This window comes from Magnolia sinica, chromosome 15 (genome assembly GCF_029962835.1).
Source record: "Magnolia sinica isolate HGM2019 chromosome 15, MsV1, whole genome shotgun sequence".
NCBI classification, from domain to species: Eukaryota; Viridiplantae; Streptophyta; class Magnoliopsida; order Magnoliales; family Magnoliaceae; genus Magnolia; species Magnolia sinica.
In genome coordinates, this window is record NC_080587.1 from 5,586,682 (window position 1) to 5,658,770 (window position 72,089).

The following is a 72,089-nucleotide window of genomic DNA, read 5'->3' on the forward strand; positions in this document are numbered from 1 at the left end:
TTGGCTGTGTGGGATCCATGGAGATGTCTGTGACAAATCCACTCCGTCCATCTGATTTGTTTCAAACTCAGGTGGGCCACACCAGAAAAAAAATAGTGGGAACAACAACGTCCATCGTTGAAACTTTTCTGAGCTAGCAATGATGTTTATATGCCATCCAAACCGTTCATAGAATTATTAACATCAGATAAACTCCAGGAAGAAATATCATCAGGATACAAAACTTCTGTCAACGACAAGCGTTCAATCCCCACTGTTTCGTGTGATATGGCCCCCATGAGTTCTAGATGTCTGATTTTTAAAATCCTATCCTATTGAGGTCTTTCAAAACAGAAGGACGGAGCAGATTTACCAAGGACATATCTATGGTCCCCAAACAGCCCCAGGCACAGAGAAAATAGCATGGCTAGTGCTGTGGGGCATGGACGAATTGACTGTCACACGCACTTTAAAAGGCGAGAGCTTCTTCTTGGTTGTAATGTAATTGGCCACGTCTTATCAAACTGACATTGACTAATCAAATAGAAAATCTGAAAGGAGATTCATCTCCTTTGCAGCAAGGAATCCAATCCTTAGAAAATTCTGCTTGCTGCAGTTTTATTGGGCCACATACTTCAATGGTTACGTAGACCTGAATGCCACTCCAAATGGTGGTCCGTCACCTCCTCTCTTGTAACCCTCACCACCCAATTCTCCCGAACCCCACCATCATCACCATCATCATCACCATCCATGCCGTCCCATGTGGGCCCCACGTCCAAAGAACTACCCGACGGCTATCCTATTAGTCTCTAGACCCGAGCCATGCAATTCGCCGCTGGTGTGGAGAATTCCAGCAATTCGGTTCTGGGTATTATGGGGTATTGCTGAGGAAAGAGGGGAAGGAAGTAGAGTGGAATGATAATGTGGATGGTGCTGCAGGTCTGATCGGGGAAGGCAGTCGGAGGTCGCCAACAGCAGGCGTATGAGATGGCAGGTCAGGCTTCTGAATTCCAACGTTCCATTCTGTTGTTGGACCTTTTTTTTTTTTTGGATGAAATGTACAATCCTTAGTACCGGCATTTCTGTGGGACCCACCTTCAATTCAGCAAGAAATTCCCACATTTCAGATGATCCTAGCCACTCTATAATCAGCTGGCAAATGGATGATCGGAAAGAAAATACACCCAACAGTCGTATACAACGAGAAAATAAGTCGGCAATTGAATGGTTGGAAATTGTGTGCTGGAAGAGATTTTCTGTCTTGCTCACACCCACAATGTGGCCCACCTGATCAGTGGTTTCGATTACTGAAATTTGGGGCCCACCCAAATGGAAAATGATGGTAATTTGAGTCGAGCATTGTCTGACGCATTGTACTTGGGCCATGAAGGTCAGGTGTTTGTTGCAGTGGTAAGAAAGGGAGAAATGTAATCCAACTTCGTTATATGACGACTGCAATAATTCAGTAGAAAAATTCCTTTGTGGGTCCCAGTTATGGTCTGTAATGGAGTCCATCTTGGTCTGCAAGTTCCCTAAAATCACCATGATGGGGTGATCAATGGCGTCTGATTAAGGGGATGTGAAATGGATGTGGAGTAATTGGATGTCTTTGATAAACAATCATGGTAATACCAAGTTATGAGCAATCCAAGGTGGGCCCTCCTATCAAATGTTCCCCCATGATCGTGCTTCAGTCCACCTGGCCCCACAGAGAAAAGGCAAGAAGAATTCATACTGGATCATTGCTCCATATTACAATATCTATATATGAGAATGAATTGATAGTATATAGCATTTCGTTTTTGAATTTTAAGGATGTGAAATGGGGAAATAAAAGAAGAATGGAGTTTTGCACGAGGTTGTTTGTCATGATTTAGCTAGGGTGCATGATTCTGCTGATGTAGGGCCCACGGTTTTGGGAATTCAAATGGAAAATTTAGTGGCATTACCATTGTGGGTGATTCTCTGATATCCTGTATGGAAAGATCTCAACTGTTTGATCCTTGGCTTATATTCTGGCAAATGTAGACTCTACATTTTTTTTTACTTTTCTCAACTACCTGTTAAGGCATTGTTGCAAGTAGGATCTTCTTACTTGGTTGATTCATGGGGCCTCTGCCACCATCCATGGTGAGCTCCATGGTTTGGATGTTAGATCACTGAGCCTTGGGCTCAACATCTATGGAATCTAGTGACTCAGTGAACTGTACATTTGCTAGGGTTCAGATGGCGGAGTTCTTCCTTATGTTATGCTAATTTTCAGATTTTGTTGAAGTCTGCTTGTGCTCTCATGGAGATCTCTCTCCATTTCCATTCTGCTTCATACCAATGTCTTTTTCGTCATTGTTTTTATTTCTTGCCCCCATCTATTTTCAACAAAATTTCTCCTCTAAGTGGATAGATTCCTGCATAATAAACAGATCAAATCTATCAATTCCAACAAGAATCTTTGTCCATTATCTTTTCAATACTTTGTCACATCTTCTCTTTCTTCTTTCCCCATATCCCTATTGACAAGTGCTAGATTTCGTTGTATATTTGCTACACTTACCTAAATTTTGGTGATGCGTCGTATTAGGAATTGGAAACACCCATTTAGTTAGAACTGTTATGAATCAGTTCGGTAAAGATGGACGGACCAAGTTGGGGATGGTGGGATTTTAGTTCATGTTAAAGAAGAATTTCTTTCTTTGTTAGGTTTGATCATGTTAGCCCTTATTTCTAGCTGGGCCTATTAGGATGATCTGGCTTGAGGGGAGTGTTGAAAGGTTGATAGTTGAATAAGGCCCATTGAGCCCAAGTCCATGCAGTGAGGTCTGCATGCCCTATTCATGTTTTTACTATTATAAATAAGAGTAGAGGGCTGGGGTTTCAATAAACCCTAAGCATCTCATGTTCTTGCTGTCTCTCACTCTCATTGTTTCTCTCTTCCATCTTTCTCCTCCTCCTTTCTTCTTCTCATTGTAGCTTCTTGTAGGCCTTCAAGATTAGCACAATGTAGCTGTTTAACAGTTCATAATGACAACCAACTCCTGATTACAATCCTGTGTATTTCTAGATGGACTTGAAATAATCAGATTTGACAGTAGTCCCTCATAATGAATGGAGTGGAGCATCTTTTAGAACATGTTTCTCTTTATTGAAGTGATTATTTTTTGATATTTTGGATCGATAATTCATGAGAGCAGATAGATTGAGAAGGATGTTGCTCATAAAATTAAAGCTTGGGTGGATGAGACAAAGATGTGCCTCTGGGGTTTTATGTGGTCTTTGCATACCAAACAAATTGCACGTGAAATTTTATAGGATAACTATAAGACCAGCCATGCTTTATGGGATAGAATGTTGGGCAGTTAAGGTACAACATGTTCATATGGTGAGCATGGTTGAAATGAGGATGTTGAGAATTGAGATGAATAAGTGGGAAGAGGTGAAAGGATAGACTTAGAAATGCATGCATTTGAGGGAACTTACAAATAGTACTAATAGGTAATAAGGTGAGGGAAAGAAAATTAGATGGTTTGGCCATGTGCAATGGAGACCAAGAACAACACTGGTTAAGAGTGAGTTGGTTCAAGTTAATAGTTCTGAAAGGGCAAAGGGAAGGTCCAAAAGGACGTGAATGGATGTAGCAAGAAAAGATTTGATGTCCTATGTTTTAATTGAGGATATGATCCTCGATAGAGTGGAATGCTAGGATTCTTGTTGCAGACTCCAAATAGTTGGCATAAGGCCTAGATGATGATGATGATCCGAGTGATTGGTAGCAATTAATTTTAGTTGGCATCCAAATGCACCCTTAGTTAATGGCTTCATTACTCTTCAACTTTTGTAAAACAAGTTGCCGTCATGGTCTTTTCTTTGGTCTTTAACTAATATTGGTTAAATAATCAATTTCCAACAGTGTTTTAAATAGAGAATGGCGTTAGTAGCGTTCACCCTCTGAAGTGTGAGGCGTAAGCTATATGCAACTTACTAGATTTTTAATCAAGGTTGCGCTTGGTTGCACCAATTCTTGATATTCTGGACCAAATTAGACATAATAATGAAATCTAACAAAATTTCATGATATTTGGTGCAACCAAATGCAACCTAAAGCAATAGGAAATGGTAATGATTAAGTATAAAGGTGGAGCAATGAAACTGCTTTAATATTGCTGCATATATTATTTTACAAAAAGCATTGAAAGATTAACTACTTTTTGTTGAAAATATAAAAATGTAACAGATCATTGAAAACATCAACTGATGTTAATGTCGTTGTGAAAAATAACTTGTAATGTAAGCTATGTAGTGTGTAGTGTATGCAAATTATCGTGTAGCACAGGCTACAAGCAACTAAGTTATTTTCATGAGCTACACAATGTTACGGGTAAGCTATGCTATGTAGCTTACACGCTACATAGCGTTTCTATTTAAAACAATGATTTCCAGTTATAGATTAACAATTAACCCCACTCTGTCTTGGTGGTTGGATTGTTATTGTCAGGTCTTGAGTTCTGGACCCAAAAAAGGAAATAAGAGTTTTAAACTGCCCTAACACTTGCTTATTGAATGCCAAATGAGAAAGGATAGCTAATCTTTATTAAGGTGCATATGATAATAGTAGGTCTAATGCAAATTGGCTATGTAAGTTGACGAGCTTTCTTTGGGGATGGTGGGCAAATTCGGTTATGGGAGGACATGTGGATTGAAGAGGTCCTCTTCAAATAGTTTTTCTTAGACTAGCTTGGCTTGCAATGGAAAAGAACATTATGCTCGATCGATTCTACTCTATGGTGTAAATGCAGTGATATGGTCTCCCTCTTGTTGAAGGAATATGTCCTCTATAAAAGGGGAAGATTTCTTAAGTTTGATGGATCATCTTCATGGTTGCCATCCATTGTTAGGTAAAAGGGATGCTATGCAGTGGAGGACTGACAAGGCGGGGAGTTTTTCGGTTTGATGACTCTGCAAGTTGGTTAGAGGTGTATCATCGGGAGATACTTGTGACCATATATCTTTCACTTGGTCCTGTAGGGACCCTTCAAAGGTAGCAACATTTGTGTATTTAGTGGGTATGAAAAGGGTGCTCACAGTGGACAATCTCCAGACAAGATCGATGGTGCTACCCAAGTATGCTTAATGGGTATGAACAAGGCGGAGTCGGTTAACCATCTTTTCCTTCATTGCCAATTTGCTAAAGAAGTTTTGGGGAGTCTTCTTCAACCTTTAATACCTCTTAGATAATGCTGGGGTCTATTGAAGCTCTTATATCATCTTGGCATGAAGGTGGGGTAGGAAAAGAAGGCAAAGTGGTGTGGCAGCTGGCTCTGATGGCTATCTTATGGGCCATTTGGGGGTAGATGAATAATCATTGTTTTGGGAATTTGAGTGGATAGATTTCTAAGGTGGTGATAAGAGTAGAGCGGGATATAGTGGACTGGGTCTCCTGTTTGAAGGCCATTGATGTTTATAATGTCACTGCCAAAGGTTTTCTCGGTCGACTTACAAAAAAAATAAAAAATAAAAAGTCTTGTTACCCTTCAAAAAAATGGTGAATGACCGAGTTGGTTAGATTAGCAATTGTTGTGGTGCGGCTAGGAAGACCTTTGTCAATAGAACATTGCCGACTTGTATAATATGGTAGTTTTAATTTTTATTAATAACCAAGTCAACCACATTAGTGATGTTCGCTTGATAACAGAATCTTCTACTTGCCTGAGGAACAATCAAAATTTAATAATTTAACTATGTAAATGATCTACCCGATGGACAGGGTGGATTTCATTCACGTTAAGTTGTTTCCCCCATGTTAGAGAACATGATCACAGTAGGTACCTACACAAGGTATGCAAGTGTTACCCATCATCTAAACCTTATCCCAATTGATTGGGGTCGCTACACAAATCCTGTTCCACCATTCCACTCTATAAAGGACAATACCCTCTGTTAAACCGCATGTCATTAAGTATTTTCTTACTACCTCCGCCTATGTCCTCCTAGCCTTTCCCCTTGCCCTTTTTGTATTGTTTTATATTTGGTTAATTAGCGCTATCGTAGGTGCCTTATGTGTACCTTACTACAATATTTCTTTTGATTACCTGTTATGACTTAATGCTGACCCCAATTAGTTGGGATAAGGCTTAGATGATAATGATGGTGATAACCTGTTATGACTTTTATATACATGTACATGCATGTATGTAATATATATGCATACACACACCTGTTATTTCCTTTCTTTTTTAGTAACCAAACCTCTACTGGTAGCATAAAATATTGATATGACAAGTGAAATGCATTTTTGAGCTAATAGACAGTCTTTTTACACCTTTCTTGCAAAGGAAAATAAGTAAAAGAAAAATAAAACATTCGGCCTTGGTGCCCATTCTTCAGTTTTGTCAATTGTTAATTAAAATATTAAGAGAAACCACTTCTTATGACGAATCCCATTTAATGGCATCCCTATCTGCTAGTAATTGTGTCAATAAGGGAGTAAAATATCTGTAGTCTATGTCAAAGTGCATGAGCCTCCACTTCATTTGACCTTTGAAGCAATCAGGACTGAAAATGTCAATCAAATTCATTATCACTCACCTCGTAACACTCTTAATCTGGACATTCCTTTAAAAAAAATAATAATTTGTGGACAGTCCTAAATTTCCAATTGATCTTAGGAAAAAGGAAAAAAAAAAAAAAGAGTGAAAATTTAACTCGCAATAATCCAAATGCTTTTTTTAGACTTCAAAAAGAAAGAGAAATTGTAGATGCATTTTTACCACTTTAATAGCAAAAGTTTCCCTTTTCCTTGACTATTGATTGCATATGTTTTTCAAGTTATAGTGGAGATGCATGATGAAATTTCTTTTATTGTCCACTACCTCCTCTTCCATCTCCAATTTGTCCCCAAAATTTCAAGTGTTTTTCTTTCCTTATCTGTTGCACATAACAGAAGGGCTCATCCTCCACACTATCAAAATGCTAGTTCAAGATGGTCCATTATATGAATCCCCTACTACTTCTGTTACCTTCTTTTCAGCAACCCACACTAGCACTCAAGAGATTGAAAAATGATTCCCCACTTTCCTCATTACCTTGCAATAGATGAACATGTGATCTATCATTCTCTCTGCTCTACACATTATGTACATATTAGGAAAACTCTGCTTTTTTTATCTTGAAGGCAATCAAGTGTAAGGATCTTTTCCATCATTTTCATCATACAAAAGTCTCCCACCCTTGTTGGAGACCTTAAACCTTGGTACGTGATGAGGATTCTTCTCCTTCAACTGTCAATACTTTGAGGCCATCATGTTGCTGGTATATCCATGAAGTATGTATATCAGGACAAAATCATGGTTTTGAAGTTCAGTTACGATATGGCTGTATTGTATTCAGATCAGCCACCCCTGCTACGTGATAAAGGGGCTGGTCAGTTAAAAAAAATCAATGTTATAGTCCTGTATCAGCCAGTATAGGACGTATTGTGCCGATACAGCCACAAACTCCCCATGTCAAAATTTGCCAACTTCTCTCTAGTTCTTTTTTTTTTTTTTTAAAAAATTTTTTAACTTAAAAAAAATAAAATCATTTCAACCATGGAGGAAGCTTAAAAAATCATTTTATACTAGATCTTGGCCTGTTTTGGTGATCAAAACACTAGATTTGAGTGAGATTTGTTGAGTTGAAGTGGAATGAACCATTTTCACCTTTCAAAAGAAAAAAGAAGGAACACTTTCTTTTTTCATTTTTTCATTTATTATTATTATTATTATTCTTGTTGTTGTTGTTGTTGTTATTTTTCCTTGGACTCCAACATTAGAGGTCTTGTTTGGATGGTAAGTGAAAATCTCATATTTGTGAGACATTGTCACATAGTTTCTTGTGCTACTATGGAAAAGTACAATAATTGCTATGTGGAATCATTCCTTCTGACCTAAAGTGTCACATCCATGGAAGCCCTTCTCCATTTCCTTTTCTTTCCCCTTAGATTTCATGTATCCAAAGTTCCAAACATGCCTCAAAGGAAAACTGACTTGAACATGGTCATCATATCTAAGAGTTCTACGATCTCATGCTGAGTGCATGCAATATTCCTTGGTTTTCTGATGGGGACATCACGCGCACGCACACCGCCCCCTATGCACGTACGCACGAAGGTGGGCCCCACCATCGATCTGGATCGATGATGACGTCCAGGGAGGGCTCCCATGCTAGAAGACGGAATTTTGGTTCAAAAGAGTGGGCCCGATAATCAAGAAAAGCCCATCATGGGATCTCATGATCATGGCCTGCTAGTCGGATTGATTTCATATTTTAGGTTTTGCTTATTATTATTATTTAGAGCATCATGAACGCTTTAGATTTCTTTGTTTGGTTTTTATTTTAGTTTATTTCATCGCCAAGTAATAGGTTGCGCACATGGTGCGAGTTTTGGGGTATAGGGTTTTCCCTATAAATAGGCACCCCTTGTAGTTTTTTTGATTCATTCAAGTTTAATAAAAATTTCTGCTTTATTTTTCTGCTCTCTTCGTGAGTTGTGGAAGAATTCAAAAGTGGGTGCGAAGCCCTCCCTTCTTCGAAGGGCTAACTACCGTGGTGCGAAGCTACATTTATCCCCATCCGCCCCTACCCTCTTTCATCCATATCTCTCATCTTCTATCATCATTATTGCTTTGAATTTTTCAGCTTTTGCAGCTTTTCATCCCCCTATAGCCAGTTTCCAAAATCTGGACCTGTAGGAGGGCTGAAACTTCGGCGGAGCACTATGCATCGACTTTACGTCGGATCATCGTCAAACTTGGAGGGATTGGAGGTCTCCCTTGGCCGACCAAGGCCTAGGTATCATTTTGGGGAGGCAGGCTTCCATCACACGTGCGGCCAGCCCACTCGCGCACGTGCGTCAGCTCCGGGTCACCATCTGCACGCAGGAGCTTTCTCCGGGCCAGGTTTTCCTTTTTCATTCCTATTTCCTAAACCCTGATCTTAGTTTGCATTAGCCTTAATTTATTTGCCCATTTTTTTTCATCCTAGGGTTCCTTGAATTGAAATTGGGGAATCCCTTGGATTAGGGACTGATTCTTATGTATGTGTAGTTGATTTCTATTTTCCTTTGATATCGTTTGGCTTATAATTTTTATTGGTCCAGCCCTAGCTTGTGTCGGCCTGGACCCGCATAAATTTCCCTTTCATTGAATGTTTGGACTATCATGTGGGATGTGGAATTTGTGTAACTGTTTCTGAATTGGTATGATCTAAGCCTGAATTCTTGCACATCATACTTGAATTTCATGTCCTGCATCAAATTTGGTATCATAGCTTAGGGTTCTTATAGGGGAATACGTTATTTGTTTAGGGTTAGTTTGTTTGAGTCCGTCATGCATCTAGTCCATCACATGTAGCTTTTAGGAGTCCATAGTCCCATATTTTATTAATTATATTGCTGTAGTAACATTGCATAGTCCCCTCATATAGAGTCTCATAGGATCATTTAATCCCATATAGTCGTCGTAGAAAGTCCTTAGGTGGAGTTAGCAAGTTGTATGCTCACACGTACGTGTCATGGTTTTGGCTAGCACCCTACACTAAACATGGAGCAACTACTAGAGTCACTAAACAAGCTGTCCCAACAATCGAGTCTTGGGGTAAGTGCTTGGAACGAAGCATAGATCAACGCCTTGACCAAATAGAGGCCTCCCTCTGGATAAACCCCACCATTAGGGAAGATGGTCAATCTCAGGCAGGTGGCCAGGAGGATAGACCAATGAATGGAGGTGGCCAATGAATCAGTTATGGGCCTGCACCCATACCCCCATCACATGAGGGACATCAAGATCATTATTTTGAGGGGTACAACATGTGTGGCCTCGTGGCTAGGGAGAGTGCACCAGAGGCTAGTGTAGAGTTACCTACTGAGGCCATTCTGGTAGTGGATGAGTTCCGTGATGTCGTTCCTGATGATCTACCGGATGAGTCTTCCCCTAGGAGGGATATAGAGCACACAAAAACATGGGACACCGTAATACCTGTAGCCGAGTTTGTGTTTAATAGTTCTGTCGATAGGTCTACAGGTCTCAGTCCTTATGAAGTCATTACTAGTTATAAACCTGAGAAATTTATTGATCTTGTCCTTATGTCACTGTCCCATAGGCCGTCAGAGCCTGCAGAGTCTTTTGCGCATCACATTCATTCATGGCATCAAGAAATCAGGCAGAAGATCATGACTGGTAATGAACATTACTCACTTTCTGCAAACCAGCATAAATGTTTCAAAGAATTCAATGTAAGGGACTGTTATGATCCGCATCAGGCCATAGCAGTACCCTCATGAAGCCGTTCGAAAATTACACGTGTATAACACTGGACCATTCAAAATTATGAAACGAAATGATTTCAATGCGTATTGGGCAAATCTTCCACCATCCATGGGAATTAGTTCCACATTAAATGTGGAGGATCTAGTTACATTTCAAGGGGTCATTGACGGATTGTCCAGCCTTTCACCTAACCATCCTGATTCCCCAGACCTTTCCCTTGATCCATGGCCCCCTCCCGACCTATTTTTCCAGCGTCTACGTCCCATTCCTACCCATCCCGACTCATTTTTTCAGCTTATACCTCCCATACCTACCCGTCCCGATCCATTTTTTCAGCTTCTACCTCCCATACCTACTCTTCCCGACCTTTCTTCCCAGCCTCTATCTACCATATCTAACCTTCACACACCCAGAGAAGAAGTAGCGGATATCCTGGACCATCAGATAGTTTCAACGTCGGACGGCGGGTTTCAGAAGTACCTAGTTAAATGGAAGTCATTCCCAACTTCAGACAGCATGTGGCTCACTGAGGACGAGTTTCAGAGACTTGAACCTAACATCCTAGAGTTGTTCAAGAGTTTTATTTCGCTAGTGGCGAAATCTTCGCAACTGGGGAGAATTGATGTGGACATCACACGCATGCATGCCACCCCCTATGCACATACACACGAAGGAAAGCCCCACCGTCGATTTGAATCGATGATGACGTCCAGGGAGGGCTCCCATGCTAGAAGACGGAGTTCTGGTTCAAAAGAGTGGGCCCGATAATCACGAAAAACCAATCATGGGATCTCATGATCATGGCCCGCTAGTTGGATTGATTTCATATTTTAGGTTTTGCTTATTGTTATTATTTAGAACATCATGAACGCTTTAGATTTCTTTGTTTGGTTTTTATTTTATTTTACTTCATTGCCAAGTAATAGGTTGCGCACATGGCGCGAGTTTTGGGGTATAGGGTTTTCCCTATAAATAGGCACCCCTTGTAGTTCTTTTGATTCATTCAAGTTTAATAAAAATTCCTGCTTTATTTTTTTGCTCTCTTCGTGAGTTGTGGAAGAATTCAAAAGTGGGTGCGAAGCCCTCCCTTCTTCGAAGGGCTAACTACCGTGGTGCAAAGCCACATCTATCTCCATCCGCCCCTACCCTCTTCCATCCATATCTCTCATCTTCTATCATCATTATTGCTTTGAATTTCCTAGCTTTTGCAGGTATTCATTCCCCTATAGCCAGTTTCCAAAATCTGAACCTATAAAAGGGCTGAAACTTTGGTGGAGCACTACGCCTCGACCTTACGTCGGATCATCGTCAAACTTGGAGGGATTGGAGGTCTCCCCTGGCCGACCAAGGCCTAGGTATCACTTTGGGGAGGCGGGCTTCCATCACACGTGCGGCCAGCCCACCCGCGCACGTGCATCAGCTCTGGGTCACCATCTGCACGCAGGAGCTTTCTCCGGGTCAGGTTTTCCTTTAGTTTTCCTCTTTTCATTCCTATTTCCTAAACCCTAACCTTAGTTTGCATTAGCCCTAATTTAATTGCCCATTTTTTTCACCTTAGGGTTCCTTGAATTGAAATTGGGGAATCCCTTGGATTAGGGATTGATTCTTATACATGTGTGGTTGATTTCTATTTCCCTTTGATATCATTTGGCTTGTAATTTTTATTGGTCCAACCCTAGTTTGTGTCGGCCTGGACCCTCATAAATTCTCCCTTCATTGAATGTTTGGACTATCATGTGGGATGTGGAATTTGTGTAACTGTTTCTGAATTGGTATGATCTAAGCCTGAATTCTTGCACATCATACTTGAATTTCATGTCCTGCATCATTTTCAGTTTGAATAGGTAGGGCCCCATGGTTCAGTTATCCGGATTGTTGGTTTGATGCAACATGCCATGGATGGGCCATGCCCAAAAAATCTCCTCAATAGAATGATCCTCACCTTTCAATTTTTGGTTGCCATCTAGATGGTCAAGAAGCTAACTCCAATTATTTGGGGGCAAGGCTTAGATGATGGTGATGGTCAGGAAGAGAAATACAACAACAATTCACATTAACTAAAGAAAAATACTAACATTGGTGGCTTGGATCTTCTAGTCAGAAGTCGGAGCATGGTCCTTCCGCAGTAAGATCCAACAGGCAAATGGTTTGAATCACTACACCAAAGATCCCTCTTACTCAATTGAGAACCCAAGTATACTGTGCAAGTCCTTGGGTTGCGCTTCATATAATTCCTCCATTTCTAAAACACATAGAAAGAGGTTTCTTTTATGGCTACCCATACAACATTTTGCCTTAAATTTTCCCTAATACAATAATCAATGCATCATCCTTGTAGGGTAAGTCGTGAGATAACCAGGGAAAACGTGAGTATGAATTTCATTCAATGAGAATTTGTTATGCATAATTAAAAGAGGTTGGACATGTTAAGCTTAGTGAAGGGAAAATAGAATTTCCCTGTGTTTTAGGTATGGATGAGTGTTTAATACAACACATTTATGGGTCCTTACTCTTGCTCCGGTGGTAGACTCTCAGGAGTTTCAACACCGGGTCAAGGGTTCGAGTACCCATAGGTGGTGAAATTCCACTTGTGTGTGTGTGTGTGTGTGTGTGTGTGTGTGTGTATATATATATATATATATATATATATATATATATATATATATATATATATACATATATATATATATATATATATATATATATATATATATATATTTAAAATACAACACATTTATTGGTTGTTAGATACTCTAAAAAAGGAGTTCATGTGTTTTATTCCCATGATATAATAAGTGGGCTAAAATTCTTAAATATGGAAATTTAAAAAATATGAGATATGTTATGTTGATAACTAATCTAAGATATGTTTTGTATAAAACTAAATTATCAATCACTAAAATTTCAAAATTATTAAGATTCTAACAAGTATTTTTGAGAAATAGTGTGACTGTTAAAGTTTGTGTTCTTTTGAAGTTTTGGATTTAAGGGTGCAACTCCGGTGGGTGGTCGGGTTGAGTGTCAACTTGAGCCCAACTCAACCCGTAACCTAACTTGACCCGAATTCCAACCTGAGGTACCCAACCTAAACCCAACTCAAATTATTATATGATTGACCCAACCGACCTAACCTGACCCAATCTGACTCAAATGCATGTGATTATTCCCAACGTGGCCTAACCCGAGTTGAATTTGCTCAACTTGAACCAAATATGGTTTTAAATTGGGTTGGCACTTACGAACCCTAACCCAGACTGCAGACCCTGACAATCTGACCCAACCCGTCGGGTTTAGGTTGACCCAAAAGTTTATGATACAAATAACCTTAAAAAAACTGGAGTACTTGAGTCCCGAGTCCAATACTCCAATACGTTGATAAGGGATCCTCCCTTCCTTTGAATTGGACTCTAGGTCAACTGGGCTTCTAATTGTGGTGAATCATACATTCATGCTAAAACTCAAGTCTTGGGAAAGAGTTTTACTTGATTATATTTATGGGTTTTAACCATTCCTTGCCGTGTTGGCATCCTGAGATATGGATTTAGAGAATCGACCATCCCTAATCTTAGCAGCACTCGACTCCCATACTTTTACTAGAGTAACATTGTTGCATACAACCTGGAACATTTCCTCGAAGTTCCGGTGCTGGATATGTGCCTAACTCAGTTTGTAGATTTTAATATTTCATCTTTCAAGCGATATGCATGGAAGCATAGTTGCTAACAGGGTTTAAGAGTAGAAGGACAAGAAATTCGGTTGTAGGTACACATTCAAGGCATTTCGAGGACTCTAAGCCTCATTCATCAGGGAGGAAGACAATCCGTACTTGCTAGTTTGGCTTCTGTCATAGTTGCCAATTTGCATAGGTGGCACCTAGGTGGCCACATGATGATTTTTTTCCAGTAATATGTATGCATATTGTGTATGTAAAAATTGAGTACATGAACCTACATTACACATTACAAAGGTTTTCTAAGACCACATGCATTTATAGCCAATATTGCACACTAGTGGAATATCTGAGCTGTTCCTGCAGTGTATATCCTTGGATAAGATATCAGGTTGATCAACTATACTGGTGGGATACTGTGTACGAAACAAACGGATGCCTTTAAAAAAATAAAAGAAAAGCTCTGCTTATCTATCCATTTGTCCATCATATTGTGGCTCACCATGAGGGGACGCCTGATTTTTGGGCTAGGGAATCTACATGGGTGGGTCCCACCTGTTTGATAGCTTGGATGTTCCATCAATGTTACATGGTTGCTCAAGCATGTGTGATTAGCAAACCTCTTATGTTACACATATCATATGATATATGTGATCTTCTTGTACAACCCCATATTCCCCACCAATTTTGTTCCGTGTGTAGGATGTCCAAGCAGTGCCGAAGGTGGGCCATCATGAAATCACTGGTGCAAAAATCACGCTAGTCCGTTCATTAGGCTGGCCACAGCCTCAAAATCAATGACATTTTGAATGTAGGATAAATTTAGAGACATGGCCCACCTGTGGATTGACCTGATTTGTGCACTTTGTGACCTTCATTGTGGGACCCATGTTTTGCACTCATGTAACATGTTGGCAGGAAAAATGGAACTGTATGTGGAATTCAAATTCAGTGGCGATATGTTGTATTGGGTACTAATTATTAATATAGGAATTTAGCTCTTTCATTTCAACTATGTCTTCTTACTTCCTCAGATAACCAACCAGATTACTGTGAAGTTATTGACAAAGAGAAATAGGGCTGACTCATCGGGCTTTCGGTCTTGGCCTGCTTTGGGCTGGGCTTGGGCTGAAATACTAGGCCCCAGAACTGGACCCGAGACTAAAATTTGAGCCCTTTTATTAATCAGGTTGGGCTCAGACTACGTCTAAGAGCCAGCCAGCCCAACCTCAAACCTGCCCAGCCTCGCTCGTTTAAGGTCTCGGAGCCATTTTTGTCAATATCATGCATGATAGGGCATATGTAACAAACAGCCTGGATCTTGCACAAAGGAGGGTGGCCGGGCTCGGGCTCAGGCTAGACTCAGCCTGGGCCATGCATAATCATCCCAGGCTGGGCTCAGGCCTGTTGTTTTGGCTCATCACTGCCTGGGCTGGACTCGGGCCTGGGTTTTACTTTGTGGGCCAGGCATGGACAGACGTCAGCCTGGCCCTTACCCACCCTGTTGACAGCCCTAAAGAGAAATATATGAAAGATTGCTTCATAATAACAAACTAACAAAATCGGTAGCAATCATTCATTAGATGACTTGGAAGTATCAAGGAATAGCGTAGTCTAAACATTTTCTAGATGTTGAAAAGAAGTGTGTGCATGACAGTGAAAGGAAACAGGGAAATAATGCATGACAATGAAATGTGTGGGTTGTCATCATGAACCATGAGGCAGCTAAAAGAAATTAAATTCCAGCTGTTCCACAAAACATTAAATTAAGAGCCGTTTAGTTCTGAGGATTACTATTTACACCCACCCTTTTTGTATACACACCCTATGTTTTCAAATTTTGGTACTACACTAGTTCAACTTTTAGTCCTGATATGTAACTAGAATTTTTTATTTTTTATTTTTTTTTACACACTCACACTGGTGGAATTGCACCACCTATGGGTACTCGAACCCCTGACCGGGAGTTGAAACTCCTGAGAGTCTACCACCCGGGCAAGAGTAAGGACCCATCCTAGGAGTCATCAAATATCCTAGATTTAAAACAAAAACATAAAATACATCATAGGAGTCATCAAAGATCCTAGATTTAAAATTGGGTCCGGTAATCCCATCCTCCACAAGACAGCCATCCAATTTGTAAATGAAATATTTTAATCCATGGGAAGGTTGTGAATCTCAGGGAAGATGTATCTGAGGTTTCAATAGTTCATGTCTATACTGTCATGTTACCAACAGTTGAAAATAAAGGTTTATTATCAAATGGGTGGGTGTAAATAGTGTCTCTCTATTGCGTCCATTGTTCGAATTATCTCCGATATTATTAAAGTATCCCGGATATTATAATTATCTCCAGCTCGGCGATACTAATTACACCAGCAGAGATACTGATAACACTGGTAATATCAGAAATTCCATGTATCAGCAATGTATCGTGAAGTATCACCAACGTAACCACCAATATTTTCAATTGTGTAAATTCCAAGTGTCACTTGTATTGCCAATGTATCGCCAATATTTCCAACTGTGTAAATTCTAGTTGATGCTTGTATCAGAAGTGTATCGGTGATATTTCAATAATATCGCTAATGTATCGATACCACGAAAAAAATCTTTTATTAAAAAAAAAAAAAAAACATTTCAACATTTTTTTATGTGCACATGGTTATACGCAATGTTCAATTTGTTGTTGATAATATTGATAATATCTCGATGTTATCATTATTGTAACATGCGCGATATCGAGACCACAATCTTTCATTTCCTTTCTAGTTGTTGATGATTTCTTGGCGAAATATCATGTGTTGTCGATAGTCTGCAATATTGATGAATGCTTGGAAGGAAGGTTGGTTGGATGGTTCGATGGGATGGATGGGATGATTGGACTGATTTCTTACAACAGCACATGCTTTTAGGACCCATTAAATGGAAACTTATTATGTATGTATTCCGTTTGTAGATTTTTTATTCCTAAATATGCAAATGTGTGTATTTTAGCATCTCCTGAAGTTTCACTGAAATTTCCACTATTTTTCTGCATTTCTGGTTATCAACGATAGTATTAGTGATATTAATATTCTTTCCGTATCCCCAGCCAGTGAAACTTGTAGCGATACCAATACTTAGTACACTGATTGCGTCCTACCTTGGATTGGCCATGCCCCTATAATCTCTCAGATGTTTTTTACTCGAATGTAGGCTGTTGCTGCATTATTTATGTAATCATGTATTTGTAGGCTATGGATTTAAAGGTTAGAATTGTTGCATTGAGCAGATCCTTACGACATGGTCTATACAGGGTGGGACATAACAGAACAATGGATCCGGAATACCGAACTGTGGGCCCACTGTTAGAATTGAAACACAAGTATACTGAGGATCGTACAATTCCTCTTCTATAGAAGATAATCATAGTAGGATTTTAGAAATCAGGCTACAAAAAAATGCAGTTTCCATGATAAAATATGCAATTGGGGTAGTTTTCCAACTGACTGATGTTTGATTCTCATGGTTTCTAGCAGTGAACCCAAGAAATTTATGCTTTCCTTTGATTGTATTCTGTGAGAATCTAAAATATTGGCCGATATGCAACTGAGTCCTATGAAGTTGCTGTTACATTGAATGATGACTATATCAATATCATAAATAGTACAGGAATTCATCTATATTTGTCATACTTGTTAGTAGTTGTGGGTAATTACCAATAACTAATTATCTTTGGTACAAACCTTGTCTCTTCTCTCTCTCTCTCTCTCTCTCTCTCTCTCTACAGTTAGGTTGAATGTCACCTTCAACATGGCTATTTTTTACTCTATGATTTGGGTGAATGTCACCACCGACGGTCATCTATCTCTGTCTACAATTTAGATGGCCTCTCCCTCTGTCCCTCCCTTTATTGACAGTCTAAATTCCCAAACCTCGGCAATGTCAGTGTACTCTTTCCTGTAAATTCACAGATAAAGATTAGTTGCAACAGGAATCCAATTTTTCCCGTTTCTTGGTCATCGTAATTTTGATGGCACTGAGATGGTGATTTTACTATCCAATTATTGTTGTAACTCCCACATTTTGGCTTTGTTTTTATCAATTTCTTTCATTTTCCATTCCTGTTATTTTAGTAAACCAGAATGTATCAGTACTTAAATATAGCTATTAAACTCAAATCAGGGTAAAGTCTCAGTGACTATCAATTGACAAATGACAGATTGAATGTTTCATTGGATTTTCTTGTCATCATGGCAGTCGCTGAAATGTAATTCGAATGCATGTTTCCTAATAGATATTTTATTACCTAAATTGGTAGGTTCGATGTCATACGACACAATTTAATTGCAGTTGGGTGTTCTGTTGGCATTCACCTAAATGTTACTTTCTATGATATTTCTATGTTTGTGCAAAATACAGTTAGTTGATTGGTATGGTATGATGGCTACATATTTCTGTGCTTGATCTGTATGTTACTATTTATAGGTAGCAATGGCCTAGAAAAGATGAATTCATGATCTTTCTTGTACCAGAAGGGCAGGGGCTGGCACTACTGCAGATATGATCAGGCAAAACTGATAGAGAAAATCGCTACATTAGGAAGGAAGATTTGTAAATATTTTCTCTTCAACATCATTTTAGTATGGCTAAACAATTGTCTTGGAATTCTTATGGATGAAATGAGGTATGCAGCTTTTGGTTTTCCTTCTCAATTTGCATAACATTCTTCTTCCTTTGACTGTCGAATCAAAGGGTTTAAAGCTGACAGGTTTATTGTATATTATCATTGCTTCATACCTGCTCTTAGTATTTCTTATCTCTTCTGCCTTGAGATGCTCAACTGAATTGAATTTAAATAATTCAATTCAATTAAAAGTTAAAATGACCAAAGTGGGGCTTGCCCAACTCCATTCATAATAGGATCCCGGCCCCTTGAGTTGATATTACATTCGTTTCAGGTCCCGAATCATTAGGGAGGAAATTGCAAGTAGGGTTCGTTCATAAATTGTGAATTTAAAGGGGACCACGGCCACTTTTGCTGATTTCTTCTATACTTTGAATTGGGTCAATGCAATTTTTAGTCAATAGGGCATCCACACACATGCCAAATTCTTCTGTTTTGTAACATATTCCAACGTCTTAAAACCCGGAACGGACCTCAACCTGCTTTTGTTGGCAGTTTGGTCCAAATGTTGTTCCAGCCGGTCAGACCCACTTGTCCCACTGAGAGAATCAACAGCTAATCTGCTGTTAGCCTACTGTTTCGAGTGTTTGATTTTCAAGTAGTGGGTTTCGGTTTTGTTGGATGTTGTTTCTTTTATTTTGAAAGCTACAAAACAGCTACGGTAGCTGACCAACTTTTAAGGTAACCTGGCCTGTTTTGGTGGCCAGTTTCAGTCCAAACAGGTTGGACTGTCTGTTCCAGTCTGGGTTTTTAAGACATTGGTCTATTCCATCTTTAGATCTCCACCATATTCATAATCACTAATATTTTTGAGTCAGATGTTGAAGAAGCACCTTCGATCAATCAATGGATCAATCTCTATGTTGGGTCCTTGACTATCTGATGCGATTTGCTTTCACACAATTTCTCACAATCGATGGCTGATCCTACTTCCAAAACATTTTTTGGTGGATGCTTTCTTTCTCCAATTCCCTTTTGTTCTTTTTGAACCACTCTGAACATTGATTGATTAAATACCACTAGTGTCAATGATGTCTCAACATCATTGTTGTAGTAATAGCATAGTTTGTGACCCTAAACCCAACTCAACTCGATGTACACCTGGGCCGAGTTAACTCAAGGATTAGGTCAGGTCGAGTTGAAGACTCAACTAGGTATTTAAATCCTCCTCCTCATTGTACCCTTATAAAGGCTATTCGTCAGCATTGTTGCTAGGCAATAGCTTTAAACCTGGGGGCCACCTTACATCAACCTTCCTTTATGATGTAGAACGGGTCACAGACCGTTCATGGTAAAGGTGGACCAAAGGAAAGAAGCCAAAAACGATCAAACACACTCAATATAGTTCCACCGGTTGACAAATCTAGTCGACAGGTTGAAATTCCGCCTGAAATTTCAGAATTCTTGCTAGCTGATTTCTGTCAGTTTCAATAGGTCGAAATATTATTCGACGGGTCGAAATATTGTTCTAGTTTGATTGCTGTCTGGTTTCTGCCAGTTTATATAGGTTGGCAAACTTTGTTGACAGGTCAAAAATCAGAAAAATTTTGATTTAAGTCTTTAAACACTTTTTAGTTGTTTTGACCCGGCGACTCGATCGGCCGATGACAAGTCAAAGGGCGGCGGAAATTTGCTTATTTTTTGGAATTTATTTCCTTATTTGATTAGAACTCTTTGATTACATTTTTAGAATTTGTTTAGGGTCATTTAAAGGGCGTTAAATTCGTTTTTATCATTGATTAATTCAATAAATTAATTCCTTAGAAGTTTTCTTCTTTCTTCTCATGGATTTAAGAGAGCCTTGTGGATTCAAGGTAGTTATCGATTGAGGAAGATGGTGATCGACTTCATCACGTTCTCCCCTGCGTCAGTGGTATCAATGCGAGGACTCCTCTCGGACCGATGGCAACTAATGACGGAGTGGACTAAAATCCATGGATTCACTATCTATTGAAAAGAATGAAAGCTTTCCTTTGGGAGAGTCAATTGACCATGCAAGAGCTGCAGGCAATCCTTGACCACATTGTGGGTGTGTTAATTCCGCCCCGAGCCCAAGGTGATGCTCAATTGCCCATGATTGCTGCACGACACAACCTTTATTTACTTAGAGCATTTCCAGAGGTGAATCATAGAGCTACCTCAAATGAGTCGAGCTTCAGCAATGAGGACGTCGGTGGCGTTGTTGTCTAACGATCGGCCTATGGAGATGATCAACTAGATCGCGTTGAAAGAGACTATCGTGGTAAGGCCGAACTACTAAGTTTGAATGGCTTACTGCGTATAAAAGACTTCCTTGATTGGTCAGCCAAAGCAGAGTGATATTTTTCTTTTCTTCTTAATATATTCTCTTCGTTATTTTTAAAAAAAAAAAAGCAGAGTGATATTCTGATTACATGAACATGCTAGAAGATAAGAAAGTAAAGTTAGTTGTGTTCAAATTGAAATCCAGTGCTTTTGCATGGTGGGGGCAATTACAACTCTCATATGCCTGATATAACAAGGCGTCCATCCGATAATGACCACGAATGAGACGCCTTCTTCGATCATGATTCCTCCCCAGTGATTACGAACATGTATTGTTCTAGTAATACCAAAATTGCAGGCAGGGGATATGGATCGTTGCAGATTATACCGAAGAATTCATCCGGTTGGCGATGCAGAATGATTTGTCGGAGACCGAATCACATAAGGTAGCATAGTTCATAAGCGGTTTACGACCGACAATTCAGGACCGCATTTAGATGCACCTAGTTGGGACTGTAGATGAAGCGGTTCAGTTGGCCGGAAGGGTGAAGGGCGAAAATGTAGCTTATAAGGGTCCCTACTCGACCTTATCCTTCGACTTAACCCCCATGATGGGTTCGACGTGGGATTCAACCCTAGCTAAAGGAAATGAACTAATAGGAAGGCGTCCTCAACCTCCTTCAACTGCGAGCCGTGACATGGGAAGCGGTTCATCTAGAACCCAAAGAATAACAACCACTATTGTTGGTCCAAGTAGGATCTCGAACCCCAATGTCGACCACTGCCTGACCATTGCCATCGATGTGCCCAATTAGGTCACTTATCAAACACTTGCCCGCAACAACAAGTGACGAACCTCACCATTAATGATGGTGGCGCTGAAAACACATAAGAAGACCTGGAAGATGATGAGTTAGGGCATGCCGCGGGTTGTGAAATTGATGAATCTGAATGACTTCCACAGGATCATGGTGAGTTGCTAGTCGTGAGGTGGCTACTGTATAAACCTAGGAAGGAAGTACATCCACAACGACATAAAATCTTCCAAACAATATGTACAGTGAATAAAAAAAAAGTGATCATCAACAGCGGGAGTAGTGAGAACATCGTCTCCAAGGTCATGGTGGAGAAGTTGCAATTAAAAAAGGAGCATCATCCCTCCCCATATATGATTAGTTGGATTAATAAAGTCAGTGAGACGAAGGTAACTGAACAATGCATAATATATTTTTCAATTGACAAACATTATAAAGACTAAGTAGTATGCGACGTTATTGATATGGAGGTTTGTCACATTCTACTCGGTCGACTGTAGCAATCCGATCGTGATGCCACTCATAGATGGTGAGATAATGTATACATTTTTGTCAAATGCGGTTGAAAAACTATACTAACTCCTATAGATCCAGAGGAGCCACCTGGAAACTTCTAAAGTGGAGGGACGTTCGCTCTTAATCATATGAGACTTTGTGTGGGAATCTAAAGAGATGGGACAAGCTTATGCATTAATTGTAAATGGAAAAGAACTCGAGCCTACCATCCTTTTTGATAAACTAAAACCCTTGCTATATGAATTCAAATAAATTTGGCCTGACGACCTTCTTGGTGGATTACCTCCCCTGTGAGATATTCAATACTATATCGACCTTGTCCCCGGGTTCATCTTACCCAATCATCCTCACCATTGGATGAGTCTGAAGGAGTACGATATTTTGCAAGTACAAGTAGTGATCTGTAAGGGTCTAATCCGAGAAAGTATGAGCCCGTGTGCTGTACTGACCCTGTTAAATCCTAAAAAAGATGGGAGTTGGTGCATGTGTGTTGATAGCCGGGTGATCTTGTCAACAAGATTACCATAAAATATAGGTTTTTTTTTTTTATTTTTTATACCACAACTGGAATGTTAGACATGCTCGAGGGTGCGAAATTATTTTCTAAATTAGATTTAAGGATTGACTACCATCAGATTTGGATACAACCGAGTGATGAGTGGAAAACATCTTTTAAGACCAAGGAATGGTGGTATGAATGGTTGTTTATGCCCTTCGGTCTTTCAAAGACACCTAGTACATTCATGACATTGATGAACTAAGTTCTAAAGTCATTCATTGGGCGGTTCATAGTGGTTTAATGACATTTTGATATACGGTCAGGACGAAGCAAGCCATATGGAACACCTCAAACAGGTCTTTCAAGTGCTCACCAAACATAGGTTGTATCTTAATATGAAAAAATGTAGCTTTTTGACCGATAGCCTGCTATTTTTGGGCTTTGTTGTGACGTCTACGAGCATTCGGGTGGATGAAGAAAATGTGAGAGCCATCATGAAATGACCGGTTCTAACAAACATACATGAAGTACGGAGTTTTCACTGATTGACAATATTCTATCATCGGTTTGTAAAGAACTTCAACACCATCCTGTCACCAATTACAGATTGTATGAAGAAGAGACCATTTCAATGGATCAACGAAGCTGACAGGAGCTTTGCTGAAATCAAGCATAAATTGTGCACAACTCCAGTTCTCGTACTTCCCAACTTCGACAAATAGTTTGAGGTTGAGTGCGATGTTTAATACATCGGAATTGGGGGAGTTTTGTCACAAGAAGGCAGTTCGATCACCTTTTACAGTGAAAAGCTTAGTGATGCATGTAAAAAGTGGTCAATGTATAAGCTTGAATTGTACGCAGTGGTTCAATCACTACGACATTGGTGACATTACTTAATTTAGAGAGAATTCATTCTTTACACAGACCATCAAACTCTCAAATTCATTAATAGCAAAACTAACGTGAATCGTGTGCATGCTAGGTGGATTCATTCTTGCAGTAATTCATGTTTGTGCTAAAGCATAAATCTAGGGGACAAAACAAAGTGGCGGATGCACTTAGCCGACATGCGACTTTGTTAGTCACCATGAATAATGAGGTTGTCGGGTTCGAATGCCTCAAAGACGTATATGCTGACGACGACGACCTTAAGGACGTGTGTAACAGATGCCAGGAAGGTCAGCCCAACGACCTTCACATTCAGGATGGATATCTCTTCAAAGGAAATCAGTTGTGCATTCCCCATAGTTCATTACGAGACCGTTTTATCTAAGAGCTACATTGAAGTGTCCTCAGTGGTCATCTAGGGCGAAACAAGACAGTAACTCTCCTAGAGGAATGTTATTATTAGCCATGGCTGAAATGGATGTGGGAAGAGCAGTGCAGTGGTGTTACATGTAGGGTTGAAAGTTGGGCGGGTTCAACCCGACCGACCCCTGATCGACCCGACATTGGGTTGGGCTTGGGCAAGATGTATCGGGTTTGGTATTGGGCTTGGGCCATACAAACGCCAACCCGATAAAACTTGGGTTGGGCTTGGGTTGAGGTCTCAGGTTGCCTGACCCAACCCGAACCTGATCAATATATAAGCTCCTTATAAATTAATTATATTTGAGTGCGGATCGCCTGTATTGAAGGTACAAGAAATTTCAATGCCATTGGTTGACGTCATTTCCGATTACTCAAGCTAACAAGATACATTGGATTTCTCTCTCCCAAATAGATTGCTTGATACACAATATGACTTTTAAAGTAGTTGTCCTAACGCTTGTTTGCTTAGAAAAAATGTTTTTTTACAATAAATAACTACATATATAATTAATAAAATTATAGGTATAAAAAATAAAACTTGTATTGAAAATATAATAGACTAATGTAATAATGAAAATATTAGCATATATCTACCCGACCAACCCGGCCAACCCGACCGAACCCGCTTGGGTTGGGCTTGGGTTGAGAATTCCCAAGCCGCGGTTGGGTTGGGTTAGGTTAGGGTTGAGGTATAGGAACCTTGGGTTGGGCTAGGGTTGAGCACTAACCCAACTCAACCTGCCCAACTTTCAGCCCTAGTCACATGTGTCAAGCATCCAAGGGGTGGTCACAAAACATGAGACTATGCACTCCATTACTTATCTTCGACGACCCTTGGGAGGATTTGTCTATGGACTTTGTGTTAGGTCTCCCATGGGACCCAACGTGGCATTGATTCTGTCTTCACCGTATTTGACAAAATTTCCAAGATATTTCATATCTTGCAAGAAAACTCTCGACACTATGCACGTTGTAAATATGTTTTTTTTTTTTTTAAAAAAGAAATAAGGCTACATGGGGTCCCAAAATTCATCACCTCAGATCGTGATACTAAATTTCTCAGTCATTTTTGGAGACTTTGCGGCAACGATTTGACACATAGTTATGGTTTAATATTGCGTATCATCCACAGACTTATGGACGAACTAAAGTGGTGAATCGTACACTCGAAAACCTTATACAATGCATTTCGGTTGACAAGCCTTAACAATGAGACTTGGCCTTGGCTTAGGCAGAATTCGTGTTCAATAAAATGCTGAACTATTCAACCGGAAAGTCTTCATTTGAAATTGTGTACGGACGAGTACCTTGACACACTCTTGATTTGGTTCCCTTGCCTAAACTCCTGGGCATGAGCGTCACTACATAACATATGGTGGACCAAATCATAAAAGTACATGCTGATGTTCAGGCTCAGTTGAAGGCATCCAATGACAAGTACAAGGAGAAGGCTGACATGCATTGGCGTTTGAAGGTATTCAATGTGGGTAACAACGTGATGGTTCATCTGCACAAAGAGAGATTTTCAACCGGGACGTAAAAGAAGCTGAAGAACAAGAAGATTGGATTAGTACCCATCCTCCGTAAGAGCAATGACAATGCTTATGTTATTGATCTTCTGGAAGATATGGAGATCTCACGCATATTCAACATGGCAAACCTGTACGAATATCATGAACTAATCAGATGAATAACTTAAGGACGAATTCTTTTGAAGTGAAGGGAATTGATGTAGAACAGGTCGCAGACTCATTCAGGGAAAAGATGGACCGAATGAAAGAAGCCAAGAAGGATCGAACACACTCAGCATAGTTCGACTAGTCGATAAGTCAAAATTCCACTCGAAATTTTAGATTGCTTGCTAGTTGATTCTGGTCAGTTTTGATTCGTCAAAATATTGTTTGACAAGTCGAAATATTGTTCCAGATTGCATGATGTCTAGTTTTTGCTAGTTTAGATAGGTCGACAGGTTGAAATTCAGTTCGATAGGTTGATAGGTTGAAAATCACAGAATTTTTTTTATTGAAGTCTCTATACACTTTTTGGTTGTTTTGACCTATCGACTCGACCAGTCGGCAACAGGTTGACGGGCACTGAAAATTTGCATATTTTTTAAATTTTGTTTCCTTATTTGATTAGAACTCTTTGATTATGTCTTTAGAATTTGTTTAGGGTTATTTAAATGGTGTTAAACTCATTTTTATCATTAATTAGTTCAATAAATCAATTCCTTGAATTTTTTTTTTCTTTCTTCGCGTGGATTCGAGATTTGGCTATTACGGATTCAAGAGAGCATTATGAATTCAAGGTAGTGTTATCGATTAAGAAAGACGATGATCGACCTCATCACGTTCTCCACTACGTCACTTTACCAGGGCCTAGGATGGATGGTGCATTGCTACCAACCAAACAAGGTTGCCACTAGGCATTAATTTGTATATTAAATATTATGTGTACAATTCATGAATTATCAAATGAAAGCCATTAAAAAAAAATAAAAAAATCATATGAATGTATCAAGCTTGGGAAGAAAAAGAGAGTAATTTGTAACAAGCTGCATTACAAAATAAGCAAAAAATGCCCCCATTTTCTTTATAAAAAAAAAAAGAAAATCTGAACAAACCTCTCTTTTGCTGTCATTTAAACTAGACAAAATATGTCTACCAACTCAAAATCTGACCGAGTTGACTCAACTCGTAAAGTTTCAAATTGAAATAGTAGTCATTAATTGCATTCATGGCAGATGAACTTGCATGAAAATGCTACTCTTCACAGGAATAATGATCAATAGTATTACATTTTTGCATCTGGACCGCAAAGATTGAAACTATGTAGAGCTGGGCATCGAGTCGAGTTGGATAGAATTAGGGTTGACTTGACTCGATCTGGATTGAAATAGGCTTGACTCGAACTCGACCCGACTCAGTACTGAATCTAGCATGCCTGACCTGATCCAAGTTCGAATCTGGCATGGACTAATCCGGACCGAGTCCGACCCAATCACAAGTACTAAGTCAGGTCAGGTGCAATCGCCATGTAGGGTTTCAAGGGCACTTTGGTCATATATGCATAACAGGCCACACCTAATAAATAACCCAGATATTGCACAAAAGAGGCTGGATGGGCTTGTACTGTACCTTGTCATTATGAAGTGGGCTCAGCCACGTTTGTGCATGGCCTTGGACACATCTCGTACCAGCCTGGGTCCAACATGCTGACAGAACCTTTTCGTTCCCTTGTGGCATACAATAGTGTCAGCATTGAATCCATATATATATATATATATATATATATATATATATATATATATATATATATATATATATATATATATATATATATATATATATAAAGTTGAGTTTTGGTTCGAGTTGAGTCAATATTGAGTTGGATTTCAGGTCAAGTTGAGTCAAGTTACTAGGTAACCTGAAATCAGCTGAGGTCGAGTTGAGTCAAGTTACTAGGTAACTTGAAATCAACTCCGTTTGAGTTCAGATTGGACGAAGCCAACTCGATTTAGATCGACTCACCCACTCAGTTCGGATCAAGTCAGACGAGTAGAGTCGTCCTGTGCCCAACTCTACGGACCGATTTGTGAAGCATGGCTGTAAAATGCCTACTCAACTGTACCTTAGGTGCTTCGATCCTACAGATGGGGTCAGAATCCATCTGAAAAGGAGCTGCAAAACCTACCTTGCAGCTATTGCGATGCATTGCACGTATCAAAATGGCGGATATCCAAAATTCAAGACAAAACATACGGCCTAGTGCAATGGCATTAGGAATGTAATCATCCAGCTCATAAAAAACAAAAAAAGAAAAAAGAAAAGAATTACCAAGCAGGAATTTGAATAAAAAGAATATAATAAATAATAAAACATCTGCATTTCCGGTGCGTACCACGGCGTTCATACCATCATCTACCACATCTAAGACTCTTGACCATGCCAGCCAGCCTACGCTAGCATAGTGAAAACTCAGCCCTGCCGGCCTGTACTATTTCCGAATTTCCTAGTCCCGGAATGCGTTCCTTGAACCCATGACCTTCGTGTTGAAGCTCACAGTCTACCACTTACTGTTTGAAAATCCTAATTTCAACTACGTCTCAGCTGAGGGAACCAGAATCAATACAATGTCATTTGTTGGGTTTCACTCCTTGCCTCAGTGGTAGACTCTGAGGAGTTTTCACACGATGTCTTGGGTTTGAAACCCATGGTGAAATACCACTACGGTGTGCGTGGGTGTGTTGGGTGCCTGTAAAAAAAAGAAAATAAATAAATACAATGTCGTTTGTGCTTAGGATTGGATGGCTGTAAATGAGTGATTTGATTTGGTTGGATATTTCCATCAGGTGTGTGTGTGAAAAAAAGAAAAAGAAAGATTGGTGGGATAAATAGGTTTGCAATATTTTGGTAATTTGGGTCAGATTGATATAAAACAATTCAACATTTGGGTGCGTTTGGTTGTACCAAATATCATGAAGTTTAATGATATTTGGTGTCGATATAATCACTGAAGACTGAGATCTGACCAATGTCCTAGAAATTCATGATACTGGGGTCCTAATCATGAATGCGAGGCATTCTGTCCAGAACTTCAACGGAAACTGAGTTGTAATTTGCAGTCAGTGGTGTAATAGCTTCGACAGTGACTAACCGTTTGGATATGAACCTCTTGAAAGGACCCGAGGCGTATCTAATGCACGTATCGGGTGTATTTGTGGACATGAAAAATCATAAAATATTAGAATATTATTATTATTATTATTATTTTTAAATGTTGTATCGGATGCTGTATTGTATGATACACTGACAAATTGATTGAGAGTGTTGTAGGGCTGGGCTGGCATACATGTGGATGTGAAAAATCATTTGGAAATTGCATTTTTTGAGACTGTTTGTTGTTTTGAATACTCGGAGCAGAATGAAAAGTGAGGAATTATAACAGCATTGAAATTGAAAGGAACAACACGCGAGGCATGGCCCATGCAGGGAGTGGATTAGGTGCAGCCCGGGTCTCACCCAACACAGTGTGGCCCTGATAGTGGGGCCCACCTTGATGTATGTATGTATATCCAAGCCGTCTATCCGTTTTGCGAGATCATTTTTGGCCAGCCCAAAAATGAATTAGATCTAAATCTCAGGTGGACCATACTATAGAAAGAAGTGGTGATTGAATGGTCGCTATTAAAAGCTTCCTAAGGCCCACCCTAATGTTTACTTGCGATTCCATATATTGATAAGGTCACACAAGATCTGGATGAAGGTAAAAATATCAAATACTAGCTTGATCCAAAACTTGTGGCGTACAAACACATTTTAATGGTCAATTACCACATTTTCCTGTGGTGTGAACGACCTGAGATTTGGATCTGCTTCGTTTTTAGGCTTATGATCTAAAATGATATGGTAAAACGGATGGACGGCATGGATGTACAATAAATATATGAAGGTGGGCCCCACGGTCAGGGCCGCACCTAATAATGCTCCTGTGCTAGTGCATCGGGGACATAAGAACATTGGACGGTGAACGACCATCGATCATCTTTTCATATTTAAAGCTCCAACCGTTTTCTTCCTACTCAAAATATAACTATAATTGCAAGACCTGGGGTCTCCATATGCATGTGGATGATATGGTGGGCCCCATCTCTCTATGGTCGCAGTGGGGTTTGTCGTTTATTACCGTACATCCAGTTGTGCGTATTGTGGATGGAAGATGGTTCCAGATACAAATGGATTGGTTGATCATATCCATTCGATTTGTGGCCTTCAAAGCAACGGTAGATAGCTGTAGTTGTTATGTTTCAAGTATGCGATAGGGAGAATGTAAATAAAATAAAATGATGGATATGATTTTTCTGATAGTTGTAATTTTTTTTAGAACTTAAGTTATCCTTGATGTGGCCCACTAGATGGACGGACCTGATTGATATATCACCCTGCACGATGTACTGTGGAGAGATAGTAATAATCCGAAAATCAGGCCGTAGAAGCAATCCGAACCGTTGGATCTTGAGGAAAGGAAATAAAAAAAAAGGCTAGAATCCCACTCCTTGGCGTTACTAAGAACTTTCTTGGTTTTGGTTTTGCAGAATGAAATTCTGCCAAAGTACTCTGGCAGCTCTAAATGAGGACCGTAGATAGCTGGGACAGAGCTGTGGTGATGATGACCCTGTGGCTGTAAATGCAAGCCAGCGACAGATCGTAGCGTCATGGCCACAAGATTTTCCAGGATGGAAATTGTGGAAAATGGAAGGTTGGATGACGTGCATGCAATGATGCAGCTGTGACAAAAACAAGTACGTACGGTTATAAATACTCATGGTTTCAGTATTTAAAACATGTGGGGCCCACCAAATCCCAGTTTACCCCAACGGATAATAAATAGTACTACTACTTGCCTGTCTGGGTAAAACATTTCCCTCATTCGTGAATTACCAGTCTACTACGGGTTCTGTACGATGATTGGAGTGATCAAGGAGGTGATCTGAACCGTACATTCATTTATTCTGGTGATCCATTGTCCTTTTATGTCTATCTAGGGTGTCCAATGCTTAGGACCTGGTTGGATGACAGTCCTAAATCATTTCCCTTCAGCCCATTTAATACAATCTAGCTGACGTGGCAATCATCCATGTGATTCATGAGGTTCAACACATTGGCCAAATGTAGGAGCCATCTGGGCCGTTTGTTATCTTCATGGTATGTGCCTTTTCTTTTGGATGGAATGGTACTGCTACCAGTCGATGAATCTGCCCCGTCCATTTGATGTACCACAATTTTTGTGCGGGCTACATGATCAGGCAGAGCAGATGATTCGATCCAACCGTCCGTTGGCATTATTTCTTGTAACCATCCATAACTCATGGATCAGATGGTTAGGATTGTCTAATAAAAGTCATTATTCAGAATCAGCCATCAAATCTTTGGCCTTTCTAGAGGACCATTGTTCCATTTATTCCTAACTGTCTATTTGTAGGCATAGATATTTAATGTAAGTGCTAGCTTCTTCCATCCAAAGATGGCCCATCAGATCAATGATCGAGTATTTCACATTTACAATGAAAAATCATCTAGTATTTACATTTACGCTAGGGTTGTTATTCAATGAGGGGTCCCCATGTGAAAGGGCAGCACACGTGTTAGAAATCCCGTCCATTCATGAAGTAGTAAAGTGCTGACATGCCACGTTGTACCTGTCTACCTGATTAGGGGACCACTGCTATTTTTAGTTCTGGCATGTTCATGGTATAGCCTATTTATGGAATATTAAGAATGCTCACCTGTGCACCTTTGCTCACCTGTGCACCTACCTAGATGTGCATCTGACATTCAATCTATCAAATAGGCTAAGCCCACCATGAAAATTGGATTCTCCATAAATCAGATGAACCCAACTATATATCATGTGGACCACTATGTAAATTTAAAATTTTTTGATGGTTGTTATTTATTTTGCCATGGGGCTTACCATGCTGCATATATGCCATCCTACCTGTGCCTTATGTGGGCCCCACCACCATCATAATGACGGGATTCCATGTACAGATCATTAGGTGGGCTACACCATAGAATAAAAAAAATGGATGGACTGGTCTGATTTTTTAGTCATGGTGGGGAGGGCGGATTAGATGAGATAGGGTAACAGCTTAGTGGGTGAGGCCCACCTCAATGGATATGTTGTATATCCACACCGTCCATTCATTTTTCCAGCTGATTTTAGGGCATGGTTACAAAAATGATGGAGACCCAAATCTCAGGTGGACCATACCATAGGAAAACAGCGGTGATTAATCGTCCACCATTAAAAACTTCCTAGGGCCCACTGTAATGTTCATTTTCCATCCAACCGGTTGATAAGGTCACACATGACTTGGATGAAGGGATACCATAATAGCAGTTTGATCCAAAACTTTCGTGGCCCCCACATGACTTGTGGGCCGAACGTGTGTATGTGGACAGGATGGATTTCTCACAAACATCATATTGGGTTCCATTGGAACAATCTTCTCCATCTGATCTACAGCACATATCATCTAGAATGTTTTAATGGTGAGGATTCTAGCCATTAGAAAGTAGAACTTGTTAACGGCAACCATCCGGCATGAAAAGTGTCAAAATTTTCACGGTTACGATTGATTGTCTAATATGTGTGTTTTTTAGATCATCTACCATCTACTATTAGCCCCACTATATGGACGGTTAGGATTGACATATCCTCCTGCCATGCCTACCATCGAAAGGTGTCTGTACCATATCCGGGTGGGGTCTTGCTCTACCATATCATTTTCCCAATGCTACGTAAACCTCTCCAGTATCCATGATTCCAAAAACCATGAACAATTGCACTTCGCATTCTTAACACAATCAAGACCGTCCAAAATGTTGGCCCAGTTTTAAACGGGCCACATCCCGAAAAACTCAACTATTTAGATGATCTCGTCTCCGTATGTGGGCCATCCATTTGACAGCCACAGATCAGGCACTACAACCGTCCATTTAATACGATTCTTCGTTGACACCTCATCCATACTGGGAGCCACGAATCTGACGGTTTTGATTAGCTGCAAGGGTACCACGTGTACCATACTGTTCTGAATGCAACGGTCATGGTTGCCAGCATTAATTTCAAACAACTCTTCTTGCATGCCTTATGATTACAGCTCGCTTAGATGAGGAGTACTGATCACATACGTTCCATATATGTGTGGGGCCCACCCTGATGTATGATTTCCATCGAACTCATCTATCATATACCCTCTCAATCTTAGGCCTACCCCCCAAAAAATAAGCCTTATCCAGAACTCAGGTGGGCCACACCAAAGAGAACACCATATCAACGCACAGATGGCATGTGGGGTCCACCCTTTTGTGTATATGATCATTTTAAAATCCAGGCCATTCTGATACTCAGGTGGTGGGTCCCACCTGAGCTACGGATGTACGGTGGACATGCGCACTGGATTACGGTTTACATTCCAAATATACGTTACTAGTGGGCCCCACACAAGTCAGACCTAGCTAGGATTGTGTCATAGCTAGCATACGGTGCATAGAGCGTTGGAATTCTAGGTAGCGTGTATGTAATTCAACCACAGCATCAGTGCACGAATGGCTTACAACTGTACACGTGGCTTGTACCTCAAATTCGAATGGCCCAGATTGGCTCCAACCATAGATGTGTCATGATCATAATCATTTAAGCCTTATTGGGGTCTGCCACATGAATCCTGCAAAATCATTCCCTTACTTCAATAGCCACTACTTTGGTGTGACCATAGGTCATTAAGGCAGGCTTGGGTTTTAAGCTCTCCATATGAGCTTGATGGGCTGGGCCTATTTAAAATTTTGATTTTACTTGGCTGATCCTGGCTCATTAACTATCTTATTTTTTATTACATGATCCACCCATGACCTTTTAGTGCCTTAATCTTGGACGGTCACTAGTTCCGGCAGCAATCGTGCTTGAAAAGCTCTGTGGGCCCGCCATGCTATATGTGTTTTATCCACACTGTCCATTCATTTTCCAGCTCATTTTAGGGCATGAGGTCGAAAATGATCAGGTAGATCCAAATCTCAACTGGACCACACCACAAGAAACAATGGTGATTGAGTTCGCATCACTGAAATCTTCCTAAGGTTTATTGTAATGTTTATTTTCTACCTAACCTATTGATTAGGTCACACAAGCTTGGATGAAGGTAAAATACAAATATCAGCTTAATCTAAAACTTTTGTGGCTCGTAAGAAGTTTTTAATGGTAGGCGTTCAATCATCGCTATTTCCTATGGTTGGTCCACCTGAAATTTGGATGTCTCAATTTTGAGCTCATGCCATAAGGTGATCTAGAAAAATGAATGAGCAATGTGAATAAAACATATACGTCATAGTGGGCCCACAGGACTTTTTTTGTGTATGGACAAGTCCAACTTCCTTCAACTCGTACCAATTCCTTCCTCATGTCCAGTGTGTTGTTCTTGGTTTAAGTCTTCTTTCTCTCTTCTTATATCAATGGATGAAATGCATTCTACAATTTTGTCTTTCTCTTTCAGGAGATTAATTTTTTAAGGTTGTAAATTTTATTTATTATTATTATTTATTTTTTCGAGAAGTTGGTAATTTGCATAAAGATTCATCCACGGAGGAAGCACAATGCTAAGATGTAAATCTATTGTATTTTATGTGTATAAATTATCTTTATTGCATCATCTCATTTTCTTGGACTACTTACCATATTTAGTTTTTATTGTCAACTACAAGTTTGCTAATAGGCTAGTTGTACATGGCTTGTACCTCAAATTCGTGCATTGTTCTTGGTCTCTGTTGTACATGACTAAACTAAATTTACTTTCCCTCTTCTTAACAGAGCTTTTTGGTTTTTTTGTTTTTTGTGCAAGAGAGTCTTAAAGCTCTAATTTTTTTGGGAAGATAATAATTTCCACCTAGATTTATCCAAGAAGTAGGTAGAATGTGGGTCACATAAATCTATTGTGTTTTGTGTGCATTAATTGTCTCAATTGCATCAGCATGTTTTTTTTTATAATACTATTTACTACATATAGTTTTTAGTTTTTACTGTCAACTATAAGTTTGCTAATCGGCTAATTGTGGCTAAACATTCAAATTTTTACCTGAAAACTCATCTAGATTAGTCCCAATGTTTAAATGGTTGGGATTGGAGAACCTTGTTTGGCACGTAGCAACGTTACTCCCATGTCCAAGATCCAAGCCGTTCATCGAAAGCACCCACCACCTAGATGCCTTTGTAAAAGAATTTAGGCGAATTGAATCATCGAGTGATTGAGCACGTGTATGAAATAAATGTATGATTAAGATACTTGCATATTAACAATCCTTGAAACAGATCCTCCTATAAAGATTTCTTTAGGCCGTGCTCCATCCACAATGAAGCCTATCATGACGTAAGCATGACCATTACGAGGTCGATCACTTACTTCTTCAAGGATAACTACTCTGAATCCAAGGGATTTTTCTGGACTCGTCACACGGATATTTCTTGAATTCACGAGAAAAAAATAATAAAAAATGTAAATAAAGTTTTAAAAAATTTATAAATTAATTGATGATCCAAATAAATGAGTTTACAACACTTTAAGTAGGGGTACTAATCCATGGAAGAAGTTTCGGAATTAAATTACAAGTAAAACTCTTAGAAATCGCGACATAATAGAAATACAAAACTTACTGGCTATAGAGAGTCATGATTTCCACTAGACCTCATGGTTTTTGGCCAAAAATGGTAAGTGTCATATTTGGCTTCACCATGCCATTCTTCTAATTATTTTAAGCACTTTTCATGTTGAGCGCAATTCTTAAAGCCCAGTGGATGAAGATTTAGACTCACACTAAAACTTGTGAAAAATAGTAAAAATGAAATTAAAATAAGAATTCTACTATTGACCTGATGGTATTTCGCAAATTTGGTGTGCGCAGTCGGGCATAGCAGGGTTGGGTGGCTAAAGTAGCTTATCATATCCTAAAATCATATTGGTACATTGAATAACCCATTATGGTTTACGAGATACAACCATTTCAAGGTCTGGATAATTTGAATCACTTCCGCTTCCAACCGGGCCTTTTCTGATCCATCTTAACCATGAAGCTGTCCACAACCTGCTCTACATCACATCATAGCTATGGTTTGGATCAGCTATCAAGGGGTCCACTTATAGTAATTCATGGTCCAAAGACACTTGATATATGATCCTGCCAAGGATTGTAGACAATGGTAAACAGCCGTTAAAGCCATTGGCAGGACCTATCAAAATCATCCATCAGGATCAAGTCTTGAGCGAAAGTGAGGTCCATCTGGTGGACAGTCCAGATTGATGAATTATGATGGCGAACTATTGAACGGTAGTTTTCCTTAGAAAACCAATAAATAGATAAATAAATTGATTGACGTGATTAGAGAATATAATTACGATACCAGATTTTCACGATAACAATAGACATCATTCGATTATATCTGAGAAATTATTTGATACTCTGGCTAACTACGATGCTTGATACACAGGCACCAAAACTTGAACACGTGACATACATGAACTCAAATCAATCCGCTACATTCTGGAATCCAACTGTAAAAATTAGAATTCCAAAATTGGTTGAATAAATATAGCATTTTGATTAGTAGACGGTTGTTTGCCAAAAATAGGACCGTTGGATATATTTCATTTGTACCGTCAGATAAATGTCCAACCGTTGGATCGTTATATAATCAATGAAGTGTAATTAATCTAAACTGGGACCCATAATTATAACAAAATTTAAGTTAAATATGTTACACATGTAAGGTTTATCAGAGCCTGCGTATCATCCACGACACTCTGCCGGAGTAGCAAAGTTTTAATCCAGGTTCCCATGCACGTCATGACGCCGTTGAGAGATAACATGGAGAAACGCCTTTCGACGTTAACTTCGTCGACGCGGCGCGACAGTGATGACACGAGCTCATCATTTATTGGTCAGTAGGATGACACCGTCACTGATCCTGACGTGGCGAGCCGGCGGAACTGGGACACCTTGGAAGTGGGCCCCACACACCCGGCCAGCTGTCCACCTGTCTTTTGCAACACGGTGCTTAGGGTACCGAGAATCTAGGTGGGGCCCACATTTATGTTGGTGAGAAATCCACCCCGTCCATCTGTTTTGTCGAGCTCATTTTCGGACATTTGACAAGCAATGAGCTGGGTCCAAGACATAAGGGGACTACACCATAGGAAAAATAAGAAAAAGAAATGTCCATCGTTGAAATCTTCCTATGATCCATCAAGATGTTTATATGTCATCCAAACCCTTTATAAGGTCATTCCCACTTTGATGAGTTGAAAGCAAACATTTTTAATCAAATTAAAACCTCATGTGGCCATGCAAATATTCCCATTATTTCTACTCCATGCCTCGCAAAATGGATTAGCATAGTAGATTTCTCGTAAACATCACGGTGGCCACACCTAAATTCTCCATGTAAGAAACTTGCTGTGAAAGGCTTTCTTAAAAAATCTGCGTACAAATGAGCCCTACTACAAAGTGATTTTGCCGTGTACGACTCACTTCGAATCAATGGGTAAAAAAAAAAGAAGATAAATCCAAAGATCAAGTGGACTACACTGAAAAAGTCAGTAGGGATTAAATGTCTACCAGTAAAATGCCTTTAAGGGCCCGTTTGGCTGGTCGGATTGGAAGGGATTGGATGGTATTTGAAGAGATTGGAATTTAAATCCCGGGATTGGTCGGGCGTGCCAAATAGAGTTGGTGATTTGATCCCAATCACATGGATCTTAAGACAATCCAATGACAACACCATCATTACCTTTAAATCCCATCCAATCCACCTTAATTTGTTCAAATTTGCCTGGGACGTATTTAGTTTAAGGGATTGGAAGGGATGGGATAGTTTAATCTCGGGATTGGCCAAGCGTGCCAAACAGACTGGGTATAGCAATTTAGGGATATAGCAATCCCATGGATCTCAAGACAATCCACTGACAACACTATCATTACCTAGAAATCCATGCCATCTACTTTAATACCATTCAATCCTTCCCATTCTACCTGGCCAAACGGGCCCAAAGGGTTATAAAAGTACTGGATCTAAGTTATGAACTGATTGAATGGAAAATAGACGTCATGGTGAACCCAATAAATGTTTTAATAATGAGAACTGCTATCCCGCTGCTGTTCAATGATGAGAAATACTGTCCCACCACTAGTTGTAGTGTAGTCTATTTAGACTTTGAATATAACTTAATTTTGAGTTTATGTCCCACCACTAGTTGTAGTGTAGTCTATTAAGACTTTGAATATAACTTAATTTTGAGTTTATGTTCTAAAATAATATCACAAAATAAATGAACTGTGTGTATATAATAAATATATCATTTTGAGCCATAACCATTCGCAGATCACACCAGTCGGGTCGGTGGTCGCTGGTAGACGAGCCACTCCGGTTCCGCTGCGTGGGAGGTGGTGAGGTCAATGAGATGGGTGCCGTCCACCTGGACCACGTGTCTGTACAAACACCTGCCACGTGGCCTTCCTCAAAATGCGTAACGTGGACGGCTCTAAGATTCGGGCGGTTCGGACAGAGATCCGGCACGGAATTCATACCGCGTGATGCTCCTTCGCGCTTTGTTTTACTTTTATAGATAAAAGGTATATTCACGCGAGGGCAAGACTTAAATCCAGTTAACGGAATCTTCGTTAACGGTGAGAATCGAGCACTACGCAGCGGCTCTTCGTTTCGCATTTCCTTTTTGCCTTTTTCGTTTTTTCTCTTTCTTCTCCTGCCCTTTCTTTCCCTCTAAACCGGAAGCCAAAAAATAAAACTTGCCAAGCTTTTATTTTGAGATACCACACTTTGGCAAGGAGATAATCTAGAACTTGCATACGTTCTCCCATTTGAATAGGTAACTATTTAGAGTTTCCTCCCCCAAATTTTAGGAGTTTTTTTCTTCTTGTTTTTCTTTTCTTTTCTTTTCTTTTTTTTTTTTTTTTTTTTTTTTAATTATAAATTTCTGATGAAATATGAAAATTTAAGAATTTGCTTTTCTCATAGTTTAGGGGCATATAAGAATTTATTATCATCCTGTTTACGAAAGTTCACATAAATAATGCCGGCCGGTGAACACGCAGGCAAGTTACTGCTAACTTGTGATGAACTACTTTCTTTCCTTCAGATCTACAAAATCTGTACCGTCAAAGTTATAGACCCTACCACGAAAATCATCTGACCGAAAAATCAAGTTGTTTTTCTAATCAGGTGGGCCACATTGTTGAAATCAACTTACAACTGATGGTTGGACTTAACATAAAATATTGGCCCACCTACTGAACGGATTAGCCTGCTTTTCTGGAAAGCTGGACTTCGTGGTGGGGCCTATCATTTTCATGGTACTGATTTCCTTAACAGGTGCCACGTTTGCAGAAAAGATGGCTTGGTGCTACACATTGTGGTAGGTCCTCTTGTCATTCTAGACCTGGTTTTCTCAAATATATGGCCCACCTTGGCAAGGCTGGGATGTTCTAACCGGACGCGGTTTGGCTAGTCATGCCGCCACCAGCATTCTAAACCCAGTTTTCTCAAAGATATGGCCCAACTTGATCTGTGAGAATTATTTGTGGCCTATTTAATAAATGAGTCAGGTTTGAGCTGATTCTAATCTAACCCGAACCCGGCTCATTGCCACCCCTAATCAAGTGAAGCTTCTAAAGATTTTGTATATATGCATTTACTTTAGGAAAATGTAGAAAGTGTGCTTACTTTTTTACTTAAATGAATTATTTTATAATTTTTATTCTTGGTTTTGCACTTTCCTATTTAAATGAATACACTGACAATTTCATTTTATTTTTTTTTAATGGCACACTGTTACTTTTTCTATTGTAAGAATGTGTTGCCTTTTTTTTTTTTTTTTATAGATTTTTTCACTATTGCATATGTATATCCGCATTTATGTTTTGACAATTTTATACTGGTAGGTAAATGGATGACATGGGTGCCTTGGATAGCCAAAATTTTCCCCAATCATGTCGAAGGTTGGACTTCAATGTTGAAAAGGAACATCATGTTCAAGAAACAGTACATGAAGTTTTGGTTGAGACGGGTGAAAAATTAGATGAACCAAACCTTGGAATGGAGTTCAATTCTGAAGAGAGTGCATATGAGTTTTATAATAAATATGCTGGGAAGATAGGGTTTAGTGTTCGAAGATCATCGTGTAACAAATCAGATAATGGTATCGTGATTCAAAAAACATTTTGTTGTTATAAAGAAGGTCGAAGACAGGAAGATAAACGAACTGATCAAGTAAAGTATCAACGTCCGAATATAAGAACAGGATGTCGAGCAAAAATGACTATTAGGCTTCAAATGAATGGTAGATTCAGTGTCACTAAATTTGTTGCAGAGCATAATCATGAGGTCATTACACCATCAAAAGTACACATGTTAAGGTCACAACGAGGTTTAACTGATGCTCAATCAGCTGTAGCAGATATGGCAAACAATTCAGGCATAACACCATCAGCAACTATGACATTTATGAGCAAGCAGGCTGGAGGTCGAGAGAATTTGGGATACCAACCTGTTGATTATAAAAATTACTTGCGAAAAAAGCGAATGAAAGCGATGGAAAGGGGAGATGCAGGAGCTGTTTTAGAATATTTTACAAAAATGCAAGTAGAGAATCCATCTTTTTTTTATGCAATACAGGTAGATGAAGATGATCAAATCACCAATATTTTTTGGGCAGATGCAAAGTCGATAATGGATTATAGCTATTTTGGGGATGTGATCTGCTTTGATACTACATACAGGATAAACAGCTATGGTCGTCCATTTGCCCCATTTATTGGGGTAAATCATCATAAACAAACAGTCATATTTGGTGCAGCCTTGTTATATGATGAAACAACTGAATCTTTTAAGTGGTTGTTTGAAACTTTTTAAATGCAATGTCTGAAAAGCAACCAAGGACAATCTTAATAGATCAATGTGCTGCAATGCACAATGCAACAGCTGATGTGATGCCGGAAACATACCATTGTATCTGGCATATATACCAAAATGTTGCAAAGCACCTTGGTAATGTATTTCATGGTTCAAAAAGTTTTGAATATGATTTCAGTAGATGTGTGTATGATTATGAAGAAGAGGAAGAGTTTCTAATTGCATGGAATAATATGCTTGAGAAATATGATTTGATGCAAAATAAATGGCTACAAGCGTTGTTTAAAGAAAGAAACAAATGGGCTTTGGTGTATGGCAAAAATACATTCTGCGCTGATATGAAGAGCACACAACGGAGTGAAAGCATGAATAATGTTTTGAAGAAATATTTAAGTTCCAAATACAATCTTTTGTGTTTCTTCACACATTATGAACGAGTAGTGGCTGATCGACGATATCGAGAATTGGAAGCTGATTTCAAAATGAGGCAAAGTACCCCAATATTGTATGTTGATGTGGAGATGTTGATGGAAGCGGCAAAAGCATACACTCCGGAAGTATTTAAAATGTTCCAAAATGAGTACAAAAAGTTTCTTAGTCATACAATTCATAAAAGTGGTGAATTTGATACAGTGTTAGAGTTTCAAGTTGTTTGTAATGACAAAGTTGGAGGCCGTCTTGTCAAATTTGACACATCAAACAATACCGTCACATGTAGTTGTAAGAAATTTGAGTTTGTCGGGATACTATGTAGCCATGCACTAAAAGTTCTGGATTATTATAATATAAAGGTGCTTCCTTCCAATTATATTTTGAAAAGATGGCAAAGAGATGCAAAAGTTGGTGCTGTGAAGGACCATCTTGGGTTTACCATACAAGGTGATCCTAAGATTTCTTTAGGGAAGCGTTATAGCTATTTGTGTCGCAAGTTTGTTAAAATTGCTTCAATGGCTGCGGAATATGAAGATGCATTTGATTTTGCTGATAGATATTCAGACAAATTTCATGATGAATTGACAGAGTGTATAAAAGGGATCAAGAAACTTCCATTGATGACATATCAAACTAATGATGAAAATGTAGATGCTGAAATTGTTTGTCATCAATCGACTGACAATGAGCTGCCAATTATGACATCTCAAATTAATGATGAAAATGTAGATACTGAAAGTGTTCATCATCAACCGACTGACAATAAAGTTACTTTCGTTGATAGTCTCCGCTCACAAATTGTAAGTGGGATTAAAATGAAGCCTAAAGTTGTAGGTGATCGCCGTACATTTAAAAATCCTTTAGATAAAGGAAGGAAGAAAAAATCCAGAACCGGATCCATTCAGCTACAAATGAATCAAGAGAGAAATGATTCAACCCAAGCACCAAATATCTTTCACCTTCCTTCATTTCACCCTTCACATTGTCCAAGTGTATTCTCTCAACTAAGCCAAGTCAATCAGGTATTATGGACATTTTATTTACTAAACTTGTCATAACATTTGTTATCCACATTACAGTTTTTTATACTTTATTTTTTCATACCAGGGTAAAAAAGTTCCTATAGTGAGTCCTTTTGGATTACCGGTAGCTTATTATGGGTACCATCAACCTAATATTAACATATACCAGCAAAATTCCTTGAGCATCAGATCTCAGGTAAATTTGAGATTTTTTTAAAACTAAAATATATCATATGTGGTTCTCACAACATGTGCTCATGAACTATGATTCTGTTATTTTGTTATTTCTTTGTCAGGGTAGCTTTGTTACTAGCGGGAGTTATTTTGGAGTACCTGGTGGAAGTTGGGTAGCTGGCACCAGTGGATCCATGAATGCACACCATCTGCCTCTTGTGGGTGCCAAACAGGCATCAACTGGTAACAACAAAATTATTCGAGGACCAGCGCCTGCCTAAGGTATGAATTGTTGTAACATGTATTAATTTTTTTTTTCTTGGCACATAAGCTTACAAATATTTTGACTAATGTGTATGGTTTTATTTTTGTTCAGCATTCTAGTAATTACATATTGAGTTGTTAATTATATTGCAGTTTGGAGGGCAGCGGGTTCGATGTCAATGTTAGCTGGATTGCTGTTTGAAGGGCAGAATAGTTGTTTTGTGCTATGAATGTATGGGGGATTTCTTGGATGCAGAATATGAGATATTGTACTATGGATGTATGGGGTCTTTTTGTTGTATGCAAATCTACTCACCTTTTGCGCATGTTGGATTTGTTGAATGCGAGGATAGCCCTTTTCCATCATTTCTTGTTGTAAGATGTGGAGCTTACTATTGGTCTTATGCTAGGGTTTGTAAGGCTATTCCACTTTAGTTCAGAGGTGGTGTTTTTTTGGTGTGTTCGAGTTTGCCCATTGTTGGTTAGATTGTGATAGTTTGTATGGCAATTTTGTCGAAGCTGTCTGAGTGCTTAGACTTCTCGCCTATTGTCTTATTTTGTTTGTTTATGTTATTTTTGTATACCTCTCTTCCATATAATAGGCATGGTTTCCTATTATTTTTGTACAGTCTGCCTAAATAGACGTACAGGCTATTTTTTATGTGTAAAGAATGTTATGCAGGAAAGGGAATAGAGGAAAGGGAAAAAAACAAAGGAAAATTTAGTTATCACTCACTTGGTAGGTGTATGTTATGATTCTTTTGAGTATGTTGTAGGCTTGGTTTCATGAAAGCCATTGTTCTGTTCTGTTGTTGTTGTTTTTTTTTTTAGTTGATGTGATTAATGTTATTTGTGTCATTGAGATATGGAACTTTTTCAAATCCTATTTGAAGTCTTGGGTTGTTATGTTTTGCATTCTAATCTTGTATTAGAAGCTTGATCAGTTTCTATACAAAGATAACTAAGTGAAGAATCTGAGTGTGCTACCTTGATGAGAGGCCCATTTAACACATGTTGTGAAAATAAGATGTGAAATAACACCACCAGATTGATGCAACTAGCACTTGTAACACCGAACCCTCGTACTGAGCCCTTGCACGCATGTAAATAAGGGGGCTCTTTTTGTCACATGCACCAATGTGTGACAATGTGTGTAGGATATGAGCTCATTTATGAAGTGCAGGCACAAATATCGGTGCTCATTCTCAAGCAAGCACATCCCCACATGCCACATGTGTATGAGATCCTGAGCTTTCGATTAGGTGGTTTATATGAGTTAGAAATTTGGCCTAAATTTTAGATCGTTTCACTCTATAGCTATGTGACTATGTTGAAAAAAATGGTGAATAACCATTCGAATGAGAACATGTGAATAATAACACTAAATTGATGCAACTAGCACACGCAACACTGAGCCCTTGTAATGGGCCCTGCACATGTAAAAAAGGAAGTTCTTTTGTCCCATGTGCCAACATGGGACCATGTGTGCAAGATATGAACTCATTCATCAAGTGCTGACATTAACATGGGACCATGTGTGCAAGATCTTGCACAAATGAGCCACATTAACTTACTCATTAGTTGCATCCATTTCTTAAATTCAGGTCATCGTTTTGGCCTCTTTCATAGAAGCGAACAGTTTATTCAGCATTTTTCTCATCGATAACCCGAACTCAATTCTCGAATCAAGTTGAATGCAAGCTATTGATCTATAGGCTAGAACAAATTGTTAAAGTTGTCTAAAGTGGACATTTTTTAGTTAATGGTCAAGAAGATAATAGCATTTGAAGAACATTTAATGGCCAAAATGCTTTCTATCCAGATCAATATCCCAGTGAGAAATCCAACCCGTCCATCTGGTTTTTCGAGCTCATTTTATGAGTTACAATAAAAAATGAGTAGTATCCAAAACTCAAGTGGTCCGTATGAGTTCATATCTTGATGAATGAGTCCATATCCTGCACACATGGTCCGTATGAGATGAAACAGTGGGGAAATGAGTGCTTACCGTCGAAACATTCCTAGGCTCCACCTTGATGTTTATATTCCATCCAAACCGTTTATAATGTCATTTTTACATAGATGAAGTGAAAATATTAAGAAGCTAAACCGTACAAAACTTTTGTGGCCCATTTAAATGTTTCAACGGTGGTCACTAAATCTTCACTGTTTCCTCTCGTGTGGCCCATTTAAATTTTGGATATACTTTATTTTTGACCACATGTCCTAAAATGAGCTCGAAAAACAGATGGACGGAGTGACTTTATAAAAAAAACATCGCACTGGCTCACACAGAATTTTTGCACAAGTCATTTGCGGCCAAATGCTTTGGCAGGAAATAGAAACCGAAGAGGCGCTCACGTACGTGCTCGAGTCTCACTGTTAACGGAGACTCCGTTAACCGGATTTAAGTCTTGCCACGTCACCTATGCAAATGGCATGTTTTCATTGGGACAGCCATCTTTCGCAGGAAGTTCCTGCGCGTGCCTTTCGCAGGAAATCCGCGTCCGGCCCGCACGGAATTCATACTGCGTGATGCTCCTTCGCGCTTTGTTTTACTTTTATAATAAAAGGTATATTCACGCGAGGATATATTAAATAGAGTATTCGCATAAAGCTTGATTAATCAGAATATTTATAAATAATCCAATCCATTCATAAGATGGAAGTATCATTTAAGTTCGATAAAATCAAAATATATAAACTTATAATACATAAAAATATGTAATGAATGTTCATGAACGTCGATCATTGGTCTTCTTTTACTTTCCATGATTTTTTTACACATCTGTCCCACCATATGATAAAAAAACATTGATATTGTGAAAAATTAATATTATTTTTTTACTATTCCTGATGAATGGATCTGATTCATGACTGACGTGTAGTGAATTGCGTATTTGATCTCTCCTCGCGCGAATTTCCCCACCATTTCCATCTCTTCGGAGAAATTGCAAAGCGACTCGCGCGAGGGAATATTGAAGAGACAAAATACATCCATTTTTGCCATATCCACACCACATGTCAGGCGGGCCCCACCTCAGGGTCGTCCACCTATAAGGTCGACCAGGTCAGAGAGGTGTCCATCACCTTCTATTGCTTAACTGAGCAAAGGGCTCTTAAATACGTGGCGAAGATCAATCAAGTACGTGTATGAGATCGATCAAGTACTTCATCTTTGGGTGGGCCACACCGAAACTGGCATTGATTTGACAATCACAGCCATTCCATTTGGAAAAGGAAGCAAACAATCATAAGAAGTCAACAAATGTTCCTTTGACCGTTTTTTTTTTTTTTTTTTTTTTTGTCTCATCATCCAATGCAACCAATCTGTTAAAATCACACTTGTAGCCGATCGATGACTGGACCAACCTAAATTTTGAGCGGCACACACCTGATGAGCGGCTGAGATCTCTCGTGGGGTTTTATCTGGGAAGCGCCAGCTCAGTCCTAGGGTGCAAATCAAATCATCAACACTGCATACTGCTTGCACTGTGGGCCCCACACTTTGGGCGTATGCATATAAATGCTGATTGGTGAAGTCGTCCAATCAACTTGATTTTTAGCCAATGCTATACAATCAAAATGGTCCCACAACAAGAACTATTCGTAGATAGCGAACATGTGCCATCTGGACGGTGAATGAGTTGTTGGACATCAATGAGCCCTAGCTTGTCGGATAAACACAACGACCCAATTAAAAAGGAAAAAAGAAAAAAAAGCATTGCAGCACACGTGCGCACTACCAAACAAATATAATTTCAAATAATAATAACAATAATACAATCAAGCCTGTTTGGGTGACACTTATAAATGAGTTCATCTCATTTTAATTAACAGTAGAAATTATGTATTAGAGATGATTTTTTTTTTCTTCATATTATTATTATTATTTTTTTTAATAATCATCACAGATGATGATATATGAGGGTGCATTTATGCATGATATTTAGTGCAATGAGAAGGGTCTTAATACATAATTACTCTTAAATAAAATGAGATGATATCATTTTTAAGTAGCGTTAAAGTAGGTTTTCTGATTATTATTATTTTAAATTTTTTTTTTTTTATAATGGTCTGTTTGAGATTAGGAAACTGAGAATGGGGACTTGCTAAATCCATGAGATCAGGAAAATGAGAATAGGTACTTGCTAAATCCATGAGACTAGGAAAATGAGAATATAGACTTGCTGAAAACATAAACATGGAAATTTCACAGGGGTTTAAGAATACGCAAAGAAAGTCTATTGTCCAGTACTTAAGAAATAGAAATTCATGAATTAGGCAGCATTTATTGTAAAAACAATAGCTTTTATCGATTTCCAGAGAGTCTCAGTTTCTATATTTGCTACATGTTCCATTTTCTCTGCTATTTGGATTGAAACCAAATTTGCAGATTTATGGGGGAATTGATTTAAAAAATATGTCAATTTAGCAAACCCTAAACAAATGACAATCATGAGAAACTTAAAATCTATGAATGTCAAAAATTCTAGCTTACATATCTTTCACCTCCAAGAACCATTTTGAGCCATTTTGGATTGCCATTTATCATGGTAAAGCAATGTAAAAGAGCAATTATTGTAAGTTGATAATGTTTGTTTGAAGTTGAAAATCAATATGTAATTCGATGGTTAACTGCAAATATTTAAAAAAGAGGGGCAAATGTAATGAGCAATAATTATAAATTTTACATTATATTTCAATGAAAATCTTTAGGGTCAGTTTGTTTTTCAAATCTCATAGTAAATGGAATGTAAATGGGTAATTATTATTTACCCATGTATTTACATACAATAGCCACCTCTTGACAATGACCTATCATTGATAAAAAGCTTCTTTGAAAAGCTCTTGTGATCGAATAGAGAGGGCAAAGATTTTTCCACTAAAATACGTGGGGCCCATTGTTATGTATGTTTTTAAGCCACACTGTCCATTCATTTTTCCCTCTCATTTTAGGGTATAATCCGAAAAATGACAAAGATCCAAAGCTCAGGAGGACCACACCACAAGAAACAAAGGAAAATGAATGCTTACAGCTCATTTTTTCTTTGGGCCACAAAAGTTTTAGATCAAGTTTATAATTTTTGGTTTCCTTTCATCCATATTTGTGTGATGTTATGAACAAGTTGGATGGAAGTACACATCCTTGTGGGCCCTAGGCTCATATAAAATTTCAATGGCAAGCGTTCAATTCCTCTTGTTTTCTATGGTGTGGACTACTTGAGCTTTGTATCTGGATCATTTTTTAGCTCATGCCCTAAAGTGAGTACGTAAAGTATATGGATGGCATGGATAAACACATGTATAACAATGGGTCCCACAAATTTTACCACCATAATTTTGGTAAGATAGCACTGTTTTGTGCTACTATTTTGGAGGTGAAATTACATCATTTTCTCTTTTCCAATGTCATAGAAAAAGTAATAATTACTTATTTACAATTTATTTATTGTGAATTTTGAAAAGCAAACGTGCCCCCAAGAAAATTAGAATAACTTTTATATTAATGCAACATTTTAATAATTTAAAAATATAATCATTATGATTATGCTATTTATATTTCAGTCTAAATACTTTGATTGACAGGAGACATGATTTAATATTTGTAATCATTATATCATTACATGCCTCCACGTAGAAAATGGTAATCCAAACACGCCCTAAGAGATTTTACTAGCAATGTAATTTTTTGACATGTTCTTGTACATGGGAGTGCACATTCATGAAAAGAAATATACACATTGTATAATTTTAATTATAATCTTATAATTTTTTAATTTAACTTACTATTAAAATCTTAATTCAATATGGAGTTTGTGATGAAGGATATTGGGGATTTTGAAAAAAATCTTTAGTACGAAAAAAACACAAAAATAGAAAGATGGGTATGCTGTCTTTATTACAAAGAAATTATCTTGAGAGGAGTTTGAATAAGTTTGGCATGGAGAATTTTAAGTCAGTGACTATTCCTCTTATTGCTTATTTTAAGTTTTCAACAGCCTAGTGACCAAGTATGAATGATGAAGAGGCCTACAAGTCACAGATTCTATATTTTAGTATAGTTAGTAGTATGATGTATAGCATAATGTGCACACAAAAATATTTATATGTTAATTTTCATTTAACAGTACGTGATGAAATTTTCTATTATTTTAGCTAAAATTTATTAAACAATCTCTCTTAAATGAAAGTAATCAAATTATTTTAATTTCTAATAAATTTAATAGAAACTTGCCATAATACATGAGGAATGCTGAAAACACAACTTGTTGTACATTCAACTAGTCATGTTGAGCCCAACCATGGTGTTTGTATAAAATCTAACCCGTCTAGAAAGTTAGCCCATCCATGAAAATGAAAAGCCAAAAACAATCAGGTCAATCTGACCATCAAGTCGGCCACACCATAAAAACAATGAAGAGACATCTATAAACCTCTATGTCCATGTGGGTCTTAGCTAATGGTTGGATCAACCAAATTTTTTGGGGATCCCATTTTTGTTGTGAGGGTACCACAGTGGAAGGATGGGATGGCATACAAACACTATGATTGGTCCCACACACCAAGTAGTTGGATGTACAACTAATGTGTGAACATTTCCATGACATATCCCCTCTAATTACAATGAAATATGTTGGGACTTTAGTTGTTAGATTGCAGTCCATTTCAATAGGTTTCCATATGGATGGGGATATCAAAAAAGAAGAAGGCTTAGGTTTAAATATTTCAACCCTTCGGTTTTTCTACGTTGAAAAGACCCTTCATATTCAAAGGAAAATAGTCAAATGATCAACATGCATAGGTCATTAAAAGACAAACCTAAATCTAAGGACTAAAATCCTATAACAATATGTTCACATAAGCCTCTTAGTTAAATAATTCGAAAAACTTCAATCACAAGTTCATATGATTATTATCATACTTTGTCTCAACCATATAGAATTGATTTCATTTATTGTTTGGTAAAAGTTTAACGACTCATTCTTCATTTATGTTCATACGAAGAATTTCTATTATTTTTTTTTTAATTTTTTATACCCAAATTTGTTAGACGTCCGATCGTGGGAACACTTGCGTAATTAACATATTGATCCATGCATGTACATGCCGGACGCAAGAAGTAAGAAACTATTATGGTTATGGTCCAACATGTTGGACCACAGGTTATGGTACCACCTAATAGATAACTTCCAACTTGTTAAGTGCATGTGACATCCAGCTCATCCAATAGGTTAGAAGCTCAATGAGGATCATCCAGTGAAAAAAATCAGTCTTGTCTAGTCGTCGAGTGGGCCATGTCAAAGAAAAAGTTCTAACCATTGATAATAGAAAAATATGAGTGTGGCCGACTCAATTAGTAGGTATGACTGATTTTTCACAGGGTGATTCTCATGATGGGGCCAAACTATTGCATGGGTTAGATTTTGCATTGTGTAACAAGTTGGAAGTTATGAGCTGGGTGGATGTAACTTGCGGTCCAGCTGGTTGGACTTGAGACTAACTCATTATAAAATGGGAGAGCATTCATAGCCATGTGCCTTGAGGAAGTCGCTGAAGAGTATTGGGTTGATCATTAGGTCTTCTACTGATGTCATAGAGATAATCGGTGGACATCCCATCAATTTGCTATTTATCGTTGGACATAAAAAGAAATGCTAGGCCTGGGCTTTGTTCACTACCTAAGCCTTCATTCATGGACACAATATGAACCGTTAACAGCTTATTATGAAGCCTACCTTGATGTATGTGTTATATTAGCGTTTTTTCAGCTCATTTTAAGGTATGTGCTGAAAGCAAAGCAAATCCAAATCTCATGTGGACTACAACATAGGAAACAGTGGTCATTGACAATCAAAAATTTCATGTGAAGCACAAAAGTTTTGGATCAAGCTGACATTTATGTTTTCCTTCATCTAGATTTGCCTAACCTTCTCAATTGGGTTTTGAATTTGCTTCATTTTTGGGACCATGCACTAAAATTAGAGTGGTACATGAGCTCAACCGAGTCAAGCTTGGCCCAACTCAACTCGGCTCGGCTAGCAGCCTACCCTAGCTAGAATTCGGCTCGGCTCGATCCTCGAGCTCGATTGGTCAGCTCGTTTAGCTTGGTCAGCAGCTCGGGCTAGCTCGAATCAAGTTCGAGCCAAGCTTGAGCTTGATATTTTGAGTCAAGTTTGAGCCATGAGCTGAGTTCAAGTGCTTGTTCTCTCTTCACAGGCACAAGGCATATTGACTCTCTCTCTCTCTCTCTCTCTCTCTCTCTCTCTCTCTCTCGCGCACATATATGCACATGTGAACACACACATGCACATGCTCGCTTCGGCACACATGTTACACATGGTCTCTCTTTGTCTTTTTTAGAAAGGTGGAAGTACACCACCTTTACCTTTATTATTGTGGTAACAACTATATGTTGTACAAGTGGGCTCTACAAAAGAAGGTGGGCCTCGCTTAAACAAAACACATGTTCTCTCACACATGCACCCAAACCCAAATTACATTGCACATGCTCACTCACACACGTATGAACACATGATTTACACATGCATGTGCGCGCACTCTCTCTCTCTCTCTCACAGACATCATCTAATGTAGTAGGTATGTTGAGAAGAAGAAGCCAATGAATCCATAAGGATAGAGAAATCTCTAAAACCAAGGGATAAAATTAATATCATCAAATGAAATAAATGAAATACTATGATTTCTAAAAATAAGAGATAAATTTAATATTATTGTATGAAGTATTGCTTACAACTTATATTATGACCTCATAAAAGCTAAATAAATCATATTTCCTACTCTCTCAAAATAGTATAAACTATTAAAAATGATAGAAAGACATTTAATTCTATTACAATAAAATAAAAATAGGAATCTAAAATTTACTAGATTATTGAATTTAGCTTTCAATAATATATTATATTAGAATCTTTTTGTCCAATTAGATCCTCCAATTTAATTTTGTGCCATTCTAGTCCTTCATCGAGCGTACTTTACCCATCCTGCATCACAAATACTTACAGCCAATTCTCTTTCTCACGTGTACACATAACTCATGCATGCACTCACACACGCTTATGGACACGTGCTCTCTTTCACACGTATATACATACTCTCTCTCACGCACACGCATGTGTAAATCTTACATTATCTTCTCCCATTGCAAAAGCCAATCCACCCCGTCCATCAGGTGCAGTAACCTAAAGATCCACTCCGTCCATCAGCTGCATGACCCTGTGTTTGGGCTGAGGACTAAAAAAGTCAGTAGATTAAACACTCAGGTAGGATACACCATTTGAAAAACCTGAGATAGGAAATCCGACCATCAAAATCGTTCAAATTATGTGTGGGGTCTATATTCGTGTGTACATTCCATCCAATCCATTCATCCGGATGAGTATTCCCTAATAATACGTCCCTATGGTGTGGCGTAAGTAAGTCTTTTATTTCACTTAATTTTAGGATCCACGGTCAAAATATAACGATGCATCTGATGGATGGAGTGGATTCGATTCATATACGTCCCACCTTGCTATCATTTAGACGAGAGTCACGCTCGTGCGGTGCATGCCGAAGCTCTGTTCCATTCTATCGTACCAAAACGTATTTTCCTTTTCACATTCATAACTCAAGACTGGGATGGTTGACACGTAATCAATCCGGAATCGTACACGTGGCATCCATTAAATCAACTTAAACCGCCCAAATTACCATACTCGTTCGTCAGCATTCAAAGATCAAGTTCGTTGAATGGTTCTACCATCAGATTCTAGTACAATCGTTGCTTAATTTGGACCGTTGCTTGTTTACATTTCAACCGTCCATTAAATGTTCCCGAATTGGCTACGTAGCTAATCAAATCAATGTACTTTTTTCTGTCCACGATCCGTCCACGACAGGAGCCCACTATTTGAATGGTCTCCATTCCATGTTCCCTAGTGGTCCCGATTTAATGTCGGCAGGACAGCTCAGATCGATGTAATATGGACCCGAATCGTATGGTAACACCTGTTTCACGCAGCGCTCTGTTGGAAGCGGATTGGGTGGTGACCCCAACACTACCAAGCTAGGTGGTGTTTGGTTCTGTGAGGCCCACCATGATGCATTTAACTTCTATCCACGCCATCAATCCGTTTTGTAAGCTGATTTTAGAGCATGAGCCAAAACATAAACCAGATATGAATCTCAAGTGGATCACAAAACAAGAAACAGTGAGGATAAGGACATCCACCGTTGAAACCTTCTTAGAGCCTACCTTGATGTTTATTTTCCATCCAACCAGTTGATAAGGTCACATAGACCTGGATGAAGGGAAAACAAATATCAGCTTGGCAATCAGCTAGATTTTAATGGTTTAGGTTTTTAATCATCATACTATTTCATATGGTGTTGTCCACTTTGACCTTTGGATCTACTCCATTCTTGTGTTCATGCCTTAAAATAAGCTGGAAAAAAAAGATGGACGGCGTGGATGAAACACATACATCACAGTAGGCCTCAAAGTGGACAACGCCACCTAGCTAGCTGGTTGGTGTTGGAGTCTGTGGGGCCTTCCGTCCATCTTGTGAGAGCCCTTATTTTCATCATAAATACAAAAGCTGATACCAATAAATATATGCAAATGGCCCACACCAATAGGAAGAATGTAAAACTGCGCCCAAAACCTTTAAGTTCACGTGGTGTGGTCCACCTAAATTTTCGGTCTGGTTTCTCTTTTCTTCATTGTTGTGAGTAACACCGGATGAACGGTTTTGATGAAAGATAAACGGCTACTCACCATGGTGGCCCAAAGCACGAGCCTATGGTTTGAGTCCCATCTCTATGATTCCATGTGGTGTGGACCACCTAATTTGTGGATCTGGCTTATTTTTTACCCCAGAGCCTAGCATGAAAGCCCTAACCTGAGGGATGGAGTGGATGTCACACTGATAATATGATGAGCCCACAGAACTGGGGTGCAGCAGAAGATTCCGCGGCGGGAAAAACCATAGCTCTGTGGGGCCACTATGTTCTTTGTATGAAATCTACTCGGTCCATCAGCTTCATCTTCTCATTAAAAGAGAATCAACCAAAAATCAAACCCATTGCAAAGTAATATGAGCCACACCACTTGAAACAATGTAAACTTACAACTAAAATCTCTTCGATCACGCCGTCCAGCCCGCCTGATTTTTGAATAATATTCATTTTTTGAGTGTCTGATACATCTGATGAACGGCCATCCTCATCCTGTTGTTCCTGTGGCGTGGCCTACCCAAGTTCTAGATTAGGCCGAATCTTTAACAAACAGTACAGACAGACGCACCTGATGGACGGAGTGGATATCACATCAACAACACAGTGGGCCCCTTGGAATATTTCAGTAGTTGTACTGCAGTCCACAACAGGTATTGTAGAGGATAAGCTTGTACATTACTTCTACGTACAAATTACAAATATATGCATGCATATACGTATATCTACCTATGCATGTATACTCACATATCTATGTAAAATCGTGTGTGAGTGCACGTGCAACTTCACATGCACACCTATTTCTTACGTGGATCCATTTCAGCTGGGAGGATGAAAATTTTCTGGTCCGCAGACTTTTGTACGGTACACATGCTACATGTATTCGTTCGGACTCTATAAAGCCCATTTGGATTCTTACATTGGTTAATATCTAATACCGATCAGACGTTTGCTTGCAATCCTTCCTCTGAGTCTGAGCTGCTAGAGTAAATTCACGCAGCATTCAATTTTAGGATTTACGGTTTTAAGGTTTTGATGTGGAGCGGGTTGTAGACACTTTCACGTATAAGATGAACTAGAGAAGGCGATATAGGAGGCTAAAGTATTTGGACCGTCAGCGCCTTAAAACAAACGTATTTCACAAATTGAAATGCATTATTCAATGTATCATATATGATTTTTGGTAGGAAAAGCTACTTTAGCTACATTCCATTTAAATTCTTTTTATTTTCTTTTTTTTGCTATTTATAATAAGTTTTAGTTCAATTATAACTTTTGATCCATTGAGGTTTAGAAATTGTGTCTAACGTGAAAAGTTCTTAAAAAAGTTAGGAGAATAACATAGTTAACCCAAATAGGACACTTACTAATTTTGGTTGAAAATCATAAAGTCTAGTGGAAATCATGACCATCTACAAATAACAAGTTTACTATATATAGTAAGTCATGATTTTTAGGAGTTTGATTCCGTAACTTTTTCCTAAGTTTGGTATCACTATTTAAAAGATTGTAAATTCGTTTTTATTCATCAATCAATTTATAATTTATTTTTATTTAACAGATTGTAAATTCATTTTTATAATTTATTTCAACTTATAATTTTGTGAATTTGAGGAATTTCTATGAGGAGTCCAGAGAAGCTCTGTGGAATCAGAGTAATTATCCTCTTGAGGAAGACGATGATCAAGCCCATCATGCCCATCCTTGTGTCACGTTTAAGTCATGTTTTGAAAATATAGTTTTAGATTTTAGGATTTAGGGTTCAAGGTTTAAGTCATGTTTTATCTTATAGGTATTTTTAGTCTATAAATACTAGTTATATCTATTTAAAAGATTGCCATTCACCAACCAGTCTCTGTTCTTTGAAAGTAGTGATTTGGACTAGACGGAAACTTTTAACGTGGCTGCATGATCTATATTAATGAGCAATGCAATCCCTACCTCTCACGTAGATATTGTGCGTAACTCTCTATTAAAATAATAATAAGAATAATAATAAACCTGGACTAGGTTGCCATTCAAATGACATCTAGTTGCCATCGGGCCGTCCAATCACTTAATGTTTTGAAAGTTGCCTCACATCCTTATGTGTCCAAATAATATTCTTGAATTCGTAATATATGAATTGTCAACTAAATTTTTTTTTGCCAATCCAAGTCTTCAATTCAAAACTTATTGAGTGTATTTATAATTGTGATCAATGAGATTAAGAGATAAATTTATTATTTTATAGATAGTAATGATTAGAAATAATAGATGATCAAAGTTGCATAGGGTTTCTTGTTCTTACTGCACATGTTTCTCAATTGTCCTTGACTCCTTATGTTCTTCAAGGTGCCGTGGGCTATGCCGAACTCCATGAAGGATTTATACTTGAATTTGGAAAACAGCCATGTTAGCCGTTCCTTAGAGTATCTGATTGGGCAGGAATTCAAGGATGGAAAAAAGACTGCGAGGTTCATAGTTAGAAGAGTTTTTGCTTTTATTAGGGAGTGCAACCTATGATTTTGCTGGGTCCTTACTCCTACTTGGGTGGTAGACTCCTAGGAGTTTCAACACCTGGTCAAGGGTTGAGTACCCATAGGTGGTGAAATCCCACTAGGCGTGAGTGTGTGGGGGTGTCTGTGCGTGTGTAAAAAACAAAAACTTGTAATTTTGCTGCTGTTTTGCTTTATTGTTTTTCAGCCCCTAGTAGCTGCTGTAATAATATTCTCACTTATTAAAAAAATTTACTTATGGTTTCTTTTGCTTTGAACATACAGTCTCATAGTTTTTAATAAAGTTAATTTTAATCAAAGTTTCTTTTTTATTTTTATTTTTATTTTTTTTAAATATAACAATCAGCTTCATCTTCATTCAGTTAGGAGTTAATTATGATGGTCTTATAAATAATAAATTGTTTGAGTAATCGTACATATGCCACATGTGTGATGTATAAACCAGTGAGGTGACCTAAATGGGCTGGATCTCATCACTAAATAATATACACGCATGTATGTAGTATCTGTGCATGTATGTGTAGTGTATAAATACATCTAAAGATTCTCATATACATTATACATAGGTGCAGATATTTGTACTTGAGTTTTGAAATGGACTAATTATGAAATGCTACCTCACCCCAGTGGGGCATGCATGTCTGACTGTGGATGAGACAGAATCTACACATTAAACTGAATCTCTCTGGCTTGTTAGTTGAGCCGTAGAGAAAGGTGTCTTGTGTGAGTGATCTAGGGTTTGATTCCTGATTGTCCTACCTTATAAAACTTACCACATTAGAGGTATCCAAGGCCTTTAAGAAAAAAGATTTAGATGGTGGGTGTCCCATCTCGACTTTTCTTGTGACTTGGGCCACATTGAATTTGGAATACACACACACACACACTATGAGGTCGAACTCATGGGAACTTCCCATGAGGTCGAGCTGCGTGCGCCCCACTGTGATGTGTGTCGAACATCTACCCTATCAGTCAGATGCACTATTCCATGATGGTCCATGGGCTTAAAAATCAAGTCAATCCATAACTTGGGTGGGCCACACCATATACAACACTTGAGAAGGTTTATCCTTCCATTAAAATATTCATAATCATTTATTGGGCCTACCGAGATGTTTTCCACAAGTCTAGCCCATCTATTGTGTGTGTCCCACTTGAATGAGGGGTCAACCAAGTTTCAGCCACATCCAAAACTCAGGTGGGCCCCATCAAGTGCTTTTATATATTTTAGTCATGTCTTCACATGGTTTTAAATGGTATGGCCCACCTGAGTTCCGTATATGACTGATTTTTGAGATATCCCATAACATAAAGGGGACCTGTCAAATGCACAATGTTGATGTTCGACATGCATCACGCTGGGGCCGACACAGCTCGACTTCATCCCATGAGGTCAAGCTGTGTGGGTCTCACCATGATGCATGTTGAACATCTACCCCATCAATCAGATGCCCCATTCCAAGGTGGGCCTCAGGATTAAAAATCAAGTTAATCCATGACTTGTGTGGGCCACATCACATACAAAAGTTGAGAGGGGTTACACTCCCATTAAAACATTTATAATCATTTTTTAGGCTACCGAGATGTAGTTCAATAATCCAGCCCATCCATTGTGTGTGTCCCACTTGGATTTGGGGTCAGACCAAGTTTCAAACGCATCTAAATTTCACGTGTGCCCCCACCAAGTGCTTTTATATGTTTTAGGCATATTTTCACATGATTTTAGATGGTATCACCCACCTGAGTTCCATATATTAATTGCTATTTTTGGGATATCTCATAATTTAAAGGGGATTCATCAGATGCACGGTGTTGATGTTCGACACATCATGGTAGGGTCCACATAGCTCGACCTCATGGGAAGTTCTCACAAGGTCAACCACATGGAATTATATATATATATATATATATATATATATATATATATATATATATATATATATATATATGCTCTCAGCCAAACATGGGAGGTGGATGGTTAAATGGATGTCGTGCATTCATCATGATAGGCCCATTTCACAAATCTCTCTCTCTTCTCTATGTGTGTGCGCGGAAATAAACAGTTCCTGAAAGACCCAAGTGATATCATATATGACACGGTTTATAAGAAGTCGCTCCTGGGAAACCCAAGTGAAATCACGAGAGACCTAGGTTTAAAGTATCATTTGAAACCATTACATATCACCCGCTACAAACCGGTTTCATCTATTGGTGTACGGGGCTCTATATATGATAGGAAGTTTGGTACTTAAGCATGCTATAAGCTGCTTGCCAGCATGACCCGTCTATGAATTAATCCAGTCTAGAAAATACACCAAATCCGAGGTTTCGTCATATTAAAGATGTTTGGGAAATATCGATGAATCCTAATCACATACAAATATCATAATTCTAAAATACTATTCAAAGTCTTTCTCAAGCTGGAGTTGAGATATCGATGATGCCCAATGCCTTAACTTGGGCAATGAATCCTGAAATCTTAATTTTTCAATACTTTTTGTGAGGCAATCAACTAATTGATCCTTAGTTGGAACAAATGAAGTAAAAATTTTCTTGGCCTGAATTTTCTCCCTAATGAAGTAATAAGATATTTCAATGTGCTTTGTTCTTTTATGAAACACATAATTAGACTTGATGTGAATAATCATCTGATTGTCATAAAATAAAGGAATAAGATTTTCATTATGAAATTCTATGTCCTTAAGTAAGCTTTTATCTAGATAAGTTTGCACGTCATTGAGGCCATCACTCTATACTTTGCTTCCACTTTGGACCGTGCAACAACACTTGATTTCTTGGTTTTTGATTTAATTAAGTTATCACCAACAATGATACACATACCAATTGTAGACATTCTATCAAATATGTAATCTGCTCAATCAGCATATGAGTAGCCATCAACCTTTAAATTCTTATTATACTTTATTAACACTCTTTTTCTTATGAGAACTCCCTAGGTACCGGAGGATTCTATATATGGCTTCCATAAGAATGATGGGTCTCGCCAACAATAAAGTCTTACGTCTCTCTTCAATGATACCAGAGATTATTTAGAAAAAACATGGAATAGTAAAGGGCATTGCTCTTGATTTTGATGAGGCCATTAACGGTGTGATATTTATGTAAGATTCACCCTAATCATTATATATATAGTCCATATTAGGCTCAAAGGCAAAAAATCAGGCTAATATGTTATTCTCGTGGGACAAATCAAAGGAAACAATTGGAAGAAAAACATCTACCCTTGAGTTTTACATAGTCATTATTATAATTATATGAAATCCACTCCAACCATTAGATTTCACAAAAAAATTTAGGCTTGTGTCCCAAAAATGATACTTATTTATGATTTACATGGACCACACTAATGAAAACATTTTAGAGGAGGACCATTGCCCGTACACTATTTCCAATCATATGGTCCATATTAAGAGCTGAGTTTGTTGAGATGTGGAGCCACATCTGGACGGCCGCTCGACCAGTCGAGTGGCTCACTCGACCAGTCGTGGACTGGATCGACTCAAAGTCCAGCAAGCTATGTTTTTTGGGGTCCGAGGTGCTTGATTGGTCGAGGCCCCTGTTCGACCAGTCGAGGGTCCGCACGACTGGTCGAGCAGCCTACTCGACCAGTCGAGGTTACGCAGATTTGTTTCCGGATTTGATGCGGACTGTGAATTTTCGAGTCAGTTTTCGCAGAGATGTGAAAGGGGAGTTACCTAAACTATAAATAGGGATCCCTAGGGCTTTTCTAGGGTATATGGAGTTATTCTAAAGTGTAGGCAAAAGATTTTCTTTATACATCTAAATAGAAAAGGTTAGTATATTGCTTGTAATCTTCGTTTTTCTTCATAGTGGAAGTTTGCATCCGTGGTTTTTTTTTACTCTTGTTGAGGTTTTTCCACGTATATCTTGTCTTGTGGTTTGTTTGGAATGTTTTGATTCTATTTCTAGTTTATATTTCTTTCTATTTATCGTTTGTAGGTGAGGCTGGAGATTGGATCTTGGTTCACTGCATTGTTGGTGTGTTGCGCAACAACTGGTATCAGAGCTATTGGTTTAGTTTAAGTGAGAGCAATGACGGAAGAAGAAAAAACTAGAATTGAGAAGTTTGATGGTTCAAATTTTATCTTCTGGAAGATGCAGATGGAGGATTATCTGTATCATAAGGACCTCTATATTCCTATAGGAAGAAAAGAGAAGAAACTAGAGAAGATGATAGATGATGAATGATTTTTATTGGATCGGAAGGCTTTAGGAACGATCCGATTCTCTTTGTCTAAGAGCGTTGCCTTCAATATATCCAAGGTGAAAAACACAAAAGAATTAATGGAAGCCCTATCTACGATGCATAAAAAACCATCAGCGTCTAACAAGGTTCATCTCATGAAACGGCTATTTAACATAAAGATGTCAGATGGTGGGAGCGTCGCTGAACATCTAAACGAGTTCAATACAGTCACGAGCCAACTGGAATCCATTGACATTATTTTTTAGGATGAGGTCAGGGCATTATTGATCTTGTCCAGTTTATCAGATAGTTGGAATGGTTTGGTGATTGCCGTGAGCAATTCTTCAGGGTTGACAAGGCTGAAGTTCGATGATGTGGCCAGTCTGATTCTCAGTGAAGAATCTAGAAGAAAGACATTAGGAATTTTAGGAGATTCAAGGAATGCTCTAAACGTTGAAGGAAGAGGAAGATCGTTGAACAAATGAGGTAATAAACACGGACGTTCTAAGTCAAGGAAGAAGTCCAAGGGACCGAAAGACAAAGACGTGTGTTGGCACTGTGGGAAGAAGAGGTACATGAAACGTGACTGCAGGACACTTAGGAAACAAGAAGAAAGCTCTCAAGGTTGGAATGATTTAGTGAATCTATCTGAGGAAAGTGACATAAAGGCGTTGATCTTGTCTCTTGATGCGAAGAATGAGCCTTGGGTCATAGAATCAGGCACGTCGTTTCATGCCACTTCATGTAAGAAAGTTCTGCGTGCTTATGTGTCAGGTGACTTTGGGAGAGTCTACTTGGGTGATGATGAGCCGTGTAATATTGTTGGAAAGGGAGATGTTCATATAAATCAGAAAGACGGAACGAATTTGAAATTAAAGGATGTCAGACATGTACCGAGTTTGATACGGAACTTGATCTCAATGGGACAGTTGACCGATACCGGATATGTGATGACCTTCACCAGTGATTCCTGAAAGATCACAAAAGGTGCCTTGCTGATATCTTGAGGCAAGAAGGAAGGAACTTTGTACGTGACTTTAGGATTGTATAGTTCACTCACAGTCACATCAACTAGAGTGAGTAGGCAGTTATAGCATCAGAGGTTGGGACATATGAGTGAGAAATGGATGAAAGTGTTATTATTAAAAGAGAAGCTACCAAGGCTGAAGTTCATATTGACTTAGAATTCTGCGATGACTATGTATATGGAAAGCAGAAGAGGGTGAGCTTCAAGAAGACAGGACGCGCTATAAAGACACATCTGTTGGAGCTTATACACACCAATGTGTGGGGACCGACACAAGTATTATCTCTTAGTGGCTCACGTTATTTTGTTTCCTTCATTGATGATGCTAGTAGAAAACTGTGGGTTTATTTCTTAAAGCATAAATCTGATGTATTTGATGTATATAAGAAGTGAAGAGTAATGGTAGAAAACAAGACATGTAAAACAGTAAAATGTCTCAGATCTGATAATGGGGGAGAGTACTGTGATAAGAGATTTGAGGAGTATTGTTTAGAAAATGGAATCAACATCAGAAAACGATTCCAGGGACACTGCAATAGAATGGTGTGGCTGAGCACATTAACAGGACCATCCTTGAGCGCGCCAGGAGCATGAGGTTACATGCAGGATTGCCTAAAACATTTTGGGCAAATGCTGTGAATACTGCCGTATATCTCATCAATAGAAGTCCCTCAGCACCATTGGATGGTGGGCTACTAGAAGAAACGTGGACTAGAAAAGAAGTGAACCTTGAACATCTCAAAGTGTTCGGTTGCACTTCATATGTTCACATTGATGCAGAGCACAGAAACAAGGTGGATGCGAAGTCCAGGAGGTGCACGTTTATAAGCTATGGGCAACATGATTTTGGGTACAGGTTTTGGGATACAGAAAACAGAAAAATCATCAAAAGTAAAGACGTAGTCTTCAATGAAAATGTGATGCATAAGGACAATGTACAGCGAAACAAAACTGAGGAGAAAGAATTCGTGGAGTTGGAAGAGTTACCGGATAGGAGTGTTACAGTGCCATAGGATGATCATGCATAGGAGCATTATGAGGCAGAGCCATAGACACCGGTTGTGAGGAGGTCTACTCAGGAGAGGAGACCCACGGTCTAATACTCACTCTCCTTAAATTATCTACTGCTGACAGATAATGGTGAACCAGAGTGTTTTGAAGAGGCATTACAGTCAGATACTTAGGTTAAGTGGGAGCAAGCCATGGATAATGAGATGGAGTCTCTTGAGTCTAATCGTACATGGGAGCTAGTCACTCTTTTTTTTATATATAACTTTTTTTTACACACGCACACACACCACCACACACTCATGCTGTAGTGGGATTTCACCACCTATGGATACTCGAACCCTTGGCCGGGTGTTGAAACTCCTGAGAGTCTACCACCCGAGCAAGAGTAAGGATCCAACTAGTCACTCTACCTAAGGGTAAGAAAGCTCTTCATAACAAGTGGGTTTACAGACTGAAGGAGGAATATGATGGTTCAAAACGGTACAAAGCTAGATTGGTTGTGAAAGAGTTTTAACAAAAGACAGGTATCGATTTCACTGAAATATTTTCACCGGTAGTGAAAATGTCTACGATTCACATGGTTTTGAGTATAGTGGCTAAAAATGACTTACATCTAGAGCAGCTAGATGTTAAGACAGCCTTTCTTCATGCGGACCTTGAAGAAGAAATATATATGTATCAGCCGACAGGATACGTGGCACCAGGAAAGGAGAACAAGGTGTGTAGACTAAAGAAAAGTCTATATGGCCTGAAGTAGGCCCCGAGGCCGTGGTACAAGAAGTTCGACAGTTTCATGTCGAAAAACAGTTATAGGAGATGTCATGCAGACCACTGTTGCTATTTGAAAAAGTTTGATACGTCGTACATCATTCTTCTTCTGTACGTTGATGATATGCTTGTGGCTAGATCAACCATGAAAGACATCTCAGATCTCAAAAGACAATTGTCAAGAGAATTTGCCATGAAGGATTTAAGAGCTGTAAAACAAATCCTAGGCATGAGAATAAAGCGTGACAGGGAAAACAAGAAATTAATTTTGTCACGGGTAGAGTACATAGTCAAGGTACTTGATCGATTTAATATGAGAGGTGCTAAGCTGGTTAACACTCCATTAGCCAACTACTTCAAGCTATCTAAGGAGCAAGGTGCAAAGACGTAGGAGGAACGGGACTACAAGGCCAAAGTCGCATACGCGTCAGCTATTGGGAGTCTCATGTATGCTATGGTGAGCACGATGCTAGACATTGCTCAAGCAGTGAGAGTTATTAGTAGGTTCATGAACAACCCCGGGAATGAACATTGGGAAGCTGCGAAGTGAATTCTTAGATACCTGGTAGGTACAAAGGATGTAAGGTTGCGCTATGGTGGATCGAAAATCAATAACAAGGCTACATAAATTCAGATTTGGCAGGAGACATCGACGGCAGAAGAAGCACTATAGGTTATGTCTTTACTTTGGATAGTACTGTAGTCAGTTGGGTCTCTCAGTTACAGAAAATAGAATCTATCAGTACAACGGAAGCAGAATATGTTACAGCTACAGAAGCATGCAAGAAGATGGTGTTGATGCAAGGTTTCATGGAAGAGTTGGGTAAGAAGCAAGCAGATTGCAAGCTGTACAGTGACAGTCAAAGTGCAATACACTTGGTTAAGAATTCAGCCTTTCATTTAAGGACTAAGCATATATATTGACATCAGATATCACTTCATACGTTCGTTATTGGAAGATGGATTGATTATTCTGGAGAAGATTCATATAAGTGAGAATCATGCGGATATGTTGACCAAGGTGGTCACACGGGAGAAGATGAAGCTCTGTTTAGCTTTGATTGCTTTTCAGGCTTGAAGACGGGAATGTGGTGCACTCCGGATGTAGAAGACGAAGGTTTATGGTGATGTGTTTCCAAGTGGGAGATTGTTGAGATGTGGAGCTACATCTGGATGGTAGGTGCTCGACCGGTCGAGGCTCCTGCTCGACCAGTCAAGGATCCACACGACTGGTCGAGCAGCCTGCTCGACTAGTCGATGTTACGTAGATTCGTTTCCGGATTTAATGCGAACTGCGGATTTTTGAGTTGGTTTTCGCAGAGATGTGAAAGGAGGTTGCCTAAACTATAAATAGGGGTCCCTAGGGCTTTTTTAGGGGATATGGAGTTATTCTAAAATGTGGGCAAAGGGTTTTCTCTATACATCTAAATGGAAAAGGTTAGTACATTGCTTGTAATATTCGTTTTTCTTCATAGTGGAAGTTTGCATCCGTGATTTTTTGCCCTTGTTAGGATTTTTCCACGTATATTTTATCTTGTGGTTTGTTTGGAATACTTTGATTCTATTTCTAGTTTATATTTCTTTTTGTTTATCATTTGTGGGTGAGATCGGAGATTAGATCTTGGTTCACTTCGTTGTTGATGTGCTGTGCAATAGAGTTTTGGGTGCTTAGCCGCACATGGGAGTAAAACACTTGGTAGTCAGGGTGTATTTTACATAAACGTCACAGTGGGGCCCACCTAAGTTACCCATCCATTTACTCGGCGGCCGTGAGTAAGGTAGTGGAATTATATATAATGATATCGATTAATGAGGCTTTTTGAGAACCAATTTTGAAAAACGTATTAGAATGTATTAAATGAGGGGTTTTTTTTTTTTTTTTTACTTCCGTTTTAATTTCTTTTTGGGCTTTGAATTTTCCCAATCCACAATATATGACAATATTCCAATAGAGTCGACTGTATTCCAACTTATACGTTCCAGCACATGTGCGGCCCACCTTGCCGTGTGTCTAACATTCACTACGTTTATCATTTACATGCCACCTCCTGCTCCCTGTACAAAAAAAAAAAGCAGAAAAGACAGTTTGGGGTGTGTTCGGATGCACATTTGAAATGAAATGAAAAAAAATTGTAATCAGCCAAAAAAAAGCAAAAAGAAGGTAGGCTGCACCATGGGAACGACATAAAGTCATGCCTGAGAACTCTAAAATCACGCGTGGCCCACACAATCTTTGGAATGTCTTTCTTTTTGGGGTAACCATTCATCCTGTTGGGTCGGATCATATGAATGGATTGGATGGATCACACGTGAAGTGTAGTATGGTGGGTCTGAACAAAAAATTCGAAAGTTTCTAAGGTGGGTGTCCCCTCTCAACTGTCCTCCATCCGTTATTCCCTGTTCTATGGCCAACCTAAGCTTTGGATCAGGGCACAACTGATGGACGGCCTGGATGTCACACAAACACCATGGTGGGTCCCACACAACCCGAATCTATAGGATCCCCATACAGTGAGCTCTATGGGAATATTCCTAGTATATGTATGTGTGAAGGCACCTAGGCCTGCTAATGTGGACTATTCTAACCGTTCATTGTTGGGGGACTTGTCACAGAGTTAGAATCTTCCAATCTCAGAGATTATTTCTACCACCTCAATCCATGATCTAAAAAATCAGATCAACCGTCCGGATCACGTCTTCACAGGTAAGGAATTGGGCACCTCAGCACAATGGTACATTTGATGGGGCATGAGAGGGAGATGGGAAGTTGTTTTAACCTTTCGAGAGAAACTCCTGAGTCATGTGAATGGAAAGAGAGAGAAATTCAACATCTCAGCTGACTTTGGGGGAGGTGTTATTTTGACTATTTGAAAAAGATAATAAAAAAGCCAAGTGAGTCAGCGTGGTAGATCAACAGTGTAAAAAAAAGCTTCCCTCTCCTCAAGTCATCTTGTATATAAACACTCACATGAGATGAGAGATGGAAAAATAAACAACACCAGAGAGAGAGAGAGAGAGAGAGAGAGAGAGAGAGAGAGATGGGAAGACCTCCTTGCTGTGACAAGGTGGGTATCAAGAAAGGTCCTTGGACACCTGAAGAAGATATCATCTTGGTATCCTACATCCAAGAACATGGGCCAGGGAATTGGAGATCAGTGCCTACAAACACTGGTAGAGTTCAAATCACAACCAAAGAAAAAAAATCATTTTGTATTTGATTGGTTTTCTTTAGTGGATGTTAAAGATTTCATAAAATTCCATGTGGGTTTTCTTTCTTTCTTTCTTTCTTTTTTTCTTCTTAATTTGAAGGTATTGAATTCCATGATTTCATGATATTAGCTTTTTGTTTCTTTCTTTTGTCGTTTTTTGCATTGATATTTTTAACACTAAAAAATAAAACCCAAGATTTCATTTTCTTGTTTGTTTCTTTTATAGTCCAAGATCTTTTTTTTTTTTTTTTTTTCCTACCGTTCATAGAGCTTTTTTCTTGATGGGTATTGAGAATTTCATCAAATTCCTTTTTCTTTTTTCTTTTTTCTTATCTTGAATTCTGATTTGTTGAATTACATCCTTTCAATATCATGAAATCAAGATACAAAAATCACATCATAATCATCATCATCCTCTTCTTGTTATTCTTCTTTCTCTACTTCTTCTTTTCTTGCATCTACTTTTTCATTTTAATCGAGGTTTTTTAAATATCAGTTTCAAATATTTTATTTAATTTTTTATTTGTCATTGCGCGCGTCTTATAGGGTTGCTGAGGTGCAGTAAAAGTTGCAGGCTGAGATGGACAAATTACCTTAGACCAGGAATCAAGCGTGGGAACTTCACTCCACATGAAGAAGGGATGATAATCCATCTTCAGGCCTTGTTGGGTAACAGGTAATTCTCTAAAATCACAATTCACACATGCCCTGTTTGGCTGGCACATAAAAATGAGTTCATCTCATTTTACTTAATCGTAGTTATGAATTATAGATCATGATTGTTGGTTATCAGGATTAATTTTATTCTTACCAAAATGACATATAATCTTTTATACCTAATTAAGATTAACTAAAATGAAACGAACTCATTTTTAAATGGCACCTAAACAGGCCCTAAGCACTTGCATAAGATTTTTATTTTCTTTTCGAAAGGTGGGATTGCACTTGTGATTTTATTTATCGAGAAATTCACAACAACAAAACATCCATCTTTGATACATCAGAACCAAAGAATCCACTGCAACAGCAGAAATTCACAACAACAACAACACTTGCATCTATAACACCACAAAATCAACACCAAACCAGCTCAAATAGGCATCAGATATTGTTATTTTCACCCTCTAAATTTATATCTCCACCCTTAGAGAAGTCCATTTGATCATAATAATTTTCCTTGATGATCTTGGCTTTCACTTTTAGTATCATAATTAATAACCGAACTGTACCCTTTTGGGGCTGGAACTTACAATTTCATGGGTGTAAATATCACCTCCTCTTATATGAATATGTGCACAACACATGCATTTATTGTAGGGAGCTACCATCTGGACTACTTACGTTCCACTTTTATGATGCGTGGACCCTTATTCTCTTTTGAATGCATAAGAAAATGGGGGTGTGAATATCAGTTCTCTACGTGCATATATAATATTATCTAAAAAAAAGGATATTATGATAAGATATGATTGTAGATTTTTCAAAGAATGATTGATTTTGGGTTTACAGATAGCATGGAAGCAATAAGACAAATCCAATTTTAAAATAGTTTATTATTTTATATTCTTAATTTTTATTTTATTTTTTTCTTACAGATGGGCTGCCATAGCTTCCTACCTTCCTCAAAGAACAGATAATGATATCAAGAACTATTGGAATACACACCTGAAGAAGAAGATAAAGAAGTTCCAAACAGCTATGGACTCTCACATGACAACATCAGATACAAGTGCAATCACATCAAATCTCATTTCAAAAAGCTACTACACCCAAACAAGGAATTCAGAGATGGGCACCAACCTTCCCTCCTCTTTCAGATTGAACACTGGAGGCTCTACTTATGCCTCAAGCACTGAGAACATCTCAAGACTCTTGGAAGGTTGGATGAGGAACTCTCCAAAAGCTAGTTCGAAGGCAGCTCAAGAAGAGAATCAACCTCAAAGCAATGAAAATGCAAATGCTGTTGCACCCAATCAAATCAAAGCTGAGCAAGAGAACTGTGATATCATATCCCATGAAGAACTAGAGAATCTTCTCTCTTTTGAGAGTTTGAGCAGCATGGCATGGGAGAAATCATCTTCTGACTCCACCCAACCAGATGGGTCCCACAACACTGCCAACGACAGCCTCAGCTCATCAGTGGATGAAGCCAAGGTCAGATCAGGCAACCAGCCCCCATTCTCTTGCCTTGAGATGTGGCTCTTGGATGAGGCAGCAACAGGTCAGGCAGAAGAGCTGATGGACCTCTCTCTAGATTGCTGCTCGGCTCCTGCAATCTTCTGATAATCTCTCCCTCTCTCTAATAAGATCTTGTGATGGGTGGATAGCTAGTCTTGCCTACCATGTGGCCCTTTGGCTCTTTCTTCAACGGCGGTGATTCATCCACTGTACATGTGGCATCCATGTACATGGATCAAGATCATGTGTCCTAATGTGGATGGTAGTTGTACCATTGCATTTCTTATGTGAACCGTCCCATCGTTTCAACTTTCACCATGTGATCGATCCAAAGTTTGCCCCATGGCTCTAAATGGATGGTCTAGATTGATGTACACGCATGCCACATGTTCCGTGGATAAGTCACCACTATTTAAGACATGGTGCGGAGCATAGACAGTAGTCTAGCTCCTTATGTTGCTGCTTACTTTAAGCTATGCATGAGAAAAGTCCCAACAAAAAAGACTCATTGCATGGACTCTCTGTCGTTGTTTGAATCTCCTTCGTAGATGTTTATAAGAAAGGTTGTTTTCACCAAGTGTAAGATTAGAACAGGTGCTTTGTATGTATTATCTCAAATAAATCAATTCTCATGACCTAAAACTCTCATGGGTTTTCTTTTATATATAAAATGCTTGCGTACATCCTTACATACACACGCACATACATATGTGTCTTTGTCATGTAGGACGAATCATCTGATCCTATGAGCAATAAGATCAAGGAAATCGCACTTGAAGGTTAAGATAGGCAAAACGTCCTTCATGCACCCGTACTTGGTTAATAAGACCGGCCCGCTATTATAATGTATCGTTGAGAAGCTATTAGCAAGCCCTACAACTTACTAATAGGCGACTGCTAATTTGCTACCTATGATTTGGAAAAGAAATGCTGTTTTTAAGGGTTATATTCCAATCCAAAGCTGAATTTTACTATTTTTAATAATTAGTTACTTTTTGTTGTTGTTGTTGTTGTTGAAAATTTTAAGGTTTAAAAGCCCATTCTTAATTTAGAGTACTCCTTGTTTTGTTTAATTGAGAGGCCTGTTTGGTTGACTGTAGCGCTGCGCATGTAAAGTGTGGTAAATAATTGATGATGACTTGTATTTACTACAAGTAAAGATTTTTATATGTATGATTTTTAGAAAGTATCAAGTAAAGTCTGTGAGCCTCACCATAATAAGTGTGTTTCATCTATTTTGTTCATTCATTTTGTTAGGTCATTTTAAGTTATGAGCCAAAAAAATGAAACAGTTCCAAAACTTCTAAAGCTCCTAAGAAATTTCAATGGTAAGTGTTAAATCCTCACTATTTTTTGAAGTATAGTCTACGTGAGATTTAGATTTGCCACATATTTGGGCCCAGGGCTCATGCTCTAAAATGATATGAAAAATTGAATGAACAATGTGGATATAACATATACACCATGGGGGGGCATGCAAGTTACCACCATTTTTATGCATTTATAACTATCCAAACAAAACCTAATAGTGAATAATGAATTTGAGTAAGTTTATATGTCTTTTTTTATTTTTAATTAGTTTTACCATTTTAAGGAAGTTTACTAAGGTAGATGCTAAGCATTGAATCCATGACGTGCAAAAATGTCACAGAATGAAAATAAAATTGATAATGAATGATTTATTCCTTTACAATGCAATTGCTATGGCTTATGTAAGCTTAGACTTTCGTGCTTACTGGGAATAATAAACTTATATGTGTGTGTGTGTGTGTGTGTGTGTGTGTGTGTGTTTAAAGTGACTCAAACTCTTTTAGATGACTCAAACAAAGACTTTATATGAACTTACTAAACCTTCAAATAACTAAAAATAGTAAAATCATTGCTTATTAAAAATAGTAAAATACAACTTTGACGTCAAACATAACTCCCAATTGACCATATATTATAAAATCGATAATCAATTGATCTTAGTCATCGGTCAAGTTATACGAGTCATCAAGAGCTTTTGGACCACATATAGGTGTGATTCCCATAGCTAGCCACGAAGTTATGGCCATTCTGGAGATATAGTGCATGTTAGATCATTTTTGCCCCATCTCAACCCTACAGCCTCATTACTTTTGTTCCTAACCCTTCGTAAACTCATCCATGACTTTATCCTATATCATTTCTTATTTTAGGCTGAATTATAGGAGTCTCGAGTGTCATTGCATATATAGGCCACATCTAGAACAATTTATTTATTATTAGCAATTTTAAAGGTTTTTTTGCCCTTGTGGGTTCAAGGCCTATTATAAGAAATAAGACTATGATCTTTCCTTTCATTTTATCTATGCACCTGTTGTGCATGCGTGTATTTGTTTTGGGGAGGCTTACATGGTATCATCAATACGACCATAACCTACGGTGGTACTGCGGTGGTACTGAGCTTTTGTGGGGTCCACATACTATGAGCATTAGATCTACACCATCCATCACGTACGCTTCCTCATGTTCACCAAAGGTCAATGCAAGATACTGGTTAGCCACACCATAGGTAACAATGTACACTTATGCCTAAAACCTCTAAATTCAGTTGGTGTAACCAACCTAAGCTTTGGAATGGCCTGAATTTTTTTGTGTCCCTTCATCTTAGTGGAACACGTCTGATGAATATAGTGGATGACATATACACAATAAGGTGTGCCCCACCAGCAGCTGGTAGGTTTAATTGGTTGGCACATCTAAGTTTACTATCACTGTGATTTTGGCATATAGGTTAATACTGAATAGGGACTCCATTGGACATGCAGACATCATGTGGGGCCCATAATAGCCGACTACCACCACAAGTTATGATGGTATCTGTAGCATATGATCATATGATCAATTTCCTTCACACACACACACGCACTCTCTCTCTCTCTTTCTCAAGCATATACACAGACAAATATATACTATATATGAACATACATGCACACAGATGATAACACATACCATAGTTTTATGCATTTATTATCTATCCCAAGCCTGAATAAAAGAAGATTTCATAAATTAGTAACTGTCGTAGAACTTTGGCCACTACTTTTACTATGAATCTATCTAACTCAAATCAATTGGGATAAGGCTTAAATGACCAAGAAATACACATATATAGTCTGCCGGCCGTCCACTAGGTGTGTCCTTCGACCTAGATCATGAGGGAGAAAATCATCTTGATCAGGGAATTAAGGTGGGCCATACCACAAGAAACAGTCAGGAGAGAATATCCAACCAATAAAACCTTTGAGACAATTTGTGGGGCCCACCATGTTCTGTCTATTTCATCCAAGCAGTGATATGGCAGGGACCACTAGGGAGAAATGGCAGGCTAAAAATACACAATTCCAAAATAAAGATGAGCCACAGACCTAATTCTAAAGGTTTTTACTTATGATTTTACACTGTTACTTTTGGTGTGGCCCACCTTAGTTTTGGATCAACCTGATTTTTGGGCTCAAGGTGAACATGGTGGGACGCACAAACATTAGACAAAATGGATGTCACACAGATATTAAGTGGGACCCACATAGGGCAACACTAGGGGAAGCTTTACATGCGTCCACAGGGATAATGACAGACGTACATGCATTAACCAAAGTATTTTATTGTAATTCATTCTATTATTTTTAGATATCATGAACTTATGAATGTCTAAATGATGCAACAACATGATACGTGACATAAGTGCAATTGCAACTTATGTGGGCCAGGGTTCAGGTGGACGTCCAGAAAGAGGGCCAAACAGTACGCTACGATCCTAACGCTTGAAATTGTACTCCTGCAATCGGGTCCTATACAAATGTGATCGGGACCGTTCAAAACTAAGGCCCTTTGATGGATAATCCATAGGAAAGATATCTCACTTATAAAAAAAAATCTAAATGTTCACAAGGGTTCAACTGATAATTATGACCGCTCTTTGTTCTTGAATGGTTAAGATTGTCTGTAGAGAAGTATTTTGACCCATGGCTTCTCAATGTCATGTCCCACCTTTTGAACGTTGCCGATCACTCCACGCCACTGGTACCTAATAGTGGGAA

General features: G+C 38.7%; 2 protein-coding genes and 1 long non-coding RNA gene across 7 annotated transcripts; all 3 read left to right on the plus strand.

Moving 5' to 3' along the window:
- Positions 1 to 540: 540 nt before the first annotated feature.
- Positions 541 to 30,513, plus strand: LOC131227560 (uncharacterized). 5 transcript variants are annotated; one of them, XR_009162363.1, is made up of 3 exons: positions 541 to 976; positions 18,421 to 18,619; positions 28,927 to 30,513. It is a non-coding gene; the product is annotated as an uncharacterized LOC131227560 (long non-coding RNA). The 5 variants fall into 5 exon arrangements; XR_009162362.1 differs by having other exon boundaries at positions 30,099 to 30,513; XR_009162364.1 differs by lacking the exon at positions 28,927 to 30,513 and adding an exon at positions 26,272 to 26,518.
- A 10,248-nt stretch (positions 30,514 to 40,761) lies between these two features.
- Positions 40,762 to 42,840, plus strand: LOC131227542 (protein FAR1-RELATED SEQUENCE 5-like). Its single transcript, XM_058223342.1, has 3 exons — positions 40,762 to 42,130; positions 42,231 to 42,390; positions 42,526 to 42,840. Exon 1 carries the CDS (start codon positions 40,819 to 40,821, stop codon positions 41,968 to 41,970), a length of 1,152 nt encoding a protein of 383 aa, XP_058079325.1. The 5' UTR covers positions 40,762 to 40,818; the 3' UTR covers positions 41,971 to 42,130; positions 42,231 to 42,390; positions 42,526 to 42,840.
- A 22,780-nt stretch (positions 42,841 to 65,620) lies between these two features.
- Positions 65,621 to 68,670, plus strand: LOC131227605 (transcription factor MYB60-like). The gene is made up of 3 exons (XM_058223408.1): positions 65,621 to 65,812; positions 66,397 to 66,526; positions 67,446 to 68,670. Exons 1-3 carry the CDS (start codon positions 65,680 to 65,682, stop codon positions 68,131 to 68,133), a joined length of 951 nt encoding a protein of 316 aa, XP_058079391.1. The 5' UTR covers positions 65,621 to 65,679; the 3' UTR covers positions 68,134 to 68,670.
- The last annotated feature ends 3,419 nt before the right edge of the window (positions 68,671 to 72,089 follow it).

Coding starts and splice junctions, on each gene's coding strand:
- LOC131227542 (XM_058223342.1), top strand. CDS start 40,819: ATGAAGAGCACACAACGGAGTGAAAGCATGAATAATGTTTTGAAGAAA.
- LOC131227605 (XM_058223408.1), top strand. CDS start 65,680: ATGGGAAGACCTCCTTGCTGTGACAAGGTGGGTATCAAGAAAGGTCCT. Junction 65,813..66,396: donor ATCAGTGCCTACAAACACTG/GTAGAGTTCAAA, acceptor CGCGTCTTATAG/GGTTGCTGAGGTGCAGTAAA. Junction 66,527..67,445: donor CAGGCCTTGTTGGGTAACAG/GTAATTCTCTAA, acceptor TTTTTCTTACAG/ATGGGCTGCCATAGCTTCCT.